Source organism: Staurois parvus, unplaced genomic scaffold, assembly GCF_062004578.1.
Source record: "Staurois parvus isolate SC_StPar_1 unplaced genomic scaffold, SC_StPar_1.0 ptg000056l, whole genome shotgun sequence".
Taxonomy (NCBI): domain Eukaryota; kingdom Metazoa; phylum Chordata; class Amphibia; order Anura; family Ranidae; genus Staurois; species Staurois parvus.
The window spans coordinates 4,407,644-4,479,732 of NW_028317852.1; the positions used below are offsets into that span (position 1 = coordinate 4,407,644).

At 43.6% G+C, this 72,089-nt stretch overlaps 1 long non-coding RNA gene and 1 pseudogene across 2 annotated transcripts; one reads left to right on the forward strand and one right to left on the reverse strand.

Annotated features, from left to right (window-relative positions):
- Positions 1-1,523: 1,523 nt before the first annotated feature.
- On the reverse strand, positions 1,524-9,944 carry LOC149469981 (uncharacterized). 2 transcript variants are annotated; one of them, XR_016311458.1, is made up of 3 exons: positions 9,837-9,944; positions 7,966-8,179; positions 1,524-1,779 (listed from the first exon to the last, which is right to left on the reverse strand). It is a non-coding gene; the product is annotated as an uncharacterized LOC149469981 (long non-coding RNA). The 2 variants fall into 2 exon arrangements; XR_016311457.1 differs by having other exon boundaries at positions 7,966-8,230.
- Positions 9,945-51,699: 41,755 nt separating this feature from the next.
- LOC149469982 (uncharacterized) lies at positions 51,700-55,939 on the forward strand (annotated as a pseudogene).
- Positions 55,940-72,089: the final 16,150 nt, after the last annotated feature.

Consider the following 72,089-nt stretch of genomic DNA (forward strand, 5'->3'; position numbering starts at 1 on the left):
AACAGTAAAAAAATGTTTATACATATAAAAAATAAATATGGGAATGCAAAGTATGTAGCAACACACACAAAACTGGAACATACTAAGTTTTATAGGAGCAAAAGGACACCATGTGCTGTACACGATGTGTTGCACGCGTTCATTTTTAAGATGTGTTGGGGTGACAGTGTGTGTTGTTGCTTGCCTTTAACTCCTGATGAATACGCCTTGTTTTAATCATCGACACTCATCTTAAAGCAATCATTGAAATATGTTTTGATGCCTTGCAGTTGACTTTAATGGAAAACGCATAGAGCAAATATGCAAAGTGGGAATCCAGTTAAAGTGGAGCTCCACCCAAAAGGGGAAGTTCCGCTTTAAGCCTTTGTCCCCCGCTCCCCATTAAGGATTGGCACCTTTGTGGAGCGGGTACGCAAAGTTGACAGGTACCCGCTCTCACTTCCGCTGCAATTGCCTAGGCGATCGGAAGTGGAAGTTGTCCTCCTACTCTCCCGTAGTCTTGTCAAAACCAGGTATCCACTCCCCCCAAAAGGTGCCAAATATGGCAGTGGAGGGGGGAGAGGAGGCAAACAAGCGGAGCTTCCACTTCTGGGTGGAACTGCGCTTTAAGCCCAAATAACTGGGGACAGGTGGTGGATCTGTGAACCTAGGAAATCAGAGCTTCATAGCCCGGCCTAGATGAAAGACACCCCAGGCATAACTGTAGTTCTGAAACATCTCAAATTAAAAGGCTGTTGTTTTTTTTGGCCACTGTAGTTAAAGTGATGCTAAATAATATCTTTATTCTATAAAATGAATCAATACCCATTCATTATTTAAAGGATAAATTTACCTTTGGTAGCATGTTACATGTTCCACCTGTTTTTAGGGTGGAACATGTAACATTTTCCCATAGCCGCAGCTGTCTGCCACCCCCCTCCCTCTGATAGTACAGGGAGAAGTTTCCCAATACTGTCAGATTTAAAAACAGTGCGGCTGTGTGGGGCTCGGCTGCATCACTCATTCATAGAGGTCTGTGAATGAGTGCCTACAAGTTCCGATAGCCTTAATGGCTGTGGGCTTGCAGTTTTCAATGAACTACAGTTCATTGAAGCTTCCTGTCAGAATATCTTTTTTCTCGTACATCCCCTACAGCAAGCAGATATTCTGCAGAAGACCTGCATGGCACTAGCAGTCTACTGATCACCGGTGCAATGCTTTCCAGGCTCCTGTAGACAAAAAAAATAAATGCACATTTCTGTACCTGCAAAAAAATGTGCATTTATTATTTTTGTCAAAAAGGTGAACTTATCCTTTAATAGCCCTGTATGCTATTTTCATAGTGTTTTTCGGCCTCCTTGTAAGATCCTCTGTGAGCTCCTGATCCTCTCCTTTTCCTCTCTTCATTTTGACTTGCTTTGGCTGAGTAGTACACCTTAGTTAAGGTCATGGGAACTTCTCTATGCACACTACAAATCCCATAGTCCCTAGTTCATCTCAAGAATGAGCAAGAGAGGTTGGCTACCCTCTAATAAGAAGCCAGATCACTGTAGAAAAAAATTTGGAGGATGCTGAGAACAAATAGAAGGTACTTTTCTGAGTTAAGAATACATAATAGAATTTTTTTTTTCAAATCAGAGTTTAGTGTCTCTTTAAGAAATAAGTGAGGAATCTCATATGATGCAATTATATAAGTTAATGTCTAAGCTCAGTATTACTTCCAGTCTAACATGTTCAGTTCAGTGTTGGGAGCCAAGTTGATGGTTTCTGCTAGGTGGCAGCACAGTGCAAAAAGACAGCCTGCAAAGAAAAATGTATGGCATTAATAAATCAGCATGTAAATACACATCATTCCATTAACTGGTAGATAAATGTTCTATTCTTTCTTTACATTCTTCCCAGAAATATTTTAATCTTAGATTACTCCAACATGTAATGTTCTTCTTGAAATACTATAGTCAAAAAGAAAAGAAAACAGTGTAGTGACCACGCCTATAATATGAAATGTAATAGGTTTTCTAATACTCTTAGTACATGATTCTCTCACTGTCCTCCAAGAAATATCATGTTTTACACTAGGTGTGAGACATTTCATTCCAAACCTGTAATTATTTTTCAATAAACTCCAAATCTTGTCTTCTAGTATGCAGTCTCTCGGTGGCTGGGTTTTAATGCTGAGCGGCTGTATATATGCATAAACGCTTTACTGTGCTAAGCGTGCGCTCTCAGCACAGTAACAAATGTGTACTGGAAACCTCACAATGCATACTTGCAATTGCGAGCTTTTCAATCAGGTGACCACTGTGACAGCCAATAACATTGGTCACATGATTGAAATGATCTCCTCCCGGCATTTATAGCCTCTTTAAGGGCTGGAGGTGGCAATTGGAAGGGGTTAAACATCTATCGTCTCCTCCCAGTGGCCCTTTCAGTGGATTTTAACCACTTGCCTACTGGGCACTTTTACCCCCTTCCTGCCCAGGCCAATTTTCAGCTTTCAGCACTCTCGCACTTTGAATGACAATTGTGCAGTCATGCAACACTATAGCCATACTAAATTTTTATAATTTTTTTGAGACAGATAGAGCTTTCTTTTGGTGGTATTTAATTACCACTGGGTTTTTATTTTTTGCTAAACAAACTAAAAAAGTTTCTTAGTTTCTGTTATAAAATTTTGTAAATAAATAAATAATTTTTCTCCTTCACTGATGTGCGCAAATGAGGCTGCAGTGATGGGCCCTGATAGATGGCACTGATGAGGAGACACTGAAGGGTATTGACAGGCATCACTGGTGTGCATTGACAGGCATCACTGATGGGCACTGAAAGGCAGCACTGACAGGTGGCACTGATTGGAACTGTTAGGCAGGACTGACGAACACTGATAGGCGGCACTGATAGGCGGCACTGACTGGCAATGAAAGGCGGCACTGATAGGCAGAACTGACTGGCACTGATAAGTGGCATAGTAAGGCAGCACTGACTGGCACTGATAGTTGGCACTGAAAAGCAGCTCTGATGTGCACTGATATGTGGCATTGATGTGCACTGGCAGGTGGCACTGATGGGGCTACACTGACCATCAGGGCACTGATGATCAGTACCCTGATAATCAGTGTACATGTCCCCTCAGCGTGAGGAGAGGACTGCCGATAACCGGCATTTCCTATTTACATGCAACCAGCTGTGATTGGACAAAGCTGATCACATGATAGAGCCTACATCATCGGATCATCGGCTCTTTACTGCAAACAGTGATCCGCTGTGTCCCAGGGACACAATGCACCAGCGATCGCCATGCGCTCCCGGGGGCGTGCATGCGCAGCTAGAGTGGGAGGACATCATATGATGGCCTCCCAGAATGAGAGAACCGCTGCCCTCCTGTCATTTCCTTATATGGCAGCTGGGAGGCGGTTAAAGCCTGCTGGTTTGCTCCCTCCCCACAGCCTGCAACTAATTTCAGGGGGGGGGGGGAATCAGTACCAATTTTTATCGGTACTCACTCTCATTTCCACAATCCTCACATAGGCGGGGATGGCGTTTCTTTCCCTGCCCCCCTCCTACAGCCTGCTGGGACATGTCACATATCCCTGGAGGCTGCAAAATCACACATCACTGTGTGAAATTGCACATGAATAGTGGGAAGCCAGTTGTGGTTCAGTAGGAAGCCACAACTGTGGGAAGACAGTATTGGACCCCAAGTGCTGGTAAGTTGCTGACTTTTTAAAGTCAGCAGCTACAGTATTTGTATATTGATTTAGAAAAAAAAAAAAAAAAAAAAGCTGAAGCTCCTCTTCAACACCAGGCAGAGTTCGTGATCATGTGACCTCTGCAATTGGCTGTTACAGCAGTCGCATGATCAGAAGCCTGTCCCACTGGCTTTCCGAATATAAAGGGTGACCAGGAGCTGTCAGGGATAGCTTGGTAAGTATGAGCACTGTCAGAAATGCTAAAGGAGGCATGGGCCCATTAAGGGTATGTGGGCAAAAAAAGAAAAAAAAGAAATAAATCTTTGACTTAACCAATTAACCAATATTACATGTATTTCTAGGGCTACACCTTGCAAAAGTACCCCAGGAACTGTTCAGAACCTATAGGGGTACCACTGGCTGAGGATTTCAATGCTAGCAAAAACAATTCTGTATAAAACAAACGTGATTACAACATAATGTTCAAATGTTGTTCATATAATTTATTTAATAGGTTAATAATGGATTCTACATATACACTATTTCCCCAGATAAAAAACACATTAATCGTTATTTAATTATGAACAGCTGTCAAGAAGTTAAGATTCTTAAACCAATGGTATAGATAAAATGTGGGACACCTAATTTTGTATTGAACCAGTGAAGAAGGCAGTTACTGTCATTTATATTTTAACTTCCTGTCGCTGGTTACCACAAAAAAAACAGTCATTGTTTCCCTGCCTGGGTCTTCCAGATAGAGATTTCTCATAGCTAGAAAAAGAGAGCATCTGTTCTGATCATGATAACTAAGAGATGTTCCCATTCACACAAGAATTATAAAGATATGTCACCAACTTCAGTCTTTGAAATCTTACAGGACCAGAAACTTCCTTCCTTGTGTTGGCTGCTTTGATACTCTAAGAAAACATTGCCACTTGACCACAGGAAACACCGACTACTTATTGGCTAAGTGGATAATCAGGTTAAAGGGACTACATCACCAAACTGTCTAGATGTAATATACCTCTTTGCTGAGTTGTAACTGACAATATAAGACATTAATAAAGAAAAAAAAAAAAGGTAGAAAGGCAACTGCAAAGCCTGCTGTGGGTGAAAATATACAGCTATAAAGTTCAGCATGTCGTTGATAAGACTTTTAGCTGCACTTTGTAAGAATGGATATATTGCTGTTGTTGTCTGCTATTTGTAAAGAAGTATCACTTCAATTCTTACAATTGTGTTCTGTTCCCCAGGGGACAAAGTACATGTAGTACTGTTTAAGGCATTGATCTCCAAACTGCGGCCCATTGGTTGTCTGTGGCCCTTTGCTTGCCTTTATTTGCCCCTTGAGACACTGTTCCTCCCACTAATATGAGGCACTATTCCTCCCACTGATACAAGGCACCATTCCCTCCACTGACACCAACAGTGGAGTACTATTCCTGCCACTGACACCAACAGTGGAGTACTAGTCCTGCCACTGACACCAACAGTGGAGTACTATTTCTCCCACTGACACCAACAATGAAGCACTATTCAGTTCACTGACCCTACCAATGAGGGCTCTCTCTCTTCCACCGACACCAAGAATTGGGCACTATTCATTCCACTGATACCAGCAATAGGGCACTATTCCCTCCACTGGCACCAACGATGGGGCATAACTTCTCCCACTCATAACAATGATGGAGCACTACTCCTTCTCCTACTGACCGCAGGCACTATGTAATGTTTTTTACGCTCTCTGACCAGCAAACCTGAGAAATTGTCGACCCACACTGATACTGGGACATTTTCTACTCCCACTGGCCACAGTCCAGACCCCTTAAAGTCTGAGAGCCTTTTGTTTAGACATTTTGGAGACTGTTGGTTTAAAGTGGTTCTAAAGGCTCAAGGTTTTTACATTCATGCATTCTATGCATGAAGGTAAAAACCTTCTGGGTGCAGCACCCCCCCCCATCCCAAATACTCACCTAAGCCCCTTCTAAATCCAGCAATGTTCACTGGAATCTCGGCAATCCCGAGACGCCCTCTTCTCATTGGCTGAGACAGAAGCGGGAGCCATTGGCTCCCACTGCTGTTAATCAGTCAGTGAGCCAATGAGAAAAGAGAGGGGACAGAAAGGGGGCCGAGCCATGGCTGTGGGGGCAAAACCATTCCATGCAGCAGGTAAGTATAGACATGTTTGTTAATTTTCTTAAAAAAATAAACCTTTATAATCACTTTAAGGCTAGCTGTGAGGTTGGACAAAGTGCCCTTACTACTTCCACAACAAAGCAGCTAGCAAGGATGTGAGCCCACCCAAAGTCACTCCCGTCACAAAGGAGACAGCTGCTTTGACAGACAGCACTTTTGTCCAACAGTTGCTCAATACCAGTGTCACAGTAAAAGAAAACCGAGGGCTGGGCCCACAGATTCAGAGGGTACATGATGCCACACAGACACAGACAGCGGTTCTTTTACAACAATTACGTTTACTGAACAGTTATAGTGAACAAGTAGTTGAGCATACATAAACAAAATGATAATAGCCGGACCATACAGTCACTTGTTTCCCGCTCTCGTCGCGGTGAATCTTCCCTAGGTGCCGTCACCAGACTCCACTGTGAGCCGTAAATCCTCTTCCAGGCTCCACACAGATTCTCCAGACGTCCTCAGCATATAGCAGCCAGACACAGAACCCCTATCACTTCCTGCTCTGCACCGGAATTCCTCCCCTTCCCAGAGAGTTTGTGATGCAGTAAGTAATTTCTTAATTGCAGCCTCAAACCTGCATACAGTTCACTATGACCCTTCTGAGGGTCCTACTCGGCCCCTAAATTAGCATTCAATAAACTTTATAAGGTAAATAAGCATTAGTTTTTTGTCTTAGTAAACCTCAATGTAAAATTGATTCTTGTACTTTGCTGCCATCTACTGACCAAAGAGCATATTGCAGTTTAACATTGCACATCAGTATTTATCCACGCCCCACACCCTTACTTCAGGAGGAATGCAGAGTTTGGGGAGCTTGTCAGTTAAAATGTTCCAGAAAAGTGGACAAGCGCTTGGAGATGGAGAAAAGTACTATTTGTCAAAGTACTGTTTCCTTTTTAGCTGCATTGTCAGACAGCCATGGAGGGAGATGGGATGCCCTGTCTGACCTCAAAGTTAGCCCAAGAAAGCACATAGGAAGATGGGACAAAGAACTACATCTACAGTGTCCTCTTGGGAACAAAACACAATAAATATCAAAGTGAGACCTCTTCTTTAACAGTTATCTCCCTCTACAAAACATGAAGCAGATTTTCTACTGAAATATGATGACCCTCCTACTGTTGACTTTTTTTCTCTATTAGATACTTTCAGTGATGCCAAATTCCATGCACATCACAGAATATCAGTAAAAAAAAATCAGTAATTAAGATTTATACTATGAAAGTCCACTTGAAGTTTTGGAAAAGGTAGACTTAATGGCTAGAAGCATGGTAGGAATTTAGATGCAACTCTCTCTGTTTAACTATGTGGCAACACCAGGCCAGGGATATGGGGAATGTATGGGGACAAAGTTTTTTGACAGAGTGTCTAGAAAGGTATCCACTTCATCTTTGGGGCCATGTGGCTTGGTATAGTTCAAGAGGGAGATGTACAATTGTTGCCCCACCCCGACTAGCCAGGCTGCATGCTCGGATAAGGGTCTAGTATGACTTTTAAGGGGGATCCCATGCTTTTTTATTTTTTTTGTTGCTAGACTAGACTAATCCACATGTGTATATTTAGTGTGCCAGTTTGACAAATGTGTGAATTACTGTACCTCTATCACTGGTCTTTATGAATATTGTTTTCAATATTTGCCTCACTTTATGGGCATGTCACCTACAGTGTTTTTGCTTTGTATTCCATACCAGTTGTTCTGATTGTCTTCTGAATTTGCAGTTGATGTTCATAGTCACGTACTATGTACCCCTGTACAAAAACTTGCAGTATTCTATTATACTAATCTACAATATTGTGTTTTAACATATAGTGTAACAAACCATAATAGGGGTATATTAGTATCAGTGAACTGCTGCAGACACACTAGGCGATATCTAGCTTAGACAATATTCAAATAACAATGTACTGCATTTTAAATAAAATTAAAACATCAAAGTGTATATTGTGCAAACACTAAAAGTTATAATAAAATATAATAAGTTAAAAATCCACTTTTAAACTTCAAAGTCCAGTTAAATTCCCTGTATTCCAGAAAATGGCATAGCGCTTCCCGCACCAGTGAACAAAAACCTCCACCAGGAATGAATTTGCAAAGGCTTACCAGAAATAAGTGACCTATGTAAATAGAAAGGTAATCGATTGCATAAACCAGCAGCATCCATGGCACACTTTAGAGATCATCACTTGGTGGAAAACTGAGATCAGGAGTACTTCAAGATGTTCCAACACTTGCAAGCAGAGCCAAAAGGAGGACTCCAGTATCTGTCCCACAAAACACTTCTGGTGGTAAACTCTGGCTACAAGCATCCTGTGTACTTGAAGAGAACATAAGATGTGGTTTTCATTTTTGCGCTATAACAAAAAGACTGAAAATTTCGAGGAAAAGAAAAAACAATATTTTTGACTTTTTGCTATTAAACATGTCCAGTGAAAACATTTGAAAAATCAAATTTCATCATAAATTTAGGCCAAAATGTATTCTGCTACATGTCTTTGCTAAAAAAAAATACCAATATGTGTAAATTAATTGGTTTACGTGAAAGTTATAGCATTTACAAATGGCGGTGTATATATATTGGGATTTTTTTACTAGTAATGGCGGCAATCAGCGACTTATAGCAGGACTGCGGCGGGCATTCTGACACTGGGGGGAACTGACTTGGTGTCACTGACATCCCCAGTGACACCAATACAGTGATCAATGCCAATAAAAAGCACTGACACTGTACTAATGACACTGGGCAGGAAGGGTTTGACATGTGGGGTGATCAAAGGGTTAACTGTGTGCTGTTTTACTAGGGGCTGTGTGTTTGTGCTTTACTGTAAGCACACTGCTTTGCATGGTTCTCTCTCCCCCATCAGAGATACTCGGCAATCACCGGGTGCCGGTGAGTAATCACTGGCCAGGGCCCGGTGATTCACAGCTGCGGCCTCGAATAGCAGAGCTTGTAGGGCGCATGCGCCCCCTGCCCGGAAATGCAAAATCATGTATACAGTATCTCACAGTGAGTACACCCTTCACATTTTGTAAATATTTTATTCTAACTTTTCATGTGACAACAATGAAGAAGTGACACTTTGCTACAATGTAAAGTAGTGAGTGTACAGCTTGTATAACAGTGTAAATTTGCTGTCCCCTCAAAATAACTCAACACACAGTCATTAATGTCTAAACCGCTGGCAACAAAAGTGAGTACACCCCTAAGTGAAAATGTTCAAATTGGGCCCAATTAGCCATTTTCCCTACCAGTTGTCACGTGACTCCTTAGTGTTACAAAGTCTCAGGTGTGAATGGGGAGCAGGTGTGTTAAATTTGGTATATAAATAGAAGTGTGAGCTCCTTAATATACAAAAAAGCTGCTATGCACAAAAAAGTAACCAATATCACCCTAGAACATCAATATAAACAGGAAAGTGCAGCGCTAAAATAATGTCCACGTAAATATAAGTAAAATATTATAAATGAATATCCCTTCTCTGACCCAATAATAAATATAAAAAGTTACAATATGTAAATAATAATTCCAGGTAAAGTGACTCTTGTTCTCTGGTGAATCTGGACCCGGTATCCGTGCAATAATGGTAAAGGTAATACGCACTCACCGGACGCGCATCTTAATTGCGCCTTATGTAAATAATCCAGATATCATCAGAAATGGAGAAAGTCAGAAGATGGGTGGTCCTCCCTCTAAGGGATGGTGGATCATCAACCCAGGTAGTGTGAAGCTGGTGTGGATGGTCCTCGTCCTCTAGGGGTCCCCCTTTTTCAAGGCTTGTGTATCCCTCTAGGTGTGCAGATCTCCACTAATGCAGCAATGATCTGTCCTGCTAGTGGTTCTGTGGACTAGAGCACTCCCCCAGGGGGTAGCAACAGAGATACTCCCATAGTGTAGTAGGTGTTTAAGATACTTTATTGTGATGCATCAAAGGTAGGTAACATAAAAATGCAGATAGAAATCGATGAGGACTAACCATCTGATAAAGCAAGATGGCCACCGGAGCTCCGCGTTGCTCCGGCGGAGTGACGTCACGGTGTGGTGTGGCTCCTCCTGACGCATATTGTGCTCAAACACATCCTCATAGGGGGGTCGCCAATCACACCGTGTCGTCCGCCGTTCGTATTTATAGAGGGTTCCGCACATGCGCATTAAGCAGCAGCCATATTGAACTAGCGCAGAGTTTACTGCGCAGGCGCGAACATTAAAGTGCCATTTTCCCTTGGTTTCCCGTATAGGAAGACAGAGCAGAACAAGCGTCTGTATGTCCAGATAATACAATGCTATTGCGCACGCTTGTGAGCTTTGGCGCCATTTTCTGTTGGTTTTCACAGTGTTCAATAGACAGAGCAGACAGAACGTCTGGGTATCTGAGTTTATGGTATAATTAATGTAAAAAACGATGGATATATTACACTGTGCTCAGGCAATGGGGAAAAATTGATCACTACTATTATCACCATATATATAAATATCTATAAAAATTGTCTATAAATAAATGTTCAAGCGAATATAAAAAATAAATAATTAAAAGATATATATCTAATGCGCATGTGCGAACATTGGCATGATTCATACTAACAAAAAACCCCTTTTGGGAGACAAGAGCCCCCAGGTGTTAACAATATCTCATTACTAAAAGATACACAGTCATAATTAACTTTTTACACCTCACACTTTTTAATCACAATGGGGGACTAATTACTAAATCTTTTTTTAAAATAACAGACCTTAATAGTTTCATACCTAAGAGTAGTTGCCACCACCCCAGATGGCTGTCGAACATACCAAAAGGTCAATTTACCAGAATACGAAGAAACTGTACGGGTAAGGTAAACCACGAATTTACTATTGCATGTGATACATTTATTAACATTATAAGTTTTCCCAGTTACTTGTGACATAATAGTAGTTTGTTTGTGCTTCCTGCTTCTTTCACATGTGCAAATCATGCATTTATTACATGGGTGGTACCCCTTTAGATCTTTGAAAAGGGAACTATCTTCCAGCTGGTTAATCACATTTGGTGCTAGATAATGTCGCAAACTGGTAGCTTTACGAAAAACTATTTCAGGTTTTTCTGGCAGTATCTTAGTCAAAACCGGATCAGCCTTTAACACTTTCCAGTTTTTGTTAATAACATGATTAATCGCCCTATATTGCTAGAATATGTGGTAACGAATGGGCAGATTTGACCTTTCTTATCTTTCACCTTATCTTTTAATAGGTCTTTTCTGTTAAGTTGTGCTACAAGGTTGATTGTGCTGTCCAAATTATCTGCAGTGTATCCCTTTTCTAGGAAACTGTTTTTTAAAATTTCTGATTGATCATAAAAAGTATCCAGATCCGTACAGTTTCTTCGTTTTCTGGTAAATTGACCTTTAGGTATGTTCGACAGCCATCTGGGGTGGTGGCAACTACTCTTAGGTATGAAACTATTACGGTCTGTTATTTTAAAAAAAGATTTAGTAATTAGTCCCCCTTTGTGATTAAAAGGTAATTATGACTATGTGTATCTTTTAGTAATGAGATATTGTTAACACCTGGGGGCTCTTGTCTCCCAAAAGGGGTTTTTTTGTTAGTATAAATCATGCCAATGTTTGCACATGCGCATTAGATATATATCTTTTAATTATTTATTTTTTATATTCGCTTGAACATTTATTTATAGACAACTTTTATAGATATTTATATATATGGTGATCATAGTAGTGATCAATTTTTCCCCATTACCTGAGCACAGTGTAATATATCCATCGTTTTTTACATTAATTATACCATAAACTCAGATACCCAGATGTTCTGTCTGCTCTGTCTATTGAACACTGTAAAAAAACCAACAGAAAATGGCGCCAAAGCTCACAAGCGTGCGCAATAGCATTGTATTATCTGGACATACAGACGCTAGTTCTGCCCTGTCTTCCTATACGGGGAAACCAAGGGAAAATGGCACTTTAATGTTCGCGCCTGCGCAGTAAACTCTGCGATATTCCAATATGGCCACTGCTTAATGCGCATGTGCGAAATCCTCTATAAATACGAACGGCGGATGACACGGTGTGATTGGCGACCCCCCTCTGAGGACGTGTTTGAGCATGATACGCATCAGGAGGAGCCACACCATGCCATGATGTCACGCCGCCGGAGCAACGTGGAGCTCTGATGGCCATCTTGCTTTATCAGATGGTTAGTCCTCATCGATTTCTATCTGCATTTTTATGTTACCTACCTTTGATGCATCACAATAAAGTATCTTAAACACCTACTACACTATGGGAGTATCTCTGTTGCTAACCCCGGGGGGAGTGCTCTAGTCCACAGAACCACTAGCAGGATGGATCATTGCTGCATTAGTGGAGATCTGCACACCTAGAGGGATACACAAGCCTTGAAAAAGGGGGACCCCTGGAGGACAAGGACCATCCACACCAGCTTCACACTACCTGGTTTGATGATCCACCATCCCTTAGAGGGAGGACCACCCATCTTCTGACTTTCTCCATTTCTGATGACATCTGGATTATTTACATAAGGCGCAATTAACATGCGCGTCTGGTGAGTGCGTATTACCTTTACCATTATTGCACGGATACCGGGTCCAGATTCACCAGAGCATAAGAGTCACTTTACCTGTTTACATTATTTACACATTGGAACTTTTTTATTTATTTATTGGGTCAGAGAAGGGATTTTCATTTAAAATATATTACTTATATTTACGTGGACATTATTTTAACGCTGCACTTTCCTGTTTATATTGGTGTTAAAGCTCTAATTCTCTCATACTGGTCATCGGAAGTTCAACATGGCACCTCATGGCAAAGAACTCTCTGAGGATCTGAAAAAAAAGAATTGTTGCTCTACATAAAGATGGACTAGGCCAAAAGAAGATTGCCAGGACCCTTAAACTGAGCTGAAGCACGGTGGCCAAGCCCATACAGCAGTTTAACAAGACCGGTTCCACTCAGAACAGGCCTCGCCATGGTCGACCAAAGAAGTTGAGTGCACATGCTCAGCGTCATATCCAGAGTTTGTCTTTGGGAAATAGACATATGAGTGCTGCCAGCATTGCTGCAGAGGTTTAAGGGGTGGGGGTGGGGGGTGGGGGGTCAGCCTATCAGTGCTCAGACCATACACCACACACTGCATCAAATTGGTCTACATGGCTGTCATCCCAGAAGGAAGCCTTTTTTAAAGATGATGCACAAGAAAGCCCGGAAACAGTTTGCTGAAGACAAGTAGACTAAGGACATGGATTACTGGAACCATGTCCTGTGGTCTGATGAGACCAAGATAAACTTATTTGGTTCAGATGGTGTCAAGTGTGTGTGGTAGCAACCAGGTGAGGAGTACAAAGACAAGTGTGTCTTGCCTACAGTCAAGCATGGTGGTGGGAGTGTCATGGTCTGGGGCTGCATGAGTGCTGCCGCCACTGGGGAGCTAAAGTTCATTGTAGGAACCATGAATGCCAACATGTACTGTGACATACTGAAGCAGAGAATTATCCCCTCCCTTCGGATACTGGGCCGCAGGGCAGTATTCCAACCTGATAACAACCCAAAACACACCTCCAAGACGAACACTGGCTAGATAAAGAAGCTGAGAGTAAAGGTGATGGCCAAGCATGTCTCCAAACTTAAATCCTATTTAGCATCTCTGGGGCATCCTCAAATGGAAGGTGGAGGAGCGCAAGGTCTCTAACATCCACCAGCTGCGTGATGTTGTCATGGAGCAGTGGAAGAGGACTCCAGTGGCAACCCGTGAAGCTCTGGTGAACTCCATGCCCAAGAGGGTTAAGGCAGTGCTGGAAAATAATGGTGGCCACACAAAATATTGACATTTTGGGCCCAATTTGGACATTTTCACTTAGGGGTGTACTCACTTTTGTTGCCAGCGGTTTAGACATTCATGGCTGTGTGTTGAGTTATTTTGAGGGGACAGCAAATTTACAGTTATACAAGCTGTACACTCACTACTTTACATTGTAGCAAAGTGTCATTTCTTCAGTGTTGTCACATGAAAAGATATAATAAAATATTTACAAAAAGGGGTGAGGGGTGTACTCACTTCTGGGAGATACTGTATATATGTGATTTTGCACACCCCTGCAGTATATCTGCTATAGGGCGGTGGGAATGCGGTTAAAATTAGAAATCTATAGTCGTGTTTTTCTGTCCTGTGGCATTATCACAGCACAGAAGCAATATCAGCACTTGGGTCTGAGAAGGAAGCTGATGATTGACACACAGAGCATGTCTTTATAATTTATTTTCCAGGGTGTGATACCAACATTACATCATCAACATCATTCAGATTTTGGTCTTGTATGCACCTATAAAAGATTGAACTGGCATAATGTAAAGTAGTCAATTGGGTTTCATATCAGAGTATACGTTTACAAAATTCTCTGCATTCCTTATTGTGGCACCAGTGGTTCAGAGGATAGCAGATAAGTCAACAAGCCTTTTCTTCCCCCTCTTGCTGCTGGTGTTGTAATTAATGGTTGAAGCTTACTACTCATGACTGTATAATCTGTTAAACAAGTTTTAGTGGTGTTACTAAAGAATTGTGTCTCTAGCATCGTTATTCTATACAGTTGAAATATGTCTGAGCCCAGAGTGTCAGAGGTGTTGGGAGGCTTGCAAGGGTAGGCCAACCACTGGGGACAAGCATTATAAAGTGGCCACGGTGGGGGTATATTCAGTTGCATACTGACATGTCTCCCCCTGTCTTTGTAGTATCTTCTGTAAACAGTGAGTAGGAGAGGGCAGAGTCTGAGCTGGCCCTGTATACAGACTCAGCCGGGACCATTCACAAACTGCAGAGCATGCATGCACAGTCTGCACCCAGCTGTGAAACCGAAAGCCGTACAGCCGGCTGCCCACAGTTAGGATGCCAGTGCCGGAAACCCGGTGGCTAATGAAGAACTAGCCTGGGCAAGAATGGTGCTGGATCTTGAGACAGGAAAGTGTCCATTTATTAAAAGTCAGCTGCTATAGGATTAGTTTTTTTTTACAGACTGAACCTCTGCTTTAAGTTTTGTGGATGTTCAAATCTGAGTCTATTTTACTGAGATACTGCAGTTCACTTCACCAACAAAACTGAAATACTTTCATCATAGTGAAAATATATACTGTGCATAAAAAAAACAGCAAAAACATGATCAGGGCTTCCTGATTAACGCTAAAGTTTAGATATACTGTACATATTTTTCCATAGCTACATTGGTCCAGCTTCAACCAATGTAAGTATGCATGTGCCATACTTGACGCCACCATGTTGCCTCTGCACTTGGTCCAGTCAGAGAACTCTTTGCATTCACTGGGAAAATGCAAAGTGTTCTCTAAACAGCACCCATGCCGAGGTAGTGAACTCCTTTGCTCAGCAAGCAGCAGGCCCAAGGTTACAGGACACAGACGTTAGCAGGGATCCAAATAGTAGCAGCGACTACCATATTTCCAGCTTCCATGGGGATCAACCAGATATGGCACATGCATACTAACGCTGGTCCAAGCTGGACCAGTGCAGCTAGGCAACCATATCCATACACTAATAAATCCTTTTTCAATGCTTGCAGCTGTAGGCAAATTTTCTAAACTGGAAAACGTACAAAAAATGCATCGCAACACATGAAAAATGCTTATTGAAAATGCATGCAATATAACCCAGAGCTCTGAATGAGCCCTATTCTAATAGTATATAGTAATCGTATCTGTTCTGGAGGATAATTAAAAAGAAATGATACATTACACTAGGTAATAAGATGTAGCATATGTGAAATATAAAGTGTTGGGTTTTTTTTTGCAATAGTATGAAGGTGTTTTCTTATTCAGATTGTTCACAGGATGCTTTCTCTGTGTAAGTGGGTATTGGGTTAGAAGCTCAACATAGAGATAACACTCTGAATCTATGAAACATTCTTTTTCCATCCATGACATTAAGTGACACACAGTTCTTATTCTCAAAGCACATCATATTTTCCAAGAAACCACATGCAACAATAAAAACAGTATTTCCAAGAAATAGTCTATGAATTTAAACTTTAGAAAGACTGCTGAGAAATAGATGGCATCATTACATTTTATTCATTCTTTACTTATGCTTACAATTCTTTTTATTTTCATACTTGTTTCCTGGATAAGAATTTTATTCACCATTAAAACAGAACTAAACTTTCTCAATCAACAATTTTAATCTCTATGCTGCTAGCATTAGTAAATAGATAGGAAGGTACAAGGGGCGTCCAAGTTAGATGGGGACTTTTAAATTTACAGGTATCGTGGCCAAGATGGTGGACTGAACGGACATACATGCTGGAGCTCTGCTGTACATTTATCCTTCTTTTCTCCTACCTTACACCTAGTGATCACTGAGTGGTGGTGCCCGCACTCTGAATGCCTTGCAGATCCTACGGGGCGCCCAAGAGGAGGCAGGAGGCTTCGCCCCCCCCCCCTTCCCACTGTAGCCGTCGCGGTCAGCCCCGCAGGTGCGCTTTTCCAATATGGTGTTCAAACAGACAACGAGGAGGCTGCGGACCCTACACTGCTGGGCATTCCTAAGGTGAAGACAGCTATTTCCACCTGCCAGGTGGCATTGACTTTTAAGATTGAGGCAGTTAAGCTGGATGTCAGGCTGCTCCACCAAGACTTTGACAAGATTTGCTTCCGACTCTCTGCAGCTGAACAGTGGGTTGGACACGTGGATACCATGGTGGGGGAACATGCGGCCTCCCTCCGCTCCCTGCAAATGAAGCTCAGAGCCCTGGAGTACAGGGCGGAAGATGAGGAGAACAGTAGCAGACTTAATAATCTGTGGATAGTGGGACTCCCAGAGGGCACGGAGGGCACCACACAGTTTTCGTGGAAGAGCCGTTGAGATCTCTCCTACTTGTGACCCAGCTTTCCCCCTATTTTACTGTTGAGCGGGTACACCGAGTGCCGCTGAGGATCAGACTGGAGAGTTCTCCACCATGCACATTTGTTATGCAGCTGCTAAACTATCGGGATGAACTCCTACAGGCTGCTCAGGCAATGGGAGATCTGTCCTATCATAACACTAGGCTGCTGTTATTTCCAGATTACACTGTGGAAACCCAGAAACTGTGTAGGTCTTTTGACTCAGTCAAGGCCGCGATGTGAGCCAAGGGCATTAAATGCAATTTGCCTTTTGCAGCCAAATTGTGAGTGATTGATGGAGATACTGTACGCTTTTTCACTACATCTAAGGATGCGGTAACCTGGCTGGAGTCATTGCCTATTCAGTGATTACTTCTTTTTCTACTGGATTGCTTAGCTTGGGCCTCCTGACTGTGTCCTGTAGTCCTCCCTTGCTCACTACATGGAACATTGGCACTGTAATCCAGCCTAAATCATTTTGTTTGACTTCCCACTGTGCCTCTTGGAGGCGCTGTCTCCTATTTTGATCTCTATGTTTCCATTGGTGCCTTGCTGTTGGGCCCTTAAGTTTGTGCCCCTGGCCTCGGCCAGGAGACAGCTCCAAGTTACCCTGAATGTTCCAGCAACTCCTAGGAAAGGTGAAGTTGCTCCACTTCTCCACTTCTTCAGTTGGGGTCCTGACTTGTGACCATGTCCTCCATATAGTTTGGCTCCTGCGGGGCATGAGTTCGGGGCGCAGCGAGGTGGGGGGGGGGGGTTGGCCATTGCTAACCTTGTTTGGACTATTGTGGGTTTTACAATGTGTTTTATAATGTGTTTTTACAATGTTTGTTATGTTTTAGTTCTTTTAATGGCATGTACATTCAATTGCTATGTAAGTATGCCTTTTGGGGCTGTAGTTCACCTATTGCGTGGGACGGGTATGTTTTCCGGGTGGGGACTCCCCCACTGCTCTGTCCTAAGTCTGGTGGTGGAGCCCTCTGTGCCTTAATCCTTATTAGCTATCTAACTCTGCCACAATATGGCTACGCTCTCTTTTATATCATGGAATGTCTGTGGCCTTAATGCAGTCGTGAAGAGATCTCTGGTATCTTCGCAGAATCCACCCTCATATCTGTCTTCTTCAGAACTCTCATCTTATGGTTTCCCGAATATTGAGTTTAAAAAAAACTTGGGTGGGTGCCCATTAACATGCCACATACAGTATTCTAACTATGCAAGGGGTGTCAGTATCTTGGTACATAGATCTTTACCGTTTCAGCTCTTGGAGGTTTAGATATATCCAGAGGGCAGATATGTGCTCTTCCATGCTTTAGTAGCGGATGTTGCCTTTGTGATAGTGAGTCTCTACTTGCCTCCACCTGCTGATGTGACTCTTCTGTATACACTTATGCAATTGGTAGCTCAATAAATGTGATGTTTGCTGGGGACCCACGGCCTTTCCCAATGGGCCTCCTCTTTTGCATTATTTGATGTGTGGCGGAATTTTCATCCTTCTGTCTTATACATGTCATTCTGCCACTCATCGATCTCTGTTTCATATAGACCTGGTGTTTGCCTCCTCTTATGTACTGCAGCGGGTGATCTCGGCTGAGATCCTGGCCAGCGGCATTTCTGACCATGTCATGATTTCCCTGCGGCTGAATACAGTTCAATGCAAGAGGGTTAGGAGGGCCCTGCTCCTGGGAGCTTACAATCTAAGAGGAAGGGGCTAGTGGTACAAAAGGTAATAACTATGGGGGATAGACTGGTAGAAGGAACAGAAGATTCCGTTATTAGCTGAAGGCAGGATAGGCTTCTGTCAGGGCAGGGGCCGAGGATCGGACAGGCAGGCCTAACAATGTAACGCACTGGCTGACGACAACCACTACCCACAGACCGAAGTCCCTCAGGGCGCGGAGTCTAAGTCCCAGGTTGCCCTTCACCAGGGCCCCTGATGGTGGGGATGGACTTGACGCAGCCAGGAACCAGGTCGCGGCCCCCGAGACACCTCAGCTGCGGTAATGGCCGCCGCCAATGGCGTGTAGCTGGTGGAAGAGACAAAAGAGTAGTCAGACAAGCCGGGTCAACACCAACAGGACAAAACAGTACAGGACAGCAGACGAGAATCACAGGTCACGAGCCGGGTTCAGCAACAGAGGGTCAGATCAAGGGAGAATACAAAGAATAGTCAAGTCACAAGCCGAATCAGATACCAGGAGAGTCACGAGAGTCAGAACAGAGTAATAGCGACACAAAGACACAAGACACAAGTGCAAAGAGCATGTGCGGGCCACAGGCTTATATGTCATCAGCCACACCCCTCTGGGGGATGGACCACAGAGACCTGAAGGCATAAAAGGATTCCCATCATGCACAGCAGAATCCAAGATGGACGCCAGCACATGGAGTAACATAACCTCAGGGAAAAGGTAGGACCTTGACAGTACCTCCTCCTCAAGGGCCCCTCCCCCTCCGCGGCTCAACAAAAGGTTTCTGAGGAAAGCGGGTATGAAAAGCGCGGAGGAGGGCAGGAGCATGGACATCCGCGGAAGGAACCCAGGAACGCTCCTCGGGACCATAACCGCGCCAATGAACCAGGAACTGTAATCGACCTCGCACCAATCGAGAGTCCAGAATCCGGCTCACCTCATACTCCTCATGACCGTCAACCCGGACAGGACAGGGCCGAGGCAGAGAGGTAGTGAAGCGATTGCAGATCAGAGGTTTCAACAGGGAAACATGAAAGATATTGGAGATCCGCATCCCAGACGGAAGGGCAAGGGCATAGGCCACCGGATTCACTTTGCGGAGAATGCGGAAAGGACCGACAAAACGGGGAGCTAGTTTGGGTGTGGGCACCCGAAGATTGAGGTTGCGAGTAGACAACCACACACGATCGCCGACCTGGTATGAAGGAGCGGGCAACCGTCTGCGATCAGCCTGGAACTTCTGGCGCTGAGCTGAGTCCCTCAAGGCCCTTTGGATCTGCCCCCATGAAGAACGCAGGGCAGCAAGATGGTTCTCCACAGCCGGAATGTCCTGTGGTGAGAACCTCTCAGGTAATACCGCGGGTTGGAACCCATAGTTGGCCATGAAAGGAGACATCCCGGAGGAGGAGTTGACCGCCGAGTTCCTGGCAAACTCTGCCCAAGGCAGGAGATCGGCCCAATCGTCCTGATGGTCTGAAATATAACACCGAAGGAATTGTTCTAAGGCCTGATTGGAACGCTCCGCAGCCCCATTGGACTGCGGGTGGTAGGCTGAAGAAAAGGAGAGACTAATACCCAACTGGGAGCAGAAGGCGCGCCAGAATCTGGACACGAACTGACTCCTGCGGTCCGAGACAATCACCTTAGGCAACCCATGCAGGCGAAAAATCTCCCTGGAAAAGACCGTGGCCAGTTCTTGCGCTGTGGGTAATTTCCTGAGTGGAATGCAATGGCACATCTTGGAAAACCGATCGACGATCATGAGGATGACCGTATGACCCCGCGACACCGGGAGGTCTACAATAAAGTCCATACCTAGATGTGACCAAGGACGCTCCCCATTGGGAATGGGTTGCAGAAGACCCAAAGGGAGATGCCGTGGAGACTTATTCTGGGCACAGATCGAACATGCCGCTACATAAGAGGCAATGTCGGCACGGAGGGTTGGCCACCAGAATAAGCGAGAGACGACCCAACACAGCTGGTTCTTCCCTGGATGCCCGGCAGTTTTGGCGTTATGGTAGGTACGCAGCAGGTGGGTGCGCAATCCCTCGGGTACGAAACATCTACCCTCCGGCTTCCCGGGAGGAGCATCAGTTTGAGCCGCCAAAATCTGCTCCCCAAGAGGAGAGGTCAGACTGGTGCGAATGGCAGCCAGGATCTGATCTGGAGGTATAAGTGAGATTGGCTCAGAGTCTTCCCTGGACAACACAGAGTATTGCCGTGATAACGCATCAGCCCTGACATTCTTGGAACCAGGCAAATATGAAACCACATAGTTGAAGCGTGACAAGAACAGAGCCCATCTGGCCTGGCGGGGTGTCAATCTCTTGGCCTCCGAAAGATAAGTCAGGTTCTTGTGATCGGTAAGAATGAGGACCGGAACCGCGGAACCCTCGAGCAGGTACCTCCACTCCTTGAGAGCCAGGATGATGACCAACAACTCCCGATCTCCAATCTGGTAGTTGCACTCTGCAGAGGAAAGCTTCCTGGATTAGAACCCGCAGGGAAGTAGGGGTCCATCGGGCGACCGACGCTGAGACAGGAGAGCCCCTACTCCCGTCTTGGAAGCATCAACCTCGAGGACGAAGGGCAACCCAGGATTGGGATGTGAAAGAATCGGAACCGAAGCAAAGGCGGCTTTCAGAGCCTCGAAAGCTATGATGGCCTCGGATGGCCACTCGTGAGGGTTACTCCCCTTCCTGGTTAGGTCAAAGAGAGGCTTTGCCAATGTGGAGAAGTTCCTGATGAACTTCCGATAGTAGTTGGCAAAACCCAGAAAGCGCTGAATGGGCCGAAGACCATTGGGACGAGGCCACTGCAGAACCGCAGCAACCTTCTGAGGGTCCATGGAAAATCCCTCCGCGGAAATTATGTAGCCCAAAAAGGCAACTTGGGATCGATGGAACTCGCACTTCTCAAGTTTACAAAAGAGTCCGTTCTCACGCAATCGTTGCAGCACCTGCTTGACATCCTGGACATGAGACTCCATGGAGGTAGAGTAAACCAAGATGTCATCCAGGTAAACCACTACGCACTGCTGCAACAAATCACGAAGGACATCGTTTATGAATTCCTGAAAAACCGCGGGCGCATTACACAATCCGAAGGGCATCACCAGGTATTCGTAGTGCCCGGTTCTGGTGTTAAACGCGGTCTTCCACTCATCCCCCTGTCTGATCCGTACGAGGTTGTACGCCGCCCTAAGGTCGAGTTTGGTAAAGACTGTTGCTCCCTTAAGGCGGTCGAACAACTCAGAAATCAAAGGAATCGGATATGCATTTTTAATGGTAATCCGATTGAGACCCCTATAATCGATGCAGGGCCTCAATTCCCCACCTTTCTTCTTTACGAAAAAAAAACCTGCTCCTGCTGGAGAAGTAGACTTACGAATGTGCCCCCGGGAAAGCGCATCCACAACGTACTCCTCCATGGCCTTATTCTCCGCAACCGAGAGAGGGTACACCCTGCCACGCGGAGGAGAGGCCCCAGGTTGCAAGGATATGGCGCAGTCGTAAGGACGATGCGGCGGTAAGGTACCAGCGCATACCTTATCAAACACGTCCCGGTACTCCCCATAGTCGGTGGGCAACGTAGAGTCCGAGGAGGCACACAATACCTTAACCGGCCCCCGGATGCACCCGGCCCCACACTGTGGAGACCATGAGAGAATCTCAGCTGTTTGCCAATTGAAGGTTGGATTGTGCCTCTGGAGCCAGGGATACCCCAAAACCACCGAATAGTGTGGGGAAGAAATCACCTGAAAACAGGCCAACTCCCTGTGAACAGCCCCAATGGCTACCTCTATCGGCAGAGTCTCGTGGGTAACCTGCGGCGGCTGCAGGGGCCTGCCATCTATGGCTTCGAGAACCAATGGGGTAGCGCGAGCCTGCAGGGGAATGGAGTGCTGTGCAGCAAACGAGCTGTCCAAGAACAACCCACCGGCCCCAGAGTCTACCAACTCCTGGGCCGTCACCAAGCCCTCCGTCCAAGAAAGGACCACGGTGATCAGTGGCTTATCCTTGCGGAACGCCGGGGACGAGGAAACTCCACCCAAGATCTGTCCCCGACATGATCTCAGGTGCAAGAGTTTCCCGGACGGACCGGACAAGACTGCCGAAAGTGCCCACCGAGGCCACAGTACAGGCAGCGACCCTCCCGACGCCGAGCGGCCCGCTCCCCCTCGGAAAGGCGAGCAAACCCCAGCTGCATGGGTTCCCCACCAGACAAGCTATGCCCAGGAGGCGTGGGAGGAGAGGGAGGAACGGGTGGGACAGAAAACGCAGGTGCCAGTCGATTGGAAGGCCTCCGCAGGCGTTCCCTGAGTGAAGGCCTCTCCCTGAGCCTGGTGTCAATCAGGATCAGGAAAGAGATGAGCTCCTCCAACACCACAGGCAATTCCTTAGCTGCAATCTCGTCCTTCAATGTGTCAGAAAGACCATGGGAAAATGCAGCCACCAGAGCCTCATAGTTCCAACCGACTTCTGCCGCCAGGGTACGAAACTCTATAGCGTACTCGGCCACGGTCCGTGAACCCTGATGCATGGTCATGAGCAGTTTGGCCGCCGAGGCGGAACGAGCCGGTACGTCGAATACCCTACGGAAGGCATCGACAAAACCGGAAAAATCTTGAATCACCGGGTCGTTCCTCTCCCATAAGGGATTTGCCCAGGCCAAGGCCTTGTCTGAGAGTAGGGAAATTAGGAACCCCACCTTTGACCTCTCAGACGGAAAGGCGTGGGGTATTAATTCAAAATAAATACCCACCTGGTTGAGGAACCCACGACACTGACTAGGCTCACCCCCAAAGCGCTGTGGAAGAGGGGCTGAACCAGTCATACCTCTGGGCGCCGCTGATGCAGCCGTCGAGGTGGTGGACGCAATAGGCGGAGAAGCTGCGGGAGAGACCACCGGAGTGACTACCAGCCTAATAGCACCAGGATCAAGGTGTGCAGTGCGTGCAAGCAGAGTTTGCAACGCCTGAGCGAATTGATCCAACAGGTGATCCTGTTGATCGAGTCTGGCGACTAGCATTGGGAGCGAAGGCGTGCCTGCACTGTCAGGGTTCATGGCACTTGTGTAATGTCAGGGCAGGGGCCGAGGATCGGACAGGCAGGCCTAACAATGTAACGCACTGGCTGACGACAACCACTACCCACAGACTGAAGTCCCTCAGGGCGCGGAGTCTAAGTCCCAGGCTGCCCTTCACCAGGGCCCCTGATGGTGGGGATGGACTTGACGCAGCCAGGAACCAGGTCGCGGCCCCCGAGACACCTCAGCTGCGGTAATGGCCACCGCCAATGGCGTGTAGCTGGTGGAAGAGACAAAAGAGTAGTCAGACAAGCCGGGTCAACACCAACAGGACAAAACAGTACAGGACAGCAGACGAGAATCACAGGTCACGAGCCGGGTTCAGCAACAGAGGGTCAGATCAAGGGAGAATACAAAGAATAGTCAAGTCACAAGCCGAATCAGATACCAGGAGAGTCACGAGAGTCAGAACAGAGTAATAGCGACACAAAGACACAAGACACAAGTGCAAAGAGCATGTGCGGGCCACAGGCTTATATGTCATCAGCCACACCCCTCTGGGGGATGGACCACAGAGACCTGAAGGCACAAAAGGATTCCCATCATGCACAGCAGAATCCAAGATGGACGCCAGGACATGGAGTAACATAACCTCAGGGAAAAGGTAGGACCTTGACAGCTTCCCTGCAGAGATAGGTTTTCAGAGATCGCCTAAAAGTGGGCAGAGTAGGCGATAGTCTGATAGATCGGGGGGCAGTAATCTCGTATATAGGGGACCTAGGGCCTACACCTCCCTGCCGCTCCCTACGAGGGTCACCCTTCTGGTCTGGGTTGTGGCTAGGGGACGTTTTCTGAAGTCTCATCAGTGGTCCCAATATTGCCCATTGTGGGCAATCTGACCTTGTCTCACTTTCGACAGTTACCTGACCCCCAAATGTGGGCACGTTATGGTATCAGAATTATTAAGGACATCATGCCTATGGGTACTTTGCTATCATTTAGAGAACTCTCCAGCGAACACAGATTACCTGAATGGATGTACTTTAGATATTACCAGTTGCACCATGCTGCACGGGCAGAATTTCCAACCCCTCCTAGATTGGAGAGTGACCCAGTAGAGGACCTTCTTGCGCAGGAGTCCCTCTCTAAACCATTGTCCTCTCTTTATTCGGCTCTTCTCAGTGTGAACTCCCCCAGCATGGATAGGTTATGGGCAAAATGGCAGGAGGACATTTTTCCTTTGATAGGGAAACATGGGAGGAATATTTCGAACATAGTTCTAAATTGGTTGTTTCCGCTCGAGGAAAAATTGCTGTAGATGAAATTTTCTCATTGGGTATATTACACACCTCAGAGAATGCACAGAATTTATCCGTAGAGGTCTGCTGACTGTCCCCACTGTCATTCTGGGGAGGGCACCTACTTTCATATGTTTTGAATCTGTCCTAAGGTGGAGCAGTTTTGGACGGAAGTGTTTACCTGTGTCAACACCCGGCTCCGGCTGTCCCTTCCACTCTCCCCTGAGCTTGCATTGTTGGGTATACAAGATGATGAACAGAAGCCCCACCACACCAAGTTACTTCTTTCCTATCTATTATATTATGCCAAGAAGGAGATACTTCATCAATGGATCACTGGACCTCCTCCACCCCCCCCCCTACTTCCCCCTCAGTTGCCTCGTGGGAGGCGTCCATTAATGCAGTGCTACCTATGTACAAGTTGCCATACATTAATAGAGGCTGTCCTGGGAAGTTCGATATCCTTTGGCAGCCCTGGATGGAACAATGAATATGCTATTTTGTTGATGTGTTGCTTGTTCCCTGGTTCCATAGCCGCTGACCTTGCTGTGAGCCCTGCTCCTCTACGACTAATTGATTGCACTAATTTATTTTGTATTTTTTTTGCTTTCTGTCTTTGACTATTGTTGTCTCACTGTACTGCTTTGTACTGCTTGGTTGTTGCTGTTATTGTACTATGCCATTGTTCAATAAACTACCATTCTGATTGTTAATAAATACATTTACAGGTATAAAAAGGGTTGCTAGCGTGGCGGTACTACACACAGTAGTAAGTGGCAAGTGTGTCCTATTATTGATAGGCGATGCACATGTCGTGGGCCAATGCAGAGGCTGTTGATCAAGATGGCAGACAACAGTGTCAGTACGTGTATGGAACAGCATGTGGTGATGAAGTTTCTTGTGAATGAAGGTGTAAGACCCACAGATATCTACAAAAGACTTCAAGCACAGTACGGTGATGAGATGCTCAGCTGCAGTAATACATTTCAATGGTGTAAGCATTTCAAAGATTGCTGTACGTCCACCAGTGATGATCCCAGCTGTGGTGGTTCCCAGTCCACATCAGTCATTCCTGTGAACGTCCAGCAAATGGAATACCTTATTCTGGATAATCAATGCATAACCTGTCGTGAAATTGTACAAGAGATTAAGCTTTCTATGGGAACGGTGAACACAATGATGACAAAGTGAAATAGGCTGTCCTAGGATGGTTCAGGCATACTGACAAATCTTTCTATGCCAAAGCTTTCCAGGCATTAGTTAAACGCTGGGATAAGTGTATACATTTAACAGGGGAGTATGTTGAAAAACAAATGCAGTTTCCACGCCTTGAAATTTGTTCTTTTATTATATAAACTCAGAAGTCCCTGTTTGACTTGAACACCCCTCGTATATTATATTTACGTGTTTTAAACTTCTTTTTTTTTTACATTCCTTCGGTTGCTTCCTGGCCAAAATACCATACATCCCAGAAGTCTTCATGGGCATTTTTTTTCTTTCATCTGAAGGAGGAGGAGCTAAGTACGCCATCCTGCCTTCATGCCTTAAACTAAGAGCAGATGGATTCCAAGAAGCAAATGCTACAGGAATCAGCTGCCCTTCCTCAAGATGGCCACAACTAGAAATACTGGTAGGTGTTTTTCAAAGTGATTTCAAGCATAAAAACATGGATGAATGGGTGAGTTTGATTTGAATATTAAAAATAAATTAAACAGAGTTTTCCATTTGTGGTGCTCATATACATATTAGTTCTGCTTTAAAACCTCATTTGTCAACCACACCCTTCTCTCCTCCATACAACCACGCTAAAAATTCATCTGCCTGCTCACTTAACTCACAAACCTCTCATTCCCCCCTTCCAGCCATATTTCCTATTAACTGAGCAGCTTAAATAGCTGGTCATACCCAGAGAGATGCCAAAGCCCATATATATGTCCACCTCTCTTTTTGCACAAATGGCATACAAAGGCACCCAGTGTGGTATGTTAAGCTTGCAGTACAGTAACTCCATGAAATAGTAATGTGCTCCAGGGAGGTGAGGGGATGGCTATAATGAAATTCCCACATTTCTTATTGTGGATAGCAATCATGGCTATCAGCAGTAAAAAATATAAAGCAGTTTCTTTGTGGCAATTGGTGGATAATCACTTTCATCTCTTATTGTAATTGGCTACTGGCTGCACATAGAGACACTCTCCCTCTATGCTCCCCTGCCTCTCCAATAGTAATTGTAAGGGTATGGGCCTTTTGCCACATCTGGCCCCGTGAGCTAATAATCTACACAATGCAAGAATATCATGATGTAACAGCACGTGCACAATAGGGGGCAACTGGTCATGTAAAGTGGCTTCTATCAGTGGTGGGACGTTGTGGTTTAATTAAGATGGTGTGGATGCCCCAACTTTTATATATCTTGCAGTATGGATTGCTTTAGTTTGGTTTAGGAAAACAGATGCCTTATTTAGAGATCTGGTGTGGAGACGGGGGCATGCCAGGGTGTGTCTTCGAGCGTTGCAATTGCCAAGAGACAGGGGTGGTTTAGCTGTGCCACAGCCCTGGAGTTATTTCTTGGCAGCCCAGTTACAGCATCCTTAGGACTGTGTACTGGAAAGAGATACTGCACTTTCTGCTGGCCTGTAGGCCACACTCTAAATTAGTTGAAGAATTAGAGGCTGGGCCTTTAAAAGCTGAGGTACAATGTCCTACAATTCATCTGTTACTGAAGCTGTGGCAAACAGTATGTTCTCTGTTCTGTTATACAGTACAGGATTCACAGAGTATGCTCCCATATGGAACAATAAAAATTTACCTGAGCTCAAACTGCTGAAAAATTCAAATTGGAAACAGAAGGGAGTTACATGATTATCCCAATTATACTCTTCCAGAGTAATGAAAACCTTCCAGGAGCTGTGAGATGAGTTCGGACTTTCAAAGAAATGGTTTTAACAATAGTTGGAAATTAGACATGCATTGACAGCCCAGATCAAAGTGGTGAGGTTGGAATGGAGTAATGCTCCAGTATTGAAGATGTTGGTGAGAAACACTTCTACTAAAGGGTTAATATCAAAGTTGTATACTAATATACATTTACTGGCTCTGGAAAGAGACATGGACTTACCAAGGAGGGAGGAAGATGTCTATAGATGTCACGGGTGCTACCATCCACGGCTTCCTTAGGAACCAGAGACAGCAGGAAACTGTCATATAAAGAAGCAGGAGAAATAACACTACCATAATTCTTTTTGGCTACTGCCGAACAGGGGCCCGAACAGGCTAAAGCTCAGACATTTGTCTGAATAGCCAAACCTAGGTTCAGACTGAACCATTGGCTCATCCCTGTAGGACTGCCCTATAGCAGATATACTGCTACAGGGCAGAACCTGTGTTCAGAATAACGTGTATATACTGTACTTCATTTTGCATTTCCATATAGGGGGTGCACATGAGCCGCGCGAGTGCCCTACCCGCACCACCATTCACGGCCGCGGATGTCAATCATCGGGTCCTGGCTGGTAATTACCCACCAGCGTCCGGTGATTACCGAGCATCTCCGACAGGGAGGAAGATTGTTTTGTTTAAAAAACAATCTTCCTCCCTGTCATCTCTAGCACACTGCTCGGGATGGCTGTGCACAGTACAGCCATCCGATCAGTGTGCTTACAGTGAACAACAAATCCCCACACCCCCTAGTAATACACACCCAGCACACAGTTAACCCTTTGATCGCCCCTCACATTAACCCCTTCCTGCCCAGTGCCATTAATACAGTGTCAGTGCTTTTTTTTTAGCACTGATCACTGTGTTGGTGTCACTGGGATGCTGCGTTGATGGAGTGCTAAGAAGCAGCTAAACACAGCAGTTTAACTAAAGCAGGATAACTCAATCGGCAGGAAGATACAACAACAAGAAACTCTACTGCATTTTGGACTGACTGCAAGCAAACACCCTGGGAAACATCTCTTACAAGTCTGAGTCCCACTCCATGTACCTTTTTAATATGTCCCCTCTACTCCTTTTCATATTACTTTCCTGCTTTCCCAATCTCACTTCTTTATCCCTCTGCTCCACCCCAAAACTTGTACATGTCACCCTCACTGCTACCATCTCCCTACTACTGCTCTCATCACCTCCTGCTGATACTTCACTCTCCTGCTGACCCAAACCCCAGGACTGGAAGGCATGTGCACTCCAAAAACCACCCTCCCTTTTTCATTTGCGCTCTGGAATGCCAGCTCTGTCTGTAATAAGCTCACCTCTGTCCATGATCTTTTTGTCGCCCACTCCCTTAACCTACTAGCAATTACAGAAACTTGGCAGATTCTGCTTCCCCCGCAGCACTTTCCTATGGAGGCCTCATCTGGACCCACTCACCCAGACCCTGTGGTCGGAAAGGTGGTGGGGTTGGTTTGCTTCTATCCCCACTGAGCACCTTTCAAGTCCTCCGTAACCCTCCCTCTCTATCCTTCTCTTCTTTCGAGACTCACTGCATCCGACTGTTTTCTCCCATGTCTCTGAGGATTGTCTCCTGGACCGGTGTCCCGCTTTCTTGATGATTTCTCCATCTGGCTACCCTACTTTCTCTCCTCTGAACTACCCACTATCATTCTCGGAGATTTTAACATCCCTATTAATGTCAACAACCCGGCTACATCCCAACTCTTCAACTTAGCCTCATCTTTCGCATTAGCACAGTGTATACAGTCCTCCACTCACTCTGATGGGAATACATTAGACCTTGTTTTCTCCCATCTTTGCACTCCCTACAACCTCACAAACACCCCCTTTCCTCTCTCTGATCACAATCTCATCACCTTCACAGTCTCCTCATCTTCAGACACCTATCCCTCCAAACAGCAAACAATTACCCACAGAAGCCTTCACAACTTGAACCCTGCTCCTTTCCACTCTGCAACTGACCAACTCTATGACAGAATCTCTCCCCTGTCCTGCCCTGACCTGGCCACTGCTGTCTACAACAGTTCACTTTCATCTGCATTAGACTCACTTGCTCCTCCAACAACACAAAGCATCAGGCCCCGACCATTACAACCTTGGCAGACTGACGAAACCAGAAATCTTAAACGACATAGTTGTGCGCTGGATTGATTGTGGCGTAAAACCAAATCCCAGCAAGCATTCACCCGATATAAATCTGCTTTCTTAACATAGAATTCCTCCCTTCATGCTGTCAAACAAGCCTACTTTGTCACTCTTATTAAAACCTTGTCATTCAGTCCTCGTCGTCTCTTCTCTACTTTTAACTATACTTTCTCCACCTCCACCCAGTACCTCACTTACTGCTCACGAGATTGCAAATCATTTCAAAAACAAGATTGATGCAATTCGTAGGGGCATCACCACTGCACATACATCCATCCCACTTAGCATACCTTATACTAAACCTACCTCAAAATTTTCCTCTTTTGACCTTGCTACTACCGAAGAGGTCACTAAGGTTTTCTCAGAAGCCCATCTCATTACCTGCCCCCTGGATCCTGTCCCCTCACAACTACTACGGTCACCCTCTTCTTCCATCCTATGCTCCCTCACTCACATCTTCAATCTTTCCCTCTCTACTGGTGACTTCCCCTCCCCTCTAAAGCATGCGCACGTCACTCCCATACTTAAAAAGCCCTCCCTGGATCCCACCAACCTGAACAACTTAAGACCCATCTCCCTGCTGCCATTTACCTCTAAACTCCTAGAACGCTTAGTCTACAATCGCCTGAGCTCCCACCTCACTGACAACAACCTTCTTGACCCTTTACAGTCTTGCTTTTGCTCACTACACTCCACTGAAACTGCCCTACTAAAACTCACTAATGATCTACTAACAGCTAAAACCACTACTGGTAACTAAATTGCCACTACTCCGTACTCTTACTACTTGACCTCTCTGCGGCTTTTGATACGGTTGACCATCCCCTCCTCCTCAAAAAACTCCACTCTCTTGGTCTCAGAGACTCTGCTCTCTCCTGGTTCTCCTCCTCCTACCTATAATGCTCCTTCAGCGTCACCTGCCTCCTCCTCTTCACTCCCTCTTTCTGTAGGGGTCCCTCAAGGTTCTGTCCTTGGACCCCTTCTCTTCTCCATCTACACCTCCTCCCTTGGTCACTTGATAAACTCCCATGGCTTTAAGTACCATCTCTATGCTGATGACACACAAATCTACCTTTCTACTCCTCACCTCACCCCTTCAGTCTCCTCTTGCATTACTAACCTACTAAGCGACATATCGGCATGGATGTCACTCCACTTCCTCAAACTCAATCTTTCCAAAACTGAGCTCTTAGTATTCCCCCCAGCCCATGCCACCTCCCCTGACTTCTCCATCAAGATCAATAACACAATCATCAGTACCTCCCCTCATGCCAGGGTACTAGGTGTAATCCTAGACTCTCATCTGTCCTTTCACCCCCAAATCCAATCACTGTCCAAATCTTGTAGACTTCACCTCCGCAAAATCTCCAAGATATGCCCGTTCCTAACCATGGAAACCACTAAGCAACTTATTCACTCCCTTGTTATATCTCGCCTTGACTATTGCAACTCCCTCCTCATTGGCCTACCGAATTGCAGGCTATCCCCTCTTCAGTCTATTATGAATGCTGCTGCCAGACTTATCCACCTTACTAACCGTTCTGTATCTGCCACCCCTCTCTGCCATTTCCTCCACTGGCTTCCCATTGCCCAACGGATAAAATTCAAAACATTAATAATAATGTATAAAGCCATTTATAACTCCTCCTTGCCCAAACTTGCCCCAAATTACATCAACGATCTTGTCTCTAAAAACCACCAAAACCGTACTCTCCGCTCCTCGCAAGACCTCCTGCTCTCTAGCTCCCTTATCTCTTCCTCCTATGCTCATCTCCAGGACTTTTCCAGAGCTTCCCCCATCCTCTGGAACTCTCTACCCCAATTTATCAGACTATCGCCTACTCTGCTCACTTTTAGGAGATCTCTGAAAACCCATCTCTTCAGGGAAGCCTATCCTGCCCTCAGCTAATAATGGAATCTTCTACTCTTCCAACCAGTCCATCCCCCACAGTTACTGCCTTTTGTACCACTAGCCCCTCCCTCCTATACCGCCATTTGGAAACGCTATAACTTTCATGTAAACCAATTAACTTACATGTATTGGGATATTGTTTAGCAAAGACATGTGGCAGAATACATTTTGGCCTAAATTTATGACAAAATTTGATTTTTTACATTTTTTTTTAATAGCAAAAAGTCCAAAATATAGTTTTTTCTCTCAAAATTGTTGGTCTTTTTTTGCTTATAGCGCAAAAAATAAACAATTCATAGGTGATCAAATACCACTGAAAGAAAGCTCTATTCGTGGAAAAAAAAGGACGTAAATTTCATTTCGGTGCAGCATTGCATGACCGCTCAATTGTCAGTTAAAATAATACAGCGCCGTAATGCAAAAAATGGCCTGGTCATGAAGGGGGGTTAATCCTCAGGAAGGCAAGTGGTTAAAATAACTCTATTGTATTCGTAACCAAATTATTCTGAATACGTTAAGGATATTTTCCTAGGCAGCCTGCTTTCAAAGTCAATGGTTTAACCAAATATTTGTATAAATCGCTTCAGATAAGTGAGTAACTCACTACACTGGCATAAGATAGCCATGAAAATCTGCCAGGGGATTTATCAAATCAAGAACTGAATTTCAGCCTTTAATAGGGGAGATTAGGGTATATATTAACTTATCGTAACATGCTTTGTAAGTAAATCACTCCAGTATCAGCCTGAACTGCATTTAACTGCTTATCTATTTTAACAGTATCTTTCTTATGTATCTGCCCATCTCAGACTGCTTGGTATGGTTTTAGATTCATAGGAAACAAAATGTTTCTCTGTGAAATTATGTTAAAGCTGCAGTTTAGTCTGCTTATGTTGTGCTGTCCCTGGTTCCTTCCTTCCTGCCTCATCAACATACTAACAACATTTTTCAATAAAAAGTTTCCTTTTTTTATTACAGTTCTTATTTTAGACCCAGTGGCATCATAACCGGGTATCTGTTTCTCTTGGCAGGATGATCATGGTTGGTGGGAGAAGCCAGCAGGGGGCTAATTGAAAACATAAAAGCACCCTTTACTGCTCTCAAGGGCACCCAGCTGGCTCTTGAGTGGAGTTATGCCTTGTTGGGTGCATGTCAGTCTAAAGGAACTGCCCTAGGTAATGCCAACATGTGAAGTTGACCCTCCATGATTGAAAATCCAATAAATGAAAGGGCAGGCCAGAAACGTTAAGGCAGAGGAAGAAAAAGCTATACTGTATTATGTTGGACGTCCTCCATTGGGGAGGTAAGACAAGTTCTATCTGACTTGCTGCAGGTTCTAATGCACACAAGTGAAAATCTTACAGTGCACAATGAAACACACAAATCATTTTCAGTGCAGGAGAAGAGCCTGTACAACTATACAAGAAGGTGAGGCTGGAGTTCAACATTAAACAAATGCATTGTTTGGATGTATTTTTTATTGATATGGTTTGGTTAGGGGGGGGTCCAGTCTCACTCTGGTCCTGCTATAGTATGAGACCAGTTGAATGTATTCCTAAAAAAAAAAGTAAACAAAAATATCAAGAAAAACCTTATTTCTCCTAGTCACTTGTCTCTGTAGTGTGAACTTGTAATGCTTGCAGCCACTTGTAAACTTCCACAGAGGTGAGCAGCAAGATAGCTGCTGACCCATTGGAGTAGGCCACCCTCACTTCTCCTACAAGGCATTCATAATTTAACACTTTACTGACTTATTATACTTTCTCCCTTGAGTCTATTGTCCTATGGCCTTTTCAGAGATGTTGTGGGACTTGGACTCCACTCCTTGATGTCTCTCTCTACGCTGTGATATTGCACCCAAATTGGTCATGGTGTGATGTCAACGCATCTTCAATATCTCCGCTGAAATTATCAAGATTATCATTTAAAATAAAAAAACATTATCTGAACATTACAGTTATTGCAGTCTTGTCCACACTTGTAGTGCAAAGTATCTGAGGTTTTGTATAACGCCAGAACCCAAACTGAAAACCCCACTCACTCCCCTTGTTAGGTGCACATGATACCTTCTTGTGTCCCTTGGCACGTTTCTCCTCAGACCTAGTTCACAAGGGTGTACTTTAGCCATGTTTTGTCCTCATGGGGATGAATAGGTGTCCTGTGCATCTGCGTGCAGACAGTCCTTTTAATGTCAATTGGGACACAGTGACTGCATGAACATCATTGTGGGTGCAGGTGTGTGTCCCCTAACACACACTGGATGTGTTCGGAAATCCTTCCTGCAACAGGATGATGACAGGTTCTTCCTCTCAGATACGTGCAGATGGTCCATGGAAGTAATATGACTGGAGTTCAAGGGCTGCTTTTTAATTTTAAATTTCAAAAAGTATATAAACTGTTGCAGAATATTTTGATATGTCAGAATTTATTCAGGTCCCAAGGCTATTCTTCCTCAAAATTAATAAGTTCTTAATGTGCAATGGGACTCCCTCAAGAGTTGGTTCTGGACAGCTCTGTGGATTGCTTTAAAACATTTACAGGTTAAGTTGATCCAGAGAATATCTGATTGCCTCTTGGGGGATCAGGAAGGAATTTTTTTCTCTGCAGGAGAAAATTGGATCATGCTTTGATGGGTTTTTTGCCTTCCTCTAGATCAACTGTGGCTTGTTATTTGTATTTTTGTTTTGTTTTTTAATGGTTAAACTGGATGGACTTTTGTCTTTTTTCAGCCAGACTATCTATGTAACTCTGTTTATACACTGTAAACAGGGGCGTATTTACCACAAGACAAACAAGGCACTTGCCTAGGGTGGCATTTTTCTGGGAGACAGCACCTCCCTCCAGAAGAAGGGATGGAAGAAGGGACACGCGCACCATGAGAACCAGGTGGGATCCGAGAGAGTCTGCTTGATGGTGTATGTAGAATCTGACTCTCGTTTTCAGGGATGTCCGGAGCTGTGAAGATGGGTGTCTTTCTCTCCGGGGGGAGGGGGGGTAGTGGAAGGTTCTCCCAGGTGGGGGTCAGGGGTTTTATCGGTAAATGTCAGGCTTTCGCCGCAGGAGGGGGAAGGGGGGGTGGTGTTGGTTGTGTTTGTGGGGGTAGACGATTTGTGTGTTGCCTAGGGCAGCACAAAACCTAAATACACTGCTGACTGTATATAATATTCATTCATTCATATATAATAAAAGTGCAGCGCTAAATAAATAATTAATATCATATTGTGAAACAGTCAAGTGCACTGTATAAAGTGAAGTGAATAAATGTAGTCCATAAAATATAAAATAATGTATAGTGTCCGAGGAACTACAAGACACAGCAGTCACGGTGAGGGATCAAACTGTGAAATGATCCAATGAGAAAATCCACCACCTCTGCCAGATGTAAACTCACCAGATAGCTACTGGTAAATAGCATGTATGCACATCATGAAATCAGAAAACAGCCAGAAGCCTCTATCTTGGACAGCTCCGCCACAAGCAAAATGAAGGTGGGCCCACTCCTAGGAAATATAGCTCACCACAGGAGCCCAGAAGTGGTATATAGTGCAGTATTTTATTGCAGAAATAAATAAAACAATCCACGTGGAATAAAACATGTGTAAGGTAAAAACAAAGTACCAAGATGGCCGCTTCTCTAACCTTCAGCAGCGGCGCCATGACGTCATCAAGTGTGGCTCCATCCAACGTGTTTCGTGCGCATGCACGTCTTCAGTGGGCGTACCCCAGTTGTTACCTTTACCTTATGTGCTAGCTGCTTTATATTTGTTCCCAGCGCTCGCCTATATACAATATATTTATATTTTTATATATATATATAGTAAATATATTGTGAAAGTGCAATGCCCAGCCATGGTGTGAAAAGGATTTTCTATCACCCAGGATTCTCATCCAGGCAGGTTGAAGGGCTCCAGGTTGCTTGTTTCAATCTGAGGAAACAGTTTTGTCAGTTCCGTCATCAGTTGGTGAAACCTGGTTTGGGACCTGAAGACTGTAAATTCTGTAGAGACTTAGGTGGTATGAAATCTCCATTCTCGGATCCTGATTTTGGGAACTACCAGCACTCTCATTGGCTCTACTGTTGGAAGCGATCTCTCACATATAGCGGAGGATGCGAGCATAATTCCCTGTAAATAAATTAATCTGTTATATGAAATGTGTTCTATGAATGAGACCGCATAATCTGTGTGTGCAAGTGAGGAGAGCCTGCAAGAGGAGAGGAGGGTTGGAGAAAACTGAACAAGTGCTTTGTAAATTTCCTAATGGTAAAATTAGTAGTGTGGTCCCAAGGAAAATTAGCAGATGTTGCTTTTGGAAGCGCACCCGTAATAAGGCATGGGAGTGTCTTTATAGAGCCCAAGTCAGTGTAACAGGGGGACAAAGGGAAAGTCACCTGATGAGAGAAGAAGTAAAGTTTCAAGTGAAAGTGATGTAAGACAGGATTGTACCCATGTGGGTGAAGGCTGGCACAGTGGTGCCAAAGTGAGGCATTTATACTTGTGTGTTGTGCTACTTCCTGGGTCGAAACGGGAGGGAGGATATGTGACATATACCCTGTGCCCTGTAACAGTGTGTAAAGGGTCTTCTATAACCCAGGATTCTCATCCAGGCAAATTAAGGGGCACCATAGTGCTTGTTTCATTTAGAGGAAACTGGTTTGTCAGTTTCCTTACTAGTTGGTAAAACCCGGTTTGAGACCTGGACATTTTGTAGGGACTTGGGTAGGATGAAATCTCCAATCCTGGGTCCTGGTTTTGGAAACCACGAGCACACTAATTGGGCAGGTGTGTGCACAGCTTTTAAGAGAAACCGGACTGTGGGACTGGTCTCCACCCCGGCAGACAGAGGATGTGACAGGATTCCCGATTCTTTGGACAACCTTGCTCCTCTCCAGCCAATATTTTGCTCCTTTCACTTCTGCTGCATATCTTCACAACCATTTGTTACTTTTGTGACCTTTGGTTTGTTCCTCGACTATGCTTTCAATTGGTCCCAACCTGCAACTACTTGTTGCCAATCTTTGGCTTATTTACATACTATGATTCTGCTTGATCCCTTCTTTCTCCATATGCCACCAGACCCTGGTTTGCTCACCTCCTGGTGGTATGATCTTGAGGACTGCAACCTGGCACTAGCATGCAGCAAAACCCATCTCCACCTCAGGAGTTCTGGTGAAGACCGTGTAGTGCTTAGAACCTGTGCCTCAGGTAAGCCTTCATCATCTGCTAGGGTCATCTGCTCTTGCATTTATCCTGCTGGTTGGTGTCTACCTCTACTGCTATAGCTATTGGTCTCTGAGCCTAACCCCTGACCGTGGCTGAATGCCTCTGCCCAGGAGTCAGGAGAAGTCCACCTAGAAGAACCAGAGGAGAAAGGGGCTGCTAGCTGTATGGGCAGAGTTTGTGAAAAGACTGTCTGTAGGATAAAACTTGTGCCTGAGGTGTAAGGCCAGAGCAGCAGTGCTGCATATGTAAGCCAGGAGATTAAATGTGTATTTCTTTGCGAGAGAAAAATGCTGAAAACCCCCTGTGAGCGAAAGTCATTGATTTTGTTTATTGAACTTTCTTTTAATAAAATTGAGCAAGAAAAAGCCTTTAAAAAGAAGATAAAGAGAGTAGCTGCATCCTTAAAGCTGTACTGTTTGAAGCGAGTTCCAAATTTATAGTATATACAGTACATATAGTTAACTACTGTGTAAAGAAGCAGAGCCCTCACTGACTCAGAGTTCTGTCCCTCCCTTGAGGCTCTCTGCAGGGGTTATCCCATGAAATGCACATAAACAGTTCTTGGAAATATTTTGGTGTGTTCAAACAATTAATAATAAAAATTTAAACTAAAGATAAGAAGTGACATGTGATTCTAACATATTTTACCTAGGCATACAAAACAGATGTGTGTGTGTGTGTGTATATATTTATTGTTATTACAAAAAAGCTTTAGGGAAGTTTATTGAGGATCTAACAGTTACATTTCCAACTACTTGTCAATGTGAATAAATGGTAAAATAATTTATAAAAGAACACAAAAAATGTGATATTAGTAAATAGGATTCCTGTCTTCATGTGAATTCGTATGTCAGAATTTTTGCAAGTAAAATGTCTTTCCAACACACAGCAATGTCAGAAAGTCATGTCTCAGTGCTGTCAAACACAGGTGCGCAATAGAAAAGATTCTCATAACTGCCTTTGCCTTTCAGCTGTTAGCAACCTCCACATAATCCCCCCCCCCTTCCTCTCCTATGGGCTGCATAGCTTCATACACTTGTACACATCTCAGCAAGATATTCTTGAGCCTTAAAAATATGCAGGGATCTGCTTAATATCAAGTCATCATGACTTTCAGTCCTTAAGGAATCCCTGAAATTCTGACCGAAGGACTCCACCCTAGGAAGCAGTGGGGTGCAGGCAAGGAAAACCCATAGAGCAATAGCTTTCCATGTATGGGAACGGCCGCATCTGTGAAAGCGCAATGTTCCACTTATCAGCTCCTGCTCAGACGCACACAGGAAGGCTTTGGCAAGCTACAGGTCATTTGATTTAGACACAGAAGAAAATGTGGGCTATACACAGTTATACTCCCCGCTGCAGCTGTATTAACCTGATTCACTTTACCCTAGATTCAAACCTATGTGTTTTCTGCAAGGTTTTGGTTTTGCAGAAATGCAGTACAGTCCATTTAACATGATTTCCTATGGGACAGGTTCACATCTCTGCGTTTTCACCTGGTGCGTTTTTTGGAAGAGGTCACAGACTTTTTTTTAATGCAAAACATTGCGTTTTTGGTTCTATAGACTTTAATGGGAATGCTGCAGAAAAGCATATATTGCGTTTTTGCTGAGTTTTTGATGTGTTTTGCATTTAAAATCTGCCTAGCAACAACAAAAATTTTAAAATGAAAAACAAACCACAAAACACAACCTGCATAGGTGTGAACCTAGGGTTAAACTCTATTTTTGCATTTAAAATTTTCAACATGTTTAATGTTGTTTCCTTGTTTACAAGTGCAAACAAATCACAGGACATATTTAACAGGTGACAGTGCACATCACAAAGATCATTTGGAAATATTAAATGAAATGTTATACATTGCTTTCAAACAGGCAGCTACCAGTGTTTGCACTATATTCAGAAAAATGTGAATGGTCTAAAATAGGGGCTTATAAAGATGTCTTGCCAGAATATTCATTTATGTTTAAAACTTAACTACAGGAACAGTAAAAGTCATCCCTTGTAATGGGGCTGCGCCTGCACTTCAGGCATTAACTGCTAATCTATTTCTAATGGACAATAAAGGCACTTTTACTTACCTGATCCTCTACTCCTCAGGCAAACAGCACCCCATACACACTGTCATTGGATTGTTCCTTGGCATCCTCACGTCCATTCCTATGCTAGGGTCCCTGCAGTGGTCTTGATGACTTCATGAGTATCCAACCACCAAAACGCAGGGGAGCAGAGGCTGCAGGGACCAGCAGCAGCACAGAGGAGCCTGCAGGAGCGGAGGATTGGATAAGTAAAAATATTTTACCCTGGCCTAATTGAGCAGTTAACCCTTGTAGTGTGAATGAAGACCCTCTTTACTTTCCCTGGAGTTCAGATTTATATATGTGCTCACTCCAAATTAACACCCGTGGATTACCAACTGCCAAAGAAGCCCCAGCATTCACTGGAGCTCCTAATGTAAGGGAAGGCTTATCAGTCTGACTCTTGTGATCTGCCAGATTCATCCTATGATGCAAAAGAGGGTAGGTAGGCCCTGTAGTACTTCCGGAACTGCAACACTGAGAAGCAATTTTTATTTCTTGGACAGCACAGTGGCTAAATGGTTAGCACTTCTGCCTGGCAGTACTAGGTTCGTTGGTTCAAAACCCAACCATGGCACCACCAGTCTGGAGTTTGCATGTTCTCCCTGTGCCTGTGTGTGGTTTTCTCCAGGTACTCCGTTTTCCTCCCACACTCCAAAGACATGTGGTAGGTTAATTGGATCCTGTCTAAATTGGCCCTAGTATGTGTATGTATGAATATGAGTTAGCGATCTTAGATTGTACGCCCTTTGAGGGTTAGGGACTGATGTGAATGTACAATATATATGTAAAGTGCTAGTAAATTGATGGTGCTATATAAGTACCTGTAATAAATAAATAATTTCTTCATATAACAGTGTCAGGCAACACCAACAGAATGTAGGCAGACTGTTCCTCTGCGAACTCCACATGTCTGGTTGTTTGTGTGGTTGTGGCACCCCCCAGCCCCCCTGCTTGTCTTGGCTCTGATCTTCCCCAGCATCTCCTGCAGGTTGCACTGATTCTCTGACACAGCGATCCCCTGCCATTTGCCACTGCAAGTTAGGGTAGCCGAGTGCTGGAACTTGTTCTGGCCTTTTGCTCCGGGATACAGCCCGGACCTGCAGGACTTGGTTGAAGTTCTGTAAAGGTCCCAAAGGATCCGGGACAACTGGAAGGTATTCCTTTTTTCCTTTGAATGAAAGCTTGCTAACATCCTCCACCAAACAGTGATGTTGACAGTGGGTAAAGCCTGATGGTGAAGGCTGAAACACTGCCTGCTATCAGTCACAAGAGGAGCAAACCTGATGGAGAACTAGTGCCTCTAAATCCCCATCAGGCTCTGCCCAACCCAGCTTCATAATTCTTGACTGTTGTGCCATTCGACAGCTGTAGTGGCAGGCAGGACCTCAGCTGCACTGAGTTTTTCCAACAGGTCATGAATCTGTTGCCTGCACAGACATTTGCTGTGGAAAAGCACGTTGGAATTCTAAAGTGTTGTAGACACTTGTTATGAATTCCCCTGAATTTCTTGTTACTCATAGCCAACTAACCAGTATCCCTTGTCTCTTACCTCCTTTTTACGAAACAGTCTCAAAGTGTCTTTGCTTGTCAGTGCAACAAATAAAAGTTACAATTTTCAGAGTCTCTGTGTGCAACATATGAGGCTACCAGTGTGCATGGTTTGCCTGGTATTGAAGAAAGCCATGAATGGGGATCTGTTTGATTGTAAACTCTAATCAGCAGCGCCTTCTGATTCCTGTATTTAATTGTATTGGAAATGTATTATCTGCTGTCATTTTGTAAATCTCTGTGCAAACTGTTTGTGCTATATAAATTCTGTATAATAATAATATTAACCACTTGCCCTCCAGAGGATTTACCCCCCTTCATGACGAGGCCATTTTTTGCGTTATGGTGCTGCATTACGTTAACTGACAATTGCGTGGTCGTGCAATGCTGCACCCAAATTATATTTAAGTCCTTTTTTTTCCCACAAGCTTTCTTTCAGTGGTATTTCATTAGCTGTGCATTTTATTATTTTTGTGCTATAAGCTAAAAAAAACTGGCAATTTTGCTATTAACCACCTCCCGTCCGGCCGTTGTATATAAACGGCGGGACGGTGGCAGTGCAGGGTCAGGTGGCCGTTTATAAACCCTGCTTGTGCACGCTCCCTGGGAGCGCATAGCACCGCGATCCAGTGCCCGCTGTGTCCTCCGGACACAGTGAAACACCGATCGTCGGACGGGACCTCTGTGCGAGGTCCAGATCATGTGATCACTGATTGGCCAATCAGTGATCACATGCAGAGTAGTAAGCAAGATGTCACTTGTGACATCATTGCTGACTACGTGTGAAATCTGTGAATGGTACAAGGCTATTCACAACAGCCTTGTACCATGTGACAAGCTGTGACCAATCACATCTCACTCAGTAGTTCTCAATGGCTGCAAGAATGCAGACAGAGAGAAAGAGAAATGATTGCTTTTACATCCTTTATGGGTGTAAAAGCAATCAGTGTGAAAAAAAAAAAAAATCTTCATCATCCCCCACAATTAGTACAGTGTCACCATGGTAACACTGTACTGCTAGGGTGACAGTATGTAAAAAAAAATATATAAAAAAATTTAAAAAAGTAAAAAAAAAGTTTAAAAATTATAATTTTTGGTTATAAACTAATTTGGGTTATTTTTTTTTACTAAAAATATAACAAAATAAATTTTAGCCAAGATTTATGATGAAATACTATTTATTTGCAAATTTTTATAAGAAAAACACTTTTTTCAAAATTTTGGGACTTTTTTAATTTACATAGCAAAAAAAATAAAAATCCCAGTGGTGAATAAATACCACCAAAATAAAGCTTTATCTGTCTCAAAAAAATGGTAAAAAATTCATATGGGTACAGTGTTGCATGACTGCACAATTGTCATTCAAAGTGTGATAGCACTGAAAGCTGAAAATTGGCCTGGACAGGAAGGGGGTAAAAGTGTTCAGACTCGAAGTGGTTAAACATGTCCAGTAAAAAATTTTTAAAACTCATTTTGTCGTAAATTTAGGCCAAAATGTATTCTATGACATGTCTTTGCTAAAAAAATCTCAATAAACGTAAATTAATTGGTTTACGTGAAAGCTATAGCGTTTACAAATGGCAGTATAGATAATGGTATTTTTTCTACTAGTAATGGCGGCGATCAGCGATTTTTAGCAGGACTGCGGAACTGACACTGGGGGGGAAATAACTTGGTGTCACTGACACCAATACAGTGATTAGTGCTAAAAAAAAATCACTGACACTGTACTAATGGCACTGGGCAGGAAGGGGTTAATGTGAGTGGAGATCAAAGGGTTAACTGTGTGCTGAGAGTGTTTTACTAGGGGACGGGGGTATGTTCTTCACTGTAAGCACACTGATCGGGATGGCTGTACTGTACACAGCCATCCCAAGCAGTGTGCTCAAGCTGACAGAGGAAGATTGTAAACAAAACAATCTTCCTCCCCTTCGGAGATGCTTGGTAATCACCGGGCACCGGTGGGTAATTACTGACCGGGACCCGGTGAGTGGCATCCAAGGCCATGAATTCCGGCGTGAGTAGGGCACGCGCGCGCCACCTACCCAGAAATGCAAAATCACGTATAAATACGTGATTCTGCACACAGGTATCGCCCTGTAGCAGTATATCTGCTATAGGGCGTTCCTTGAGCAGTTAATGTGTTAGATGTGGAATCTAATTTTTTATATTATAAGGTAAATAGACCCATAAAGACAAAAAATATGTTTCTGCAGTGTGGAGTTCATTTTGGATAGGTCAAGGGAGGGTATAACTCCTGTCAGATTTTTTTATTTGCCATCTGTGTCCTATTGGGGAGATTTCCCTTCACTTCCTGTCCCATAGCCAAACAGGAAGTGAGAGTAAATCCCTACAATTTAAAGGAATTCCCTGGGGACTCCCGGTTTACCAGGAATAGTGTCCCCATTGGAAGATTTCCCCTCTACTTTTCTGGGGAGATCCCAAAATTTGGGATTTTCTTTCACTTTCAATGATAATAGTAAACAGGACAGAGAGGGAGATAAAAACGTTTTGTCTTTAGTTATACTTTAAAGTTTAACTGGTAAAGGGGGCAATATAGATGTTAAAGTTACATTAAATGATATCCTTATTCTCCAAACATAATCTATGCACATACACAACTTAAAGCGGAGTTCCACCTGAAGAAGAAAAGTCAGCAGCTACAAAAACTGTAGCTGCTGACTCTTAAAATACAGACACTTACCTGTCCCTTGGTCCAGTAGTGTCCTCACCACTGCTGGTTTCACCGGCTGTCTTCTCTCCCTGGCGCATCTTCAGTGTGGGCACCCGGCCTTGACAGCTTGTGGCTTCACAGCCAAGTACCCACTGCGCATGTGCTTTGTGAATGGCCCCATAGTCTTCTGGGACCTGTCACGTGTCCCAGAAGACTATGGGGAGGGAGGGGGGAGGACAACTTCTGCTTCCAATCGCCTAGGCGGAAGTGGGAGTGGGCGCAGGTACCTGTCAAATTCGGATACCCGTTGCCCCCCCCTTCCCAAAGTGCCAATCCTTATTTGGCAGTGGGGGACAAAGGCTTAAAGCGGAACTTCCCCTTTTGGGTGGAGCTCTGCTTTAGTAGCACTGTATTCTATTTTTCTTTAAATTGTTTCTTACTGTATTTTTCTGCCTCATTGTAATGCCCTCTGAGCTTTTTTTAACATAAATTTCTCAACAGGGTCAATTTGGTTTTCTTGCAGGCTAGCTGATAGGTGTGCTGGGAAATTTTCTGCTGTTTGTGCTGTTTTCTGCTGTTTGTGAAGTGCAAAGCCCTTCCATGTGCACCTTACTGCAAAGGCTAGTTATTGATTGGGGTGGTTGCTACTTATCTGTACAGCTTGTCGGGTGGATTTGGCATGGAGACACATTGGATGCCTTCAGAAGCCATTGCTGGGTGTCCAATGTGTCCCTGTACCTTTTTAAGGAGGAGTGGGCTCCCCCCAATGTGAATTTTTAGACAGGGTCAATTCGGTTTTCTTGCAGGTTAGCTGGTAAGTCTGCTGAGAAATTTATGATGTTTGTGAAGTACCAATAGGTATACTTCCTGTCCTCGATTCTTCATGTACCCCAACAGCATCCTGTGCTCCTCCTCTTTGTACATACCATTACCCCTGTGCTCCTGTAAGCTCAGCATCCTACTGCTGTAGACATTCCTGAGCTCCTGTCTCCCTGTAAGTGTCTTCTACTTGCAATCATGCCTGCCTGTAAAACCAGCATCCCAGTGCTGCACTATATTCCTATCATTCCTGTGAGTCCAATGTTCTGTGTCATTTCTCTGCCATTTGGCTAAGATCAAGTGTAGTATATCTTCTTATCAGTGTCCAGTAGGGGTTCTCCACAGTCATTCTTGCCTTTTGGTAGGAATGGCTGGCTGTATAGTATCTCTGTTGGTATGAAAAGGGCTCTGAAGGCTAGTACTGACTGGAACAGAAACCAGGGTGGATTACGGAAGTAATTCCCCTGGGCAAACCAGATGGGCCCAGTTCCTCCTGATTTGAATGGGTCTACCTTGTCTGGCTATGGGCTGAGAAGGCAGAGAGTCTGCAGTGTCTGTGCCCCTTGGGAGAGGCTGCCACAGGGGTGCTTTTCGTAACACTTAGGTGTGGGACCCCACAGTGTGAAACGGCTTATTGTCACAGCACTAAATACTTTTTCTGCACTATGCCTTATGGACTAGGCCTTTTGGCTAAGTCTGGGGCAATTTTTGCTACCAGGCCTCAGGGCCTAGCCAGTGCATATTTGCATAGCCACTTATTTATTTTTTCTCCTGCACGTTATGTCACTTTCGTGTGTTTTTTTCACTGGATGAAGGGTGTGGGTCCTCGGGCTTGCCCTGAAGACTATGGAAGGGGGGTGGGTGGCCATTACGTTCCATCCTCCCCTGAACCTGGGAGGGGTCTCCCTTTGGGAGAGCCCCTCGACTAGTACTCAGTGGTTGTCTTCGGCTGTCCTTTTGGCTAGGTGGACCAAGTTCGAAACCTTGTCACTGTCAGGAGCCTTGCATCCCAGTGGTTCAGGGTAAAGGTACTAACCCTTTTGGGAGTGGACACATGCACTTATTCACTTACAGGTTTTTGTTTTTGCACACCGCAGATTTAAAAAACTAAAAAAAATTCTGTGCCTTCCCAGATCCTCGTCTCTTGTGTTCCTCATCCCAGGTCAGCTGTAGCCTGCATGGGTGCACTTTCTGAGCACACTGCCATTCAGCATGCAGGTTGCACGAAGGGCCCATGATCCCTACCATTCATGATAGTCCTATTTGTGAAAATCAATAGTGCAGTTTCAGGATGATAAAAAAAAACATGCACACACAATCGAAAAATGAAAGCTGTACAGACATGGACTCTTTACAGCAATGTCTTTGTGACTCAGAGTAACATGTGACTGTATAGCATAGTCTGTATAAGACTCTAAAAGCTGAGAGTCAAGCTCAGAATCACTACTTCATTTAAACAGCTCAGAACACAACAGCTACTTGCAATCACCTCATTGATAGTGTTTCTCACAGTGAACTCCAGAGTAGCTCTGGTAACACAGGTGAATAGCTGAAGAGAACCAAGGCCTGAAGACAAAAGGTTCTGACTTCCGGTCCTCTTTCCTGGCTACAAATCACTTACCCGCCACTACAAAGCTACAGTTCAGGATGCTGTCTGCCTTACACAACCTTCTTCTTACATAGAAAAAACGAACCTAAATGCCTTTTATCAATTTTTAATCCATGGGCACCTGACATTCTGGTCCAGAGTCTTCCTTTTTTTTCAGTGCTTAGGAGGCAGGGTCCTTTTTTTAATTGTCTTCTGCATACGATGGTATCACATAATAAGCAAAGTCAGTCCTACTCAATGACTTGGGACTGAACAGGCTATACCTGCTCCAAACTCACTACAACAAATAATCAAGATCAAAATGATTACTGCAATTATTTATTTTGCAATAAAAACATAAACAGCCCACTTTATGAGGTTAAATTAATTTTTAGAAGCGCCAAACTTTTAATGGAATGTTAAACGCAACATTTCTCAACACTTGCAGAGGGTTCAGTCATGTGATTCAAGCCCATCAAAACCAGTAGAAATGCATATGTAGTACATATAATAACAGCAATATATTAAACTGTCTATCTGCCTATAACCACTGTCCGCTGGCTATGACCTAAAACCTCTCCCACCCCCTGCCAATACTACTAAATTCCACTTCAGGCAAGTGAATTATGTTGGCCCAGAATAGGTTAAAACGGAGTTCCACCAAAAAGGGGAAGCTCCACTTGCCTGCCCCCCCCCCCCCCTCCGCGGCCACATTTGGTACTTTTTGGGGGGGAGCTGGTACCTAGTTTTGACAGGTACCCGCTCCCGCTTCCAGTTCAGTTCGCAGTTTGGGCCCCCTCCTTCTCCCTTTTACTGGTCCCAGAAGACTGCGGGACCAATCATAAGGCACAGCAGAACTCAAACGTGCACAGTAGGAAACCAGTTCTGAAGTACTTGCAATGCCCGCACTGGGAACCCAGAGGCTAGTGAAGAACTAGCCAAGGTGAGGATTGCACTAAACCCCTGGACAGAGAAGTGTCCTTATATTCAAAGTCAGCAGCTACAGTATTTGTAGCTGCTGACTTTTCATTTTTTGGGGGGAGCCCGGAGCTCTTCTTTAAAGATGCCTCCCTCTAAATCCACATGCCTGAAAGAGACCTTAGCCACTTCCCTTGTAAAGCATATTCTCATCCTTTTTTATTTTTTATTTTTTGAAAAGACAACTGGAAAAGAGATGACCACATTGTAAAGGAACAATTTGTGAAAAAAACAAAACAGAGGAGGGCAACTGAGCATGAAACTGCAGTAAATCCTGACACATTCTATGAATAAGGGGCAAAATTCTAAATTTACCCATATAATTTCCTCCCAGGTGTAAAATTGGAACATTGGATGTGGACCAAAAAACAAGTAACTCAATTACACAGGCACACAGTTTCTCCTAATGTAACCCCCTGATCCCATGTCATAAAACATGAACCAATTCAGTGTCTATAGATCGATTCTCAAATTATTTCCTTAATATAATCTTCCTCTATAACCAGAATGCATAACAGTGGCCCTGAATATAACCATTATGTTGGGTCCAATAAGTGAAATACAAATTCAATAAATGGACAGACAAGGATGAAGATACATTTTAAAATAATTTGAATCCCATTGACCAATCTTTTCAATAACTTTATTTGCTAGGCCACCTCAGTGATTTCCCAATTCATAAAGAATGTGGGGAGGATGTCTTTCCCTGCACCCCAGAGGTCAGGAATGTGTGGTGTACGTAGTGAAGAGATCAGGAGTGCACAGTGTACAGAGTGCAGAGGTCAGGAGTGCACGGTGTGCAGGGTGCAGAGGTCAGAAGTGGTTATGTACAAAGCACAGAGATCAGAAGTGGCGGTGTACATAGTCCAGAGATCAGAAGTGGTGGTGTACATAGTCCAGAGATCAGAAGTGGTGGTGTACAGGGTGTAGAGGTCAGCTGTGGTTATGTACAAAGCACAGAGATCAGATGTGGCAGTATGCAGTGTGCAGATATCAGAAGTGGCGGTGTACAGAGTCCAGAGATCAGAAGTGGCGGTGTACAGAAGACAGAGTTCAGGATTGCATAACTTACTGGCCACCAAAAACGACTCTCGCCAGATTGGCTGTCACCTTAAAATCCCCATCCTTGACATGATTGACATCTCTTTGAGAACATGGCCCCCAATCCCCCCCTCCCTGTATAAAAATTGTTGACGTACCAGCATATTACCCCCACCCTCCAAATCCCACTAACTGTAGAAAATGCAATCCTAAATCTTTCTGCCTGCCCCCCCAATCTCCCAGACAGACCTCAGATACAACGTGGTTCCATGCATGGTGGGAAATCTTCTTTCTCCTAGGCTCCTCCTCCTCGTGGTCTGTCATGAGACACAACAGAAGTGAGGAGGAGCTTAGGAAAGCTGCTCCAGGTCTGTCACACTGGGGTGACAGGCAGCAGCCGGGGGGGGGAGATACTGCGGATGCACAGCGCTATCGATGTCATAGGCACCCCCGCTGATGCCCCCCTTATAGTACACCAGCTGCACCTGGACAGGATTCATTGAGGCTGCCCATGCCCAGAAAGCATCCCAGTCACTTCTGAAAAAAAGCCAAGTGTCAGGGTCCTGTCCATGGAAGAAGTTCTGGAAGATCTGGCATTTCTGCCAGTACTCTGCATGGCCGCAGAAGCACACATCAGCCTCAGTTTGGTGCCAAACGGCCTTTATAAGGAGGCTCATCACTTCCTCAAGTTGCTGGATGATCTCTAGCTCCCCGTGCCCTGTTCCTGTTTCCTGTGATTTTGACCTGTGATTTCCTGTTACCGACTCGGCTTGCTCCTGGACCTGTCTACTCCGCTTTACCCCTGATCTGACCTCGGCTTGGCTTACGGATAATCTCCTCTGTGTAATCTACGGATTGCTCCTCTGTGTATGACGTTGGCTATCCCATCTAACTACGTCTGCTCTGATTCCCACCTGGTACCTGACCTTGGCTTGAACCGGCTACCCAGTGAACATCTAAATCCCGGAAGGGCTTGCATACCACGCACAGGCGCCTCCTGTCTGCAGACCTATCTCTGTGCACCAGATGTGCTTCTGAGTGGACCACCAACCAGCACTCCTACAGATGACCTGTGCAACTTTGGGCCTGACTCCCACTGTCCCACTCTCAGGGGAGTCCAGAACTTAGCCGCAAGGGAAGCCCTCTCTCCATTGGCCTCCATCACCAGGTACGTGATACCAAGGTTCTGTGTTTAGCAGTGACAGTAGCAATCAGAAAGCACAGGGTTAGCGCTTGATGTGGTGGAACTCCATTCCACCACGTTCAGACTGAAAAAAAGCCCTGTCTGTGTCAGTGTCAGAATTGATGGCGGGGAGGAGAGCTGGGAGGACAGCTGGAAAATAGTGCTGCCGTACCTGATTTCAGGGAAAGGAGTACTGAAACTGTTAGTGGCAGGAAGAAGAGGAAAGCAGAGAAGGAGGCGGGGAGGGGAGAAAGAAGAGATCAAAGGAAGGAGAATGAGGTGGACCAGAGAGAAGGAGAGAGATTGTAGGATTGTGCAGCAGGAGCAGAGAGATCAGGAACTTGTCAAATGACAGAGAACCAACATGTCAGGGAGTGGAGTTTGAAGCAGCACCCCTAGAGGTGCCTGTAATAGTTAAATGCTGAGCCTTTCGGTGGTAGAATAAAGGTTTGCTACTACCACCTACCCTGACATTCATATTGTCTCATAAGTGTGATGGGCTGCAATGGGTATAACTGAAGGCAAATTTTTTTTTTTCAGTTTTAGATAGTGAAGAAGGGTTAGAGCACCTGATGGGTTCTTATTACTGTTGTCCCTGTTAGATTTACCCTCTCTGTTTGTTCTGGTGACCATTGTAACCAAAAGTGAACATTTTGATCATCCCATATTTTGAGTGCTTACCAGATTAGGAATAGTGGGTAAACTTTCCAATGGGGACACTTGTTCTGGTAACCCTGATGACTACCAGGGATTTCTCTCAATTTGGAGGGATTTCCTCTCACTACCTATTGTGACTATAGAACAAGAGATGAAAGGAAGTTTCCCCAGTGGGACACATATGGCAAAAAAAACTGGCATGGGTTATAACCCTACACTATACAAAATGAAAAAAAAAAAGGTTTTGCCTTTAGTTCTACCTTTATTACAAGCCTTTGTTTCAGCAGCTAAAAAATGACTACAATTAAGGGCCTATACACACCAGATGTGGTGGGACTGTATTGGGCGGCTATTCCAGAGCCGTCCCACTGTATAACAAGGCAAAATGTCATGTCTCCTGTGTGCTCAGTTCACATCACTGCATTGTGCATGCAGTACTATTTTCAGTGCAGGACAAGGCACTGCCTTACACTGTGTGGCTGCCAATTGAACTTGGTGAAATGTCTGTGTGACAATTTAGTAAAGTTCATTTAAAAGAGGAACTGTGTATTGATCCCACCACACCACAAACTAGCAGATTAGTTACAACACAGCTGCTGGTGTGAATGGAGCCTACATTTATAATAAAATCACCTTGTCACTAAGACAAACAAAAAAAATATAACAGGCACCCTAAAAAAGATGTTTAATCTTTACCTGTCTGTAGGCAGTGACTCCAATACCACATTTTTAGATGTTTTGGACAGCAGGCTCCCTGCTGCATGCAATGGTTTCACTGACCGGCTGCTTTATCACTAATGTCAGGGCCAAAACTAGGGGGGGGCAGGGGGACATGTGCCCTGGGTGCCACACTGAGAGGGGCGCCACTGCAAACTCCACTCCCTGACATGTTGGTTCTCTTCCATTTGACAGGTTCCGCCACTCCTGAACTCTGCACACCACCACTCTTGATCTCTGTGCTCTGTACACCGCTGTAGGATATTGTAGTTTTATATATATATAAGATGTTTCAATACATACTGTTCATTCTTGGACAGGCCAGTGACAGGACCACATTACCCATCAAAAGAACTCTTTGCTATGTTAATTTTATGCAAGGTCACCTTGGTATTTGGGGAATAGCCTGGTTATCTAATTAGACATTTCAAAGGGTACATTGTTTACATGTTTAAGGATAACAAAGAATGTGATTTGACAATACAAGAAGTATTTATTGATGGTAATTAGACTTGGAGGTATTATATGGTCAAAGGATGACTTGCTTACCTGGTAAACACTATAGTGATGTTAATTGTTATCTATAGTAATGACAAGTGAAGTCTTTTCATGTAAGATCAAAAGTGTTTTGTCAGCCAATCAGGAACCCCTCCAGTAAACTGTATTTCAAGGGATGTTATTTTGGCTGGGAGAAGAGCTTCTTCCTTTCTTTCTTATGGAAGCACAGGTATAGTTCATAACTCGCATTATTGCATGCATGGAAGCTATCTAGGTGCATATTATAGATTGGACATATGCTGGACGGTGTAGTATCTCCATGCTTGATTTGAAGTATCTTAAATGGGACTCTGAGGGCTGTTCGTTGTAATATTTACAAGTATTATAGATTAGATTTTTGTCATCTGTTACAAATATCTTTATCAGGATAAATGCATCTCTCTGGAAAAGAACTGTTGGACTAGCTGCTGTAGGAAAAGTACATTTATAAATATACACACTCGTCATCCATCCTACTCTTCTTAATAGGAGACAACAGATTGGTGCTGTGACTCGGCTTCGAACCGGGATTGCCGCGGAATGAATGGAAATCAGAGCACACACAGGCTTTTGAGGCTTTAAAAGGTAACCTTAGGCAACTTCCCTTCATTAGTATCGCCACACACCAACAAAGAATTCAGACTCTACCCACATGTAGAACCTACTACTTTATCTGTTGTACTGACACAGGAGTATTTTGGAAAGCAAAGACCTATAGGCTATGCATCATGATTAGTATCATCAGTAGAACAGAAATATCCTTTGTGTACTTGAATGGTGCTGTGTTGCTCTTGGGCAATAAACAAATTCAGTTATTTGACAGGGACACAAAAGGTTGACATTGCGAACCATCACACTCCTATAGTCATGTTAGCAAATGGGAAATGGAAAGAAGCAGATGTGAATTGTAAAAGTCTTGCAAGATGGACTACAGCTTTATTGTCAGAGACTATTGAGGGCTTGATGTTAAAGGAACCTAATGTCCTGATTGGTGGATTGATGGTTGAAGGTGAACCTCATGAATGTCAAGTACAAGGAAATAGTTTGGATACAGCGGCAAAAACTTTGTGCTGCAAACCTTTTGATCTTAAAAGTGAGTGCTGGTACATTGATGGTTCTTTTTACTATAAAGATGGAAGTAGAATTGCAGGATTTGCTCATGTTTGTGTAAAAGATGGTGAGATACAGAGACAATTTTCATATTCATGTAGAGCTCAATCTGCACAGTATGTGGAAATAGCTGCACTTCTGCAAGTTCTCATAGAATTAAGAAATGAGGGTGGATTTGTTAATGTTGCTTCTGATTCAGACCAGGTATGCAAGGGTGCAGTTGTCTATCTCTCATGGTGGAATGTGATGGGCTTTAAAAGAACTGACGGCAGTGAGATAAGATATGCGGCCTTATGGAAAATGATGGCGGAGGAAACAATTTTTCTCACAAATTAATATCAGAAAGGTGCAGGCCCACAGAAAAACAAACCACTGAGCACTATTGGAACAACACAGTAGACAGATTAGCAAAGGAGGCTGCAGTACCATCCCCCGAATGGCTTCATATAGAGAATACTTTGTCATTCCCAGTGTCTGCCCTCAGACTTGCCCAAGTAAACGGAATTGAAGTAAGGACATGTGAGTTGGGTAAAATACAAGATCAGGATGAGGAGATAGCTCAACTAAAAGGAATGTGTGGGACTGGGCCTATACAATTTGAAGGTCAAGAAGTGCAAGTGAAGGATGGTCTTTTGATAACTTACAAAAATTACTTACTTTTATGGGTTGCTCCAAAAGGTGTGAGGAAAGACATTCTTACGTGGATTCATGAGTCTCCTGTTGGAAGACACCATAAACTTCCTTTTGCTTTAGAGAGATTAGATTATGTAGCATGGTGGTCTTAAAATAAACAACATATGCAGGATCATATATTATCATGTTTGATGTGTGCCAGGCATGGTCCAGCAAATAGGAAGAGGAGAGGGGCACTGATGAGACAAGCTCCCATGGGACAATGGGAGCGAATACAGATTGATTGTACAGGGGAATTATCTGCCACTGCACATCAGAAAAAATATTTGGTGGCTGTGGTGGATTATTTCAGTCACTGGGTCGAAGCTTTCCCTACCAAAAACTGTACTGTCTCTACTGCAAGGATCTTGGTAAAATAAAAATTTAGTCGGTGGGGGATACTAAAGGTTCTAGACAGTGACAATGGGCCAGCTTTTGTGGGTAAGGTAATGCAAGAGACATGTAATCTCCTAGGTGTTATCCAAAAATTTCACATCTTCTATCACCCAGAATCTGCAGGACAGGTTGAGCGAATGAACAGGACACTTAAAAATGCTCTTAGAAAGGTTGTAAATGAGCAAGGTACAGACTGGGATGAGAAATTACCTTTTTTTTCTGGCAACCATTCGTTCCAGAGTTTGCAGGCCCATAGGCTTTGCCCCTTATGAAGCTCTGCTTGGCAGAACAATGAGAACATAGGAACATCTGATAAACCCAGCCCCAGCAGCATTTGAAACTGTGTCATTATCAGAATCATGGGTAGAAATCTTAAAGGATCACGTACCTACAGTGCATAAAGCGGTATGCACCACTGATGCATGTACCCATAAAAGCTCATGGAAGTGGTTTAATGGAATGGGAGACACTAGTGAATACCAAATTGGGGATAGAGTGATGTTACAGGACTTTTCCGGGTTTCACCCATTTCCTAAGGCAAAGTGGAAGGGCCCTTATACCATCATAGACAAAACTGGCCCCTCTGTTTACTTGTTAGACTTGGGAGAGAACAAGTCAAGATGAAGTCATGCATGTCAGATCAAAGCATTGAAAGGAAAAACAGATTTGATGGATGAGAATAGGGTCTAACTTTCTCACTGAGATTGTCTTTCAGGTCCCAGAATTAATGCGAAGGCCAGAAGACCACACCAAAATGAAGAAATCCCTCTTGAACAGGAACAAGTCTGCTCTGTTGAAATATGTGATGACATCAGCTCTAATTACTCTCCTAATTTACATAATAAACATCAGGGTTGAGAAGTGTCAAGTTAAAGGATTCAAGTGCCTACTAGTGGGGGAATATGATCGAAGTAAAAGAAGTATAGAGGATCATACTACAGAACTTACTGTTTTAGAGAACTTACAAGGCATCCAGATGCATGGGGACACTGTAAAGGGCTTAGTGGGGGGATGGATAGTGGTTAGAGCTGAGATCATGATGCTGAAATCTGATTACTTTATGGAATATGCTGTTTGGACTTATCCAGAAGGAAGTGATCGTCACAGGAGTACGAACATAATGTTAGTGAATACAAAGAATGGACCGCAAGTGCAAATGACTTTAGAAAGAAATTTCACTATATCTAAAGAAGGTATTATATCCTGTAGCCCTCGTGATATGAGAGATGGAGTCTATACAAAAATCCTACATATAATGGTCATCAACTCTAAAACATGTTCTACGATTTTACAGGGGCCAGAACATGGACTTTTTATTGAGCGGACTCAAACTTTTGTGTATAATGATGTTTCATATGTGTCATTACCATTGTTGTTGAATTTTACATTATTTAACATTCCAGAGAGTTGCCCAGAATCATTGAGAACATGGTTTAAAACTGTCTTTCAAACACATCTAAACTTATTTTGGGATTCTACACAAGGGCTCAATTTTAAGAAAGTTTCAAAGAAGGATCTGAGTACTTATATAACAACAGGACTCAGTTTGGCTAGTTCAATTTGGAATAGGGCTGACATAGAGAGCTTAAATATGAGAACAACATTTTGTGGATGGATTACAGCAGGTACTGCTTAAAAGGGGAAGAGTGGATTTTAACACTCTAGCTAAAATGAAAATTGACATTCAGAACATTCACACCATTGCTGCAGATTTTCAGAACATTCAAATGTAGGTGACTGCATTGAATAAAACACTTCAAACCAATAATGTATCCAAATCTTTTGTATGTGGTATTATAGGGAACTTGCTGAATGAACACTTGAGCCAAGGACTTCAAGAAATTAAACAAGGAGAATGGCCAAGGATAATGAACTCGACTTTGTCATTCAGTCTGATTAAAAGACAGTGGTATGATCTGTAAAAACTTTGCTCTTACTAAAATAAGGAGTCTGAATAATCTTTGCAAAAAAGATCACATCGGGAAGCAGGAAATACCTCTGAATGTCTACATCCCTACATGGTCAACAACACTCTTACCTGTGTATAAGATGATCATTCTTGGTGAGGTGGAGGTGACAAATTGCACTAACGTACTGAAACAACTGCTACCACAAAGCAGACTCATCGTTAAGGAGAACCAAGTATGTAAAATCATGGACCCTAACTGCTGTACCCGACGTTACCAAGCCTGGCTTTGTTCTTGTTCTTTTGAGCGGCTGGAGTACGTTGATGGCTGTGCTGCTACACATTCTGGGAACTGCATGATTCAACTGCAGAAATATGAATCGGCTTAGAAAAGGATAATTCATGGAGATGACTCAAAGGTCTGTACATTAGGGGTTCCCTTGTTTACTTGTCAGGGACAAGTTCAGTGCCAAACTCCTATCACTGGTTGGTGTGTGAACCTCACAGATGGACTGTTAACAATTGGAGATAAGGACATTTCTACAAATATTCTGATGAATCAAGTATCTGTGGACATTGAGCAAACTGATCTTGGCAACTGGGAATCTATGATCTTTCCTTTATTTAAGAAAATACCACCACTTACAGTTGAATTGGATACATTATTTAAGAGGGATAGTAGGAAAATTATAGAGTTACAAGAACTGGTAAAGGAAAATGTTATCAGTTCAACAAAATTTCAAAAGAATTTCAGGAGCCCTGGTGGAGCATACCCAATAACACCTTTACACACCCGCTATTGAGAACTCTTTCCATGATTTTTGTGATTATTCAGTTTATATTAGTATGTTTACTGTTTGGTTTATATTGTTGTGGAAAAAGGTAATTAAGAAAACTCCAGGGAAATAAGAAAAACCTAGAGCTGGCATCAATGTTAAGAACCAGAAAGGTGTGAGTAGTTTGATTAGTCGTGAATCAGTTCTGAGTAAAGAACCAATTCAAGTGGGGGCATGCAGGAATATTGTAATATATACAGTGTGTGTGTGTGTATGTGTGTGTATATATATATATATATATATATATATATATATATATATATATATATATACAGTCATGGCCGAAATTGTTGGCACCCTTGATATTTCTCCAGGAAATCATGTATTTCTCACGAAACGTATTGCATTAACACATGTTTTGCTATACACATGTTTATTCCCTTTGTGTGTATTGGGACAAAACAAAAAAAGGGAGGAAAGAAAGCAAATTCGACATAATGTCACACAAACCTCCAAAAATGGGCTGGACAAAAGTATTGGCACCCTTTCACAACTGCGGATAAATAAGAATGTTACAAGCATGTGATGCTCCTGTAAACTCACCTGGGGCAAGTAACAGGTGTGGGCAATATAGAAATCACACCTGAAAGCAGATAAAAAGGAGAGACGTTCACTTAACCTTTGCATTGTGTGTCTGTCTGTGCCACACTAAGCATGGACAACAGAAAGAGGAGACGAGAACTGTCTGAGGACCTGAGAACCAAAATTGTGGCAAAATATCAACAATCTCAAGGTTACAAGTCCATCTCCAGAGAACTAGATTTGCCTTTGTCCACAGTGCGCAACATTATCAAGAAGTTTGCAACCCATGGCACTGTAGCTAATCTCCCTGGTCGTGGACGGATGAGGAAAATTGATGAAAGATTGCAACGCAGAATAGTCCGGATGGTGGATAAGCAGCCCCAAACATGTTCCAAAGACATTCAAGCTGTCCTGCAGGCTCAGGGAGCATCAGTGTCAGCGCGAACTATCCGTCGACATTTAAATGAAATGAAACGCTATGGCAGGAGACCCAGGAGGACCCCACTGCTGACACAGAGACATAAAAAAGCAAGACTACAGTTTGCCAAAATGTACTTGAGTAAGCCAAAAGCCTTCTGGGAAAACGTCTTGTGGACAGATGAGACCAAGATAGAGCTTTTCGGTAAAGCACATCATTCTACTGTTTACCGAAAACGGAATGAGGCCTACAAAGAACAAAACACAGTACCTACGGTAAAATATGGTGGAGGTTCAATGATGTTTTGGGGTTGTTTTGCTGCCTCTGGCACTGGGTGCCTTGACTGTGTGCAAGGCATCATGAAATCTGAGGATTACCAAAGGATTTTGGGTCGCACTGTAGGGCCCAGTGTCAGAAAGCTGGGTTTGCGTCCAAGATCCTGGGTCTTCCAGCAGGACAATGACCCCAAACATACGTCAAAAAGCACTCAGAAATGGATGGCAAAGAAGCGCTGGAGAGTTCTGAAGTGGCCAGCAATGAGCCCAGATCTAAATCCCATTGAACACCTGTGGAGAGATCTTAAAATTGCTGTTGGGAAAAGGTGTCCTTCCAATAAGAGAGACCTGGAGCTGTTTGCAAAGGAAGAGTGGTCCAAAATTCCGGGTGAGAGGTGTCAGAAGCTTATTGATGGTTATAGGAAGCGACTGATTTCAGTTATGTTTTCCAAAGGGTGTGCAACCAAATATTAAGTTAAGGGTGCCAATACTTTTGTCCAGCCCATTTTTGGGGTTTTGTGTGACATTATGTCATATTTGCTTTTCTGCCTCTGTTTTATATTTGTTCCAATACATACAAAGGGAATAAACATGTGTATAGCAAAACATGTGTTAATGCAATACCTTTTTTGTGTGAAATACTTGATTTTCAGGAAAAATATCAAGGGTGCCAACAATTTCGGCCATGACTGTATGGTGTATTCTCAGGCTATTGACCAGGCCAGAATAGGAATGAGCTAGATGTATTTTACAGTTCTTTGCTATGTTAATTTTATGCAAGATCACCTTGGCACTCAGGGGCCAACTTGTTACATTTCAAAGGTGATTTGCAAACTTGCAAGGGTGATAAAATGCAGATAGCTCAGTCAGACTTGAAAGAACTACTATCTACTATCTAATAACATGAAAAAGGGGATGAAAAGGGTCATTAAGTATGGTAAATAGCATTCTTGTTTATCTAATTAATAGTAAAAGAATTAACTAAAAACTCTTCCTGCGCCTAGTGAAACACCCTACTATAGGTTCTATCCTGCTGCTGTGCAATGTGATCAACACAAATAGTAAAAAATATATATAAATAAACAGCGCAAACATAGACCTCTATATCAAATCAATATACAAAGTGCAAACATATATAAAAAATTAAATAAATAGTGAAGTCCATTAAAATTAATAAACACAAAATTCAAAAATAGTTTGTGCAAACAGAAATTTTCAAATTCTTCTTCTATTATAAAGAAACTTCCACCTTCCACCCGTGAAAACCAACATCAAATGCACTCACCAGATTAAGGTGAATGAAACGCCTTTTAGGAATTTATGGGATCCTAAACCCTCTTTGGTATCCACTCTATAGGAATCCTCACCTCCAGCATAGACTCCACCATCCAGCCAGGGAGAAAAAAACTCAGATAGTGTAATATTGCAAAACACCATTCATAAGTGAAATCAAGGATTAAGGCCACTCACATTATAATCGCTTTAAAAAGGCATATTTATTAAGACCAGCTTCTTTCCAGATGAACAGTAGATGTAAGGCAACCTCTCACAGAATCTCACATCACAGCTCCAGGTTGACGCATTTCCGGTTACTACCCCGTACGTCTGACGTCACTTCCGGTGAGTGGAGCGCACGCTGAGCGGTGCGTTCCAGCGGCCATCTTTTGGGATCTGTATATGTGTGGTCTCTGTGGAGCTTCTGCTGTAACCTGGAGCTGTGATGTGAGATTCTGTGAGAGGTTGCCTTACATCTACTGTTCATCTGGAAAGAAGCTGGTCTTAATAAATATGCCTTTTTAAAGCGATTATAATGTGAGTGGCCTTAATCCTTGATTTCACTTATGAATGGTGTTTTGCAATATTACACTATCTGAGTTTTTTTCTCCCTGGCTGGATGGTGGAGTCTATGCTGGAGGTGAGGATTCCTATAGAGTGGATACCAAAGAGGGTTTAGGATCCCATAAATTCCTAAAAGGCGTTTCATTCACCTTAATCTGGTGAGTGCATTTGATGTTGGTTTTCACGGGTGGAAGGTGGAAGTTTCTTTATAATAGAAGAAGAATTTGAAAATTTCTGTTTGCACAAACTATTTTTGAATTTTGTGTTTATTAATTTTGATGGACTTCACTATTTATTTAATTTTTTATATATGTTTGCACTTTGTATATTGATTTGATATAGAGGTCTATGTTTGCGCTGTTTATTTATAAATAGTAAAAGAATGTAGTTTAGGAACTATCTGGACAACTTTGATTAGAACTATGACTGCAGCTGTCCAAGAACAAAAAGGCATTACCTGTCACCCAGCAGATCAAATGGGCTCCTAAAAGTGGCCAATCAGAGTGCTTGTCATTATACTGAATTGGGAGAATGTGTATATAAGGGAAGTTTTCTTTTGGTTAAGTGTGATAGGAGAAAGGGGTTCTCTGAAGGTTTCTGCTGATTGCGTGAATATTCTAAGTATCCTGTCATCTTCCTTGTCTTATGAACTGTCGCTGAACTGATTAAATGCATCTCTCTGGAAAAGAACTGTTGAACTAGTTGCTGCGGGAAAGTACATTTCTAAATACACACTTATCATCATCATTCAACCGTCCTCTTATTAATATAAGACAATAACCACCACTCCTGATTTCTGCACTTTGTACACCGCCACTCCTGACCTCTGCACTTTGTACACCGCCACTCCTGATCTGTGCACTCTGTACACCGCCACTCCTGATCTCTGTGCTCTCTACACCGCCATTCCTAATCTCTAAGCTCTGTACACCGCCACTCCAGATCTCTGCGCTCTGTACACCGCCACTCCTAGTCTCTTTGCTCTGTACGCTGCCATTCCTAATCTCTATGCTCTGTACACTGCCACTCCTGATCTCTGCGCTCTGTACACCGCCACTCCTGATCTCTGCGCTCTGTACACCGCCACTCCTGATCTCTGCTCTCTGTACACCGCCACTCCTGATCTCTGCTCTCTGTACACCGCCACTCCTGATCTGTGTACACCTCCACTCCTGATCTCTGCTCTCTGTACACCGCCACTCCTAGTCTCTGTGCTCTGTACACTGCCATTCCTAATCTCTATGCTCTGTACACCGCCACTCCTGATCTCTGCGCTCTGTACACCGCCACTCCTGATCTCTGCTCTCTGTACACCGCCACTCCTGATCTCTGCACTTTATCATGTCGATTCTCTGACATTTGACAGGTTCCTGCACAAAGGGCACCTCGATGGGTTATTATTGCACAGGCACGAGATCAGGAGGTGCATGCTAGGTAGCCAGCTGCAGGAAATCCAGAAAATGAAGACAGGCTGGCTTCAGCTGCGCACATCTTCTATAACGGCAGTTAGAATCAGGGGATAGAAAAGAGAACTAATCAGTTTGTAAGTAATTATGATGTGCGCATGGGCAGAAATATCCATTATAGTTCTGGTGACAAACGATCTCAGTGATGTTATTAGTATATTGTTGGCTAGGAGACTTATGATACTTTTAAGTATCATAAGTGGAATAAAGTGTCAGCTATAAGTTCACATTTACCTGGCAAAAAGGATGAGTGTACTTTATTTGAAAGTGTATTTATCCTTTAAAAAACAAGTCCACCAATATTTTTTTCTCATTACAAAGTATTATTTAACCACAAACCATGAATCATGAATGAACCCAGCCTTAATTCCATAGCAACAATATCAAATGTGTTACTTAGAAAAACTAAAAAAAAAATGTTTCCTCTTTAAATAGGAGAACTCCAAGATCAGTTTAATGAAATGTTGTAACAATACTTCAAGTGATTTTAAAGTAATTTTTTTATTGTTATTTATTGAAATAAAGATGTTTATAATTTCCTGCTTTGTGCAATGGTATTGCACAGCGTAGTCTCTTACCTCTTGTTTGGTGGTTCCACTCTTCCTCTTCTGCGAGTGCCCCCATAGTGTTATGGGGGCAATCATGCGGGTTGTTTTGGTGGTTTTCCTACCCACACTTATTTACTTGATTCTATACAGATTATAAACGTAATAAGTGATTATAACCCTTTTGTCTATACCTGAATTTAGCCAATAGTGTTAATATTAAAAGATAACCACTTGTACAAAAAATAAAGATCTGATTTATTTACACAGCAAGGAAGCTTTCTATTAATCAAACACAACAAAAATATAATACAGAATGTTACCAATACAAAGACTACAAGAAAGAGATAGTTAGAAGAAAGGCACATGGCACAAAAAGGGCAGGGCTCTTTTGTTTTTGTTGTTTTATACACTTTCCAAAAGACCATCCCTAAACCCACCCACCCACCCACGCAAGTAAATCACACCTCAGATGTGTGGGCTTCAGAGCAATGGTTAGTTTAAAAAAAAGAAAGAACAGGAAATTCAAGTTGCCTTCCATCCCCATCCCCCTCAGCTCCATTGAGTCTTTTGCAGTGTAATCCCCCAACAGTCAATAACCTTCATGAAGATGTAGGCCCAAAATTGCCATTACAGGGTGCACTCCTGGGCCAGGCTGTGTCTTTATCCATAGACAAACACAGCATCGCTCAGCCTTTTTCACCTCCTCCCGATCCTGCTTCACAGGATTTGACTGACAGCAGCAGGGGCCAATCTCTCGTTCCTTGTGACCTTGCCTTGCTGCCATTTTCCGAAGGGGTCAAAAGTATTAAACTACAGACATGAAAACAACCTTCCACCGCTATTGAAAAAAAGACATCTCTAACCATCTGCAACTCTAAATGTACACACCATAGAGGCAAAACACCCTCGAGAACATCTGACATGGACAAATCTGTTTCAAAACCACACTCAGCAATTGCAGCCAGTTGTGGTTCACTGTGTGGCGAACTATGCACACAGGAGTGATGAGGAATCAGAGGGTGTATCTGGATTCTACCACTTGGGGACAGGGGCGGACTGACCATTGGGAAACTCGGGCACTGCTCGAGGGCCCGGGGTCAGTAGGGGGCCCCATGAGATGCCCCTGTTACCTTTTTCATAGGCTTTTTTGAGTTTGGGCAAGGACACAGGGGCCCCATGATCCCCCATTGCCCGGGGGCCCCATGAGTTGTCAGTCCGCCCCTGCTTGGGGATGTCTATTAGTACTACATCTCAAAAAGGATATACCTAACATCATCACCTTGGCTATACAGCAAAAGCTAGGCCCAGATAAGGCAGAACAGCAGATACAGAACTGGAAATCTTAGAAAGTTTCTGAACTAGAAAACAGAGCAGGCACAATGGAATAAACAATGATAACACAAAACTCTTACAACACAATACAGAAAAAATGACAGGTGATCGGGGCAAACTAGTTATACTGTAGTAGGATTTCCCTATCATGAAGGTTTCTCATAATTCACATTTTGAAAAACAAACTAGGCTAAAAAATTATGCCACAGGGAAAAAGTCACACACCTGTGAGGCAGAAAAAAAAGGAGAGAAGGAACAGGGAGAAAGAAGAGTTGGCTGGATGGCCAGAAGCCAGAAAGGAGGAGAGGGGCAAGGACTCGGGAGCATAGGGACTGCCCATCAGAGTAGGTCCAAGCATGGAGCAGTGTAATAAGGCAAACTTGGCCTCTCTACATATAGGTAGATGGAACAGAGTGAGGGCTCGTTCACACTAGGCTGTTTTGCCAACGCTTGCCAAACGCCCCTATAGCGTTTGGCAAGCGTTGGTCCGGTGTTTGCGGAGCGTTTTTAACGCTCCGCAAACGCCGCATGCGCGGTTTAGCGGCGGTTGCTAGGCGTTTGTCGAGCGTTAATAACGCCCCACAAATGCCTATAATGCATTTGAGAGGTGTTATCGCTCCGCAAACGCCCCGCAACCGCACCGCAAACGCCGGCCGGGCGTTTGCGGAGCGGCACCATAGACGAGAATAGGAGGCTTCAAAGCCTCCTGACTCGACCAGAGGCGTCCGTTTTGCCGCGACGCAACGCGACGCGACGCAAACGCTCCTGTTAGAACAGCACAATGTGCTGTAATGTGCAGAATTGGCAGAGGCGTTTGGGAAGCGGTAAAAACGCTTCCCAAACGCCTCTCTGCCGCCTGCACACAAGGCTAGTGTGAACGTAGCCTAAAGAGGAGGCCAAATGTGCAGCACCAAAACCCAAACAATTTAGGGCATGTTCACAACATACACTATATTGCCAAAAATATTGTTATGCCTGCCTTTACACACACATGAACTTTAATGGCATCCCAGTCTTAGTCCATATGGTTAAATACTGAGTTACCCACTGTTTGCAGCTATAACAGCTTCAATTCGTCTGGGAAGGCTGTCCACAAGGTTTAGGGGTGTGTCTATTTATTTATTTATTTCAGGTACTTATATAGCGCTGTCAATTTACGCAGCGCTTTACACATATATATTGTACATTCACATCAGTCCCTAACCCTCAAGGGGCGTACAATCTGAGGTCCCTAACTTACATTCATACATACAAATAATAGGACCAATTTAGACAGGAGCCAATTAACCTACCATCATGTCTTTGGACTGTGGGAGGAAACCAGAGTACCCAGAGAAAACCCACACAGGCACAGGGAGAACATGCAAACTCCAGGCAGGTGGTGCCGTGGCTGGGATTTGAACCAACGACCCTAGTACTGCCAGGCGGAAGTGCTAACCATTTAGCCACTTTGCTATGGGAATGTCTGACCATTCTTCCAAAAGCGCATTTGTGAGGTCAGGCACTGATGTCGGATGAGAAGGCCTGGCTCACAGTCTCCGCTCTAATTCATCCCAAAGGTGTTATATCTGTGCAGGCCAGTCAAGTTCCTCCACCCCAAACTCGCTCATCCATGTCTTTATGGATTTTGCTTTGTGCACTGGTGTGCAGTCATGTTAGACCAGGAAGGGGCCATCCCCAAACTGTTCCCACAAAGTTGGGAGCATGAAATTGTCCAAAATATCTTGGTATGCTGATATCTTAAGAGTTCCCTTCCCTGGAACTAAGGGCCCAAGCACAACCCTTGAAAAACAACCCCACACCATAATCCCCCCTCCAACAAACTACACTTGGCACAATGCAGTCCGGCAAGTACCGTTCTCCTGGCAACCGCCAAACCCAAACATGTCCATCATGTTGCCAGACAGAGAAGCGCGATTCATCACTCCAGAGAACACATCTCCACTGCTCTAGAGTCCAGTGGTGGCGTGCTTTACACCACTGCACCCGATGCTTTGCATTGCACTTGGTGATATAAAGCTTGGATGCAGCTGCTCGGCCATGGAAACCCATTCCATGAAGCTCTCTATGCACTGATGCTGTGCTAATCTGAAGGCCACATGAAGTTTGGAGGTCTTTAGCTATTTACTGCAGACAGTTGGCGACTTCTGCACACTGTATGCTTCAGCATGCGCTGACCCCGTTCTGTCGTTTTATGTGGCCTACCACTTTGTGACTGAGTTGCTGTTGTTCCCAGTTGCTTCCACTTTGTTATAATACTGCTAATAGTTGACCGTGGAATATTTAGTAGCAAGGAAATTTCATGGATGGACTTATTGCACAGGTGGCAACCTATCACCACACTTGAGTTCACTGAGCTCCCGAGAGCGACCCATTCTTTCACAAGTGTTTGTAGAAGCAGTCTGCATGTCTAGGTGCTTGATTTGATACACCTGTGGTCATGAAGGTGGTTGGGACACCTGAATTTAATGGTTTGGAGAGGTGTCCCAATGCTTTTGACAGTATAGTATATGTATAACATTACCTCGATGGCCACAACCCCCAAAACAGTCACTGCAGGATGGATTTGCATGAGCGATATGAGCTGGAAACCAGTACCAGCGTAATAACACCTTATATGCTGCCTCCAATGTAGTTGTGTTAAATGAATGCTACAGAAGACCAGGCCTTGCTCCAGTCCGCTAGGTCTATTTCAACTGATCCTGTTCCCATTGAGTAACATAGGAAAGGGAAGTATGAGAAAGAAGACCGTGTAGAGAAGCATAGAGGGCTGAGAAAAGACCTGGAGAAACAGGTAATGTTGATATGTGTGCTCAAAGGCAGGTTTGTGGACTAGATATGTGGAAGTTCTATGTAATGAGGTGAGCCAATGCTGTAATTGGAGATAATGGAAGAACTCTGACTGAGGGATGTCATGGGTCTTCCGAAGAGAGGCCCATGCCGGGAAGGACCTGAATGTTAGAAAGTGTTCAACACAGGAGAGTCCATTGACCTCCCATCAAGAAAAGTGCAAGCACCTGTGCCGCCCTGTAGCAGTACTTCTGCTATAGGGTGGATGGGAAGCGGTTAACGTCTTTCCGCCCCACCACAGTTAATTTACTGTGGTGGGGCAGCACAGGCAGGCTCAGTCATGTATATACACGTGACTGGCCTCTTGTGGGTCTGTGGGTGCATGCATGAACACCCCGTCGACCCGCACTGTGATTGGATACAGTTTGTCAACCGGTTTCAGCCAATGATTTTGGCTGAAACCTGCTGATTGACAGAGTCCTGTGTTGTGTAAACAGAAGAGTAATCTTGCTGTTTCTTCTCCCTGTAAAACAGGGAGAAAAAACAGCAAGATATACAAGTAAAAGCAGCAGATATTGTACACATTACACTTGCTAGGCACACAAATAACCCCTTTATTGCTCCTAGATGTTAACCCCTTCCCATCCAGGGTCATTAGTACAGTAACAGTTTATTATTATTAGCACTGATCACTTTATTAGTGTCATTTTTTATGTCAGTGTCGGTTAGTGAGTTAGTGTCCCTCCCAGCCAGAGTCAGCTAATGACAGATTGCCCGCTACACTATCACAGTCACATTATAAGTCGCTGATTGTCGCCATTACCAGTATAGTGTTATAGCTGCGTAAATTCCAGTATATATTCCATCATTTATTGATGCCATAACTTTCACACAAACCAATTAATATACACTTGCAATCTTTTTTTTACCAAAGACGTAGCAGAATACATTTTGGCCTAAATTTATGAAAAACAGAAAGTAGAAAATATAGGTTTTTTTCCAAAATGTTTGGTTTTTTTATTTATACAATAAAATATAAACATCCCAGTGGTGATCAAATACCACCAAAAGAAAGCTGTATTAGCACAAAGGGAGCAATAGAAAGATAACAGGATACCTTTTCATACAAGTACTTGGTAGAGTAGGCACATATCATGAATATGAAATATTGGGTTTACATACTTTTGAAGAGGAGCATCAGGTTAACCTCCCTAGCAGTATTCCCGAGTGTAGCTCGGGGTAAAATGTCAGTGCCAAAAGCGGTAACCCCAAGCTACACTCGGGCTTACCATGCGGCGCTGCATAGGGAGCCCCTGCAGCGCTTACCTTGTCCTGCGCTCCCGCGATGTGTCCCCGGCCATCTCCTCCAGCCGATGCCGGCATCCGGCTTCTGTGTTCCGGTCCCTGTGACGTCGGGATGTACGGGCGCCGCGGCGGTGGGAAATTTGAAAATTTTAAAAAATGTCATTTTTTTCAAAACAAATTTTACATAGCAAAACATTGCTGTTTCAACCCATTTTACATACATTTTGTCCCTAGTGCTTTGTCCTGTGCCCTGCCTGCATTTTGTCTGTTCTTTTTGCCTGTAAACTGAGAAAAGTCCATGGCATTCAAAAAGTGTCCCTTTAGGTCAAAAGCGGGTTTAGATCAGCTAGAGAACAGCGATAGTAAATCAGAACCACTTGCAGAATTGAGTGATAATGATTCGTGGGGAAATTTGTCATCAGACACTGAAAACGATTTTGCGACTTTGCTCAGCAATGTGTGAACTTCAAATTTCAGTGTTTTTGGTTTGATTAGATTGAATTAAATGTATTATTATTATATTATTATTTTTTATGATTATTTATTAAATTATAATTTATGATTTCGTGTTTCAAATTTTATCATACCCGGGATGTTTAATAGACTCTTGTTCGGACAGATTTCAGGGAGTTATTCCTAAAAATTACAGCCTACAATAAAAAAACTACTTATTTCCATGCAAAATAATGGTACCGCTTTCAGCACCAAAAATCTGAAATAATCAGACCGCTAGGGAGGTTAAGTCACTACCTCATGTCCTTTAGACCCTCTTTTAGGAAAAAAATTTTTTTTGTTTTAAACAAAAGATTTGTCATATATATACCAGACCAAATCACCAAAATACCAGTAATACTCAAAAACTATATCCAGGTGTTGGGATAAACTTGAAAGCAGTTTCAGCTTTCTCCTGCCAATAACACTGGCCAAAACATAGAACGTTTAAAGAAATTTAATAAAAGACCTGGTCACGACATATCTTCCCCACCCTACTAAGAAACTTCCTGTTGCCTAGTGAGAAACAGAGCAAATCCACAAATTCCTCTTTTCAGATTGTTTTCATTCACTGCTATGGATAAATGAAAACCTAGGGGTGCTATATCACAGGATAAAGCCTGTCAATAACAAAACACAGGAATGCCAGAACATTGTGAATAAAAATGAGATAGAAAAACTTTCAAAAGAGCTGAAGACAAAATGTTCGCAGGCAGACTTGACCCTCAATAGGGGTTATTTACTAACACTAAAGCGTGAAAAATCTCATGCAGCTCTGCATAGAAGCCAATCAGCTTCCAATTTCTTTTGTCAAAGCTTAATTGAACAAACTGAAGTTAGAAGCTGATTGGCTACCATGTACAGCTGCACCAGATTCTGAGTGCTCCAGTTTTAGTAAATCTCCCCCAATGTTTATGCAGAAGAGATGAAAGTTACAGTAGAAAAGTAGAGAGGAGACAGTAATATCTGATTAATATGAATGAAGTGAATGTGCCTGACTTTGGTTTGAGGCAGATTTGGAAAACATTACTTAATTTCATGTGCTAAATCTAAATCCCATCGATGTCAGTTAGAGCTGAATATTAAAAAGCAAGAGATTGTCAAACAAAAAGAATGGGGACTGGGCCCTGCCCTGGGGAACATGGTCCAATGCAAAAAAAAACAAATTAAAAAATTATGTGTGGCAAAGAGCAGCTATCTTAAAAATGCTTAAAGTGAAACATTAAACATGCAAAATTCATTTAAAGCGGTTGTTAATCTCTGACATGAAATGGGAATCAAGCATATATATATCTCTCTATAGTGTGTGCTCTCAGTCCAGAGCACTCAGGGGTTTATTTACTAAAGCTGGAGAGTGCAAAATCAGGCTCACTTCTGCATAGAAACAATCAGCTTCTAACCTCAGCTTGTTCATTTAAGCTTTGCCAATAAAACCTGGAAGCTGATTGCTTTCTATGCAGAAGCGAACCTGATTTTGCACTCTCCAGATTTAGTAAATAAACTAATAAGTGTCATTTCTGTTTGCCGTCTTCTGTCTGCTATCAGCATGCGGTTTTCCTGACACCAAGAGATAAATGGTGACAGGGAGGGATCTTCAGCACACAGCCTGTGATTGACAAACTTGGCTCTGTTCCTGTGTGCTCTGTGAAGGGGGTGTGCCCCTACTCTCTTACTAAGCTCTGCAAAGTGGTAACCGCAGCTCCCCACGCTCTGATTTCTGAAATTGCAGACAAGCTGTATAAATTCAGCACTTTGCATGGCTGTAGAGAATAGAAGACTGCAAATAAACAGGTATAACGTATGTAGGAAGATATGTTTCATCTCTCTCTGTCTCTGCTAGTCACTATGGAAGGGTTTACAATAATTCTAGGTAACATGCCTAGGGGAAGCCCTGAACCTCCCTATGAAGTTGCACATCTGTACAATTTACACAATTTACTGAACGAAAACTGACATTTACAATGAAAAAAAACTGTCATGTAAATTTCTTGTTATATACATCTCTAGCCACTTCTGTTTGTACACAAAGTAGCTGGGGATTCCCTTCATATGTGCCAGCTGCTTATCCTAGATGAGGATCTAGTATAGATGTTAATGGGGGATACAACATATAAAATGGCATGGGGTTCCTCCTAAAAATACATAAAAAAACCATGGGTACCCCATGCAAACAAAGCAAAATAAAACAAAACAGTGTGGGCTCCCACAAATGCAATTCCAAACCTTTGGGGTCTAGGGAAAAATTACCTTGCGATGTATAAACTTTTATTAAGATAAATTTGGGTCACATTATTATTGTGATCGATCCAACCAGGACAGGGGCTTATGAAGGGGACTAGGGGCTAGCCTTCTACCTGCTCATTATGGCCCATGAAGAAAGCAGATCATTCTCTAATGATGGACAACAATGTGATGATGCTGAGAGCGAAGGCTTGGATTAGTTCTCTGCATAAAGACATTAAATCTTCCCTTCTGCAGTGAATAGAAAGTTGTCATATTAATCTTTTACAGGTTAATAGTCACTATACTAGACTGTTGGAATATTGTATGAGTCTTGTCTCATGATGGACTGATTGCACCGGTGGGGGACAGACACCTGAAAGGCAACATATGTTTTCCTATGTAGGCACCGGACTGTCTTGGTGGGCTCCCTGATTAATCATCTTGAAACAACCTGATGCTGAGAACTCTTGCTGTATTCTGTTTTTTAAGGTGGGATGTGTTTACTGTGTCCTTGTACCATTGTTAATTGGGTCACCTATTATCTCTGTCCTCCTGGTGGCTCCAACATGATGGGATTAGTCTGGTGTCAACTTCACCTAGTAATGTAATCACCGTGGGATGTTTATCACAATGTATAATATTTATTTCGATTGTTCATGTGGGACTGCACCCATATTTCTGAAGTGTAGAAAAATCATTATTTCTGTTCAGTAAAGTAGTTCCAGTTGCATCTGAGCTAGTGGCATCTAGTTCTTGGGTGCAATGCCCAGCTAAAATTCCTTGGTCCTGTGTCCCAGCAGCGAGGAAGTAGTTCTCTGATGGACTCACCCAATCAGGTTGACAGGCGTTCCATCACAATTATTGAGGGGGGAATCCCTCCTGTAGAGCTATTGTGTTCTCTCAGAGTGCATGCGAAGGGAGCAGTCCCCGCCAAGACAACACAGTGATTGCTGCTAGCGGTTTTAATAGCTGCTAGAAATAATTGCATGAAACAATCTGACAGGCTGGTTGTACCGAAGTTGTTCAACAATCGAATTGGGTACAATCAGCCTGACCATAGATGGTTTTAATCTGGGCTGGTCTCTGCTGAACTGGCCAAGATTTGAACCATCTATGGCCAGCTTAAATTTCAAGGAAACCTTTTAGCAACTTATTCTATTTAAATGCTAATGGAGTTTCTAACTGTCATGGGTACCTATTCCCCCTGCATGGTAGAAGTGACCTTAAAAAGGAATTTAAACGATTAAGCATGCGTTCGTGTGAAAAGTGTTAATAGGTCCTGTATTCATGTTCTGGTGTTTTGTGTGTCCTATGGATTAATAAATACATACTATATTCATCAATCCTCAGGTGTGCAGCTGCTCTTCTTCCTGTTGCATCGTGTGTGGTGGCGAGCCAGAGCCTGCACCTGTCATGGATTGGTTTGGATTGTTTGCCTGAGCAGTTTACCTCTGTTGTTTGAATTCAGTGAGGAGTTACACTTGGCTATACAGAGTGGAAGAACAATGGGGTTTTTTTTTTACTAAAGCTGTAGAGTGCAACTGAGACGCATGACTGAACGTGACATAGTAAGTAGACATGTGCAATTTGTTTCACTATGAATTGAAATTTGGACAAAATATTTGTGACTCAGAGATTCAGATGTATCAGAAACTCCAAATCACAATAGTAACGAACTTCAATGAATCCGAAATAAATTATATAAAAAAACAACAAATTCATTTGTATTCATTTGTTTCATTTGAATGCCATGATTCTATAGTTTGGGCCTTTTATTAATGTTTGAATCTAAAATAACATGACATAATAAATGATCTGAATTGATTTGGATCCACTAATTTTCATTCTAATGGGACTCTCAGTCTATGAGAAACAAAACTCTCTGGTCTGATGAAACAAAGATTGAACTCTGTGGCCTGAATGCCAAGCGTCATGTCTGGAGGAAACCAAGCACTGCTCACCACCTAGCCAATACCATCCCTACAGTGAAGCATGGTGGTGGCAGCATCATGCTGTGGGGATGTTTTTCAGTGGCAGGAACTGGAAGACTAGTCAGGATCGAAAGAAAGATGAATGCAGCAACGTACAGAGACATCCTTGATGAAAACCTGTTCCAGAGCGCTCTGGACCTTAGACTGGTGCAACGGATCATCTTTCAACAGGACAACGATCCTAAGCACGCAGCCCACGTAACAAAGGAGTGGCTATGGGCCAACTCTGTGAATGTCCTGGAGTGGCCCAGGCAGAGCCCAAACTTGGACCCGATTGAAGATCTCTGGAGATATCTGAAAATGTCTATTCAACGACGTTCCCCACATAACCTGATGAAGCTTGAGAGGTACTGCAAAGAAGAATGGGAGAAATTGCCCAAACATTGGTGTACGAAGCTTGTAGCATCATACTCAAAAAGACTTGAGGCTGTAATTGGTGCTAAAGCTGCTTCAACAAAGTATTGAACAAAGGCTGTGAATACTTATGTACAGTTGTGTTCAAAATAATAACAGTCAGACATCACTAACCTGATCAATCACTGTTTTTGGTACAAATGATATTTCTACATGGCAAATAATTTAGGAGCAGGTGTAGTAGAGTAATAGAAATCCAACAGACCCAACAGTCATGACATGCATGCTGCTGATTCTGTGAATCACTAATTGAAAGGGGCATGTTCAAAATAATAGCAGTGTGGCGTTCTATTAGTGAGGTCATTCATTCTTTGAAAAACAGGTGGCAATTATTGCCCTTATTTAAGGAAGGAAGGCAGCAAATGTTGTACATGCTGGTTACAGTGCATTTCTCTCTGAAATTCTGAGGAAAATGGGTCATTCCAGACATTGTTCAGAAGAACAGCGTACCTTGATTAAAAAGTTGATTGGAGAGGGGAAAACATATAAAGAAGTGCAGAAAATGATGGGCTGCTCAGCTAAAATGATCGCAAATGCTTTAAAATGGCAACCAAAACCTGAAAGACATGGAAGAAAGCGAAAAACTACCATTCGAATGGATAGAAGAATAGCCAAATTGGCAAGGACTCAGCCAACAATCAGCTCCAGGAAGATCAAAGAAGGTCTAAAGTTACCTGTGAGTACTGTTACAATTAGAAGATGCCTATGTGAAGCCAAGCTAT